Here is a 71042-nt window from a genome sequence, read left to right as displayed (position 1 = left end):
GATCTGTTGCCTTCCCTTCATACTCGGCCGACTCCTTATCTTTGTGAGCAGGAGCCGTGCTAGCGATTAAGGATCCCAAACTTCCATCAAGAAAACAACCCTAAACGCTAAATGTGCATGGTATGTTGAAGTAGCAAAAGTCTCACTTGTCCCATGATAGATTCCATTGCTGAGCGTCTTGGAAACTCCTTGTCGTTGTTGGCCATTGCTTCTTCGGCTCGTTTACTGTCGGGAACAACGTTAACTTTCGTATGACGTGGATCGGCCACCAAAACGCTTAGTTTCTCTGACTCGAACACAACCTAACACAACCACCCCGTTGTAATTCTACGCAATTTGAAACAGTGGCACGTATGAATAAAACTAAGCAAATGCTTATACTTGCAAAATTCAAAGTAAATACTCGTAAGTGCTCCTTCGCACTGGGCGACTTAGCAGCGCTGCTAAGCAGAAGGACAGGACACAGTGCAACGCTGCTAAACCATGCTAAACAGACCAGTATGAAGGGCAACAGTTACGAGTATTTACTTTGAATTTTGCAAGTATAAGCATTTGCTTACTTTTATTCATACGGGCCATTGATTAATCTAGGTACCTACTTGCTCAGACTTAATTTTGAAATTCCCGCTAGGCGTCACGTGAAATGGAAACTTTTTTTCCTGATCCTCCGGTGGCCTCTTCGGTAAACTATTAACGAAATGTTGCTGTAGTGTCAGGAGATTGATAGCATATATGATGACATATACAGGGTGATTCAAAATTGAGTGCAAAGATTTTAAGGTCGTATTTACCAGTAGTCCAGTCAAATTAGACGTAAAAATGCTAAATCGTTACAAAAGGTCCGGTAGAAGATTTTATTTTTAAAACTTGTTTAAATTGTAGAGAGAAAAATCCAAGTTTGTCAATGCGACTGACGCCGGGAGAAATTTCTGTGGTCAAAAATCTGCAAAAGTTTCTGATTTTTTCGTTTTTTTTAAATAACTCGCCAACGGTAATACTTAGGTAAAATTATCCATTATTAAAAACTGTAGTGTATAAAAGTACCTTCAATTTGATATTTTATTTGGCCCCCTAACATGTATAGTTTATACACTAATTTAAAGTTGCGTGTTTATAGTAATTTTAAAAAATAACAACATTTTTAGCGAATTTTTTAAGAATTAAAAGAAATGTGGGACCACTAATTTGTCTCGGATTTTGTATGTACATGCATCTAGTAATGTCATGTCAACATTTTGAAAATGGCGGAGAGAGAGGGAGTAAATACAAGTTCTATCCTTCATGGTATTCTAATGAAAGGTCTCATCGAAATGAATTGGTTTCTACAAATACAAACTATAACCTTCCTGCGCGACTCCGTTTCGACATCACTGGGTGACCGGCGGGGTGAGGATATTATCTTCAATGGTAAAAAAAATAACTGTTTTCTACCAGCTCCCGCCTTTCTTTCTAACCCCTTATCAAAAAGGGGGGAGGGTTGAGGGGGGGACTTGTTTTATCCTTCATGGTACTCTAATGAATAGACTCAATGAAAAGAATTACCTTTTACCAATCACAGTCTTCCTTCTCGACCCATTATCGCTTATAATTATTTATATCTCAAGAGCGGATTCTCTGGAAAGGGTACTCACAAAAGGCGATTGGGACGTCTGGAAGAAATATATCTTTTGGTGATGCCATAATTTATGAGCGAAAGAGTTTGTCGAAGGCAAAATGAATCCTCTGAACGAGACATACCTATCTATTGGTGAAGTCCAACCATATCTTGAAAACGAAGTGTCATGAGGGCACTCATAAAGCGGAAGTGGAACGTCAGGACGAGACATGTCCATTGGAGATATCGAAACTTTAATTGAATATCTATAGAACTATTCGGGTTTTTAAAAAAATGCGCTTTACCTGCGTGAGAGTTGTGCACAATTTTACTTGTTTACGTTGGTATTGTTTTTGTAAAAGTTGTTATAATGGATGTAATATAATATAGCAACAGTATTTGGTATCGACTTCATGTAATACGTTGCGTCGCCATTCCTATGAACCAACGTACCTCGCTAACATTTCTCGGTACACCCAACTTAAATTGACCATTAGTTTTAAAACAACCCGTAGAAGAGCGAGCAAAATTTTAATCATTCTCATGTAGCACCAAGTCAGTATTAATTTTGGGAGACTTTTTGAAATTCAAGTCAACGGGGTCATAGGTACACGGCTCAAAAGAAAAGCAGTCAAACGTAAAACATGTAGATTTCGAAAATGCAATAAAATAATATAGGGTGTTCTACTTAAAATAGGAAAGTTGCTATTCATATCCGGTAAAACCGGAAGCGCAACGATAGTGATATTATTTTCATTGGATAGATCAGGACAAACTATGTTGGTGTGCAAATTTTCAGATTTAAATTATCAATGAAAATGTTTAAGTCACTGTTTGCGTGAAACAGCTTGTATACTTGCTGTGAGTGAATGTGTATACGCTTGCGAGATCAACGGCATATTAGAAAAATATGGACAAGGATATTGAAGCATAGGTACGGTCATGCCCAGCTCTACTTGAAAATTCTCCACAGACAGTTTCTCTTCATCCTTCTTTTGTTTGAAGATAGAAGATCGCAAACATATTGAACAGTCACACCTTTAGCAAATGGGAAATCTCCTTCTGAGTTACATTTGGGGCGTCAGTTACGAACAAAGCTTCACCTATTTCAACCACAGAAAACAATTCCAAAAACATCAAAGCTACCAAAGTGTCCATGTTTCAATCAGAATAGCGCGTATCTTTGATTTTAGTAGTCTATATTCAAAGGCGCGTATTAACCCGCAACTACGTGGAGAATTGAAAGTGGCGTTTTGCTACAGTTTTAGAAATTTTAGGGCGCGTAAATTATCAAGTTCATTTAGACCACAATCAGCACATTCTCAAGCGACACCTAAATCAGCTCAAACCAACAGTGTTCAGAACAAGAAGAAGTTACACAAGATTCTCCCGAGGAAGTAACAGAAAAAGGTCACGTTCATTTTACCTCCGCCGAATCTTCCTCCACCCACATTGAATGAGGTATCGAGTGCTCCCCCGTGCAGATCGAATGAAATACCGTTTTCAGTGCCAGTGCTGAGACGATCAGAACGCATTAGCAACTCAGTCATCAAAATGAACTTTCAATTTTTTTTGGTTTCTTATTAAAAAGGGGAGACTGTAGTGTCAGGAGATTGTGATATGATGACAAAATAATATTAGAGACGCTACACCATAAGAACCAGCAGTAAAGCGTATTCGTACCTGATAATTACCTTTTGTTTTCTAGTTCTGTCGAAACGGTGTGAATGTCAACCGTGCAAAGTTTAGGTGTTCTAGTCGAGTCTGTATTCTGCACGCTGACACCTTTATCGGATACGTTTCTCTGATTATCGTATAACAGAAGGACACTCTGATAGTCCGGGTCGTTATGCAAACGATCCTTTCCTGGAGTACATTAAATAGGATGGCGTACAACAACCTAATTATTACCTACTTGTTTTAGTTACTCGTTTCGGTTTTCGTGCAAGGGGCGATTGTAAACCAGAAAAGTCTCCGGAGCCTTGCGGTGGTTTCTTATTGCGATGATGCTGCCATTAGACTAAATACAAGCTAGCATTTGTGAGAGAGGTTTACCTGACAACGTTTTGGTTGGTGACTGAGAGGACAGTCACCAGAACTAAAAATTTCTGTATTCCTATGCCCAGAGTTCCAATTCACCCGTAGGTTTGACGATGAAAATGAACCACTGCAGTTACAATATTATTTCAAACAATATTTGGTTATTAATCACTCACCACAAATTTAAAAGATCAAGGTTGTCTAAATCGCTGTCAGATCCTGTCAGAATATTCTTAAACCGAAAAAACGACTAAAAATGTGAAAGAAGAACGGTTTCCTACCTCTTCATTTGGAGTAAAGGCCCTTCGCATTATACGCACAACCAACTGTAATTTGTATAGGAAATTTACAAGACGCTGCAGGCAACAGGAATTCTTGAGTGGTTAGTGTGAACTAAAAAATTAATGAAACAACACATTTCTATTCCCATAGCAACGAGATAATGCAAAATTATCGAGCAAGCAAGGTATATACCGTTTCCCCTATCAATCTTTTCGGTGTTCGGGAACAAAGAAGAGGTTTGTTGGTTCCTGAGAAGCCAAAATTTCTAAAAGACATAGCAGATCTTTATTCGGATCAATTAGCTTTAAAGTATCGATACACATCTACTTATCCAGAGCCATCGATAGCGTGGCTTAGTAGAGAGCAGCATGGTAGTCCACTTCCTCTGTATAAAGCGAAGATTGTCTTGGAAGGGAAACTGCCTAGGGATTTTGATGGGATAAGGAGCCTTAAATTTTCTGAGGACGCAACACAGTTGATCGTAGGCTATGGATGTGGTAACATAGAGGTAGTAGTCAGTCAGTATTGCTCCCGCTATAAATCCCTTTAAGATATGGCCAATTAGTTCTCATAAAAACAAGCGTTACGTTAAATCGAATGGCGATAAGTTTGCTATTACTTCCATACAGCGCATTCCCAAGACGGAACGTTTTTTGGCTGCCAGCTTGCCTGGAATTGTATACAATTGCGGTCCCATGGATGACGATTATCGCATTTTTATTCGAGGTAATATTATTTAAACTTCAACTGATTCTTATTTTGGTGCTTCATACACACCATTCGTGGGATTTTTAACTGGGAAATTTTATCAAATGCTACAGAAGGTCTGTGACGGTAGGGTTTCCTGTTCAGTTTAGCAAAAAGACGATGCATTAGCATAAGGAAACGAATGTTGTAGACCTCAGAACAAAAAGTATGAGTAGCCAAAGAGGTATTGGTCAGGGAAGAACAAGAGCAGATGAGGTTCAACAAATGAAAATAAAATTGGAAATGATCAATTACAAGGCATGAGAAAAAAAAGTAGCGAAATGGAGAGTGCCCTCAAATATCATTGCAGGATGCAGTGAGGTAAAGGAAGATCGCTGGCAGATGTGGAGAGTGCTGAAAGGTGATACAGATGAGATTAGAACTGCACCTGGATCTTGTAGTTCATTGAACTTTACATTACAAAAATAGTCATTGACCTCTGATGACCTTGAAAATGGAATATTACACAGAAATTGTATATCATTGAACTGGAGTCATTGAGCTGTGGAGTTGTTGAACGTTGGTAGCCTTGAACGTGAAATATGATAACATAAAATAGGATCATTGACCTCCAATGACCTGGACAGCGAATGTCCCTGATTTCATCTGACCTACTTTCTAAGGTCACCTCAAAGTGACACGTGACCATGACCTACTTAACAAGGTAATATCCAGGTGGTAAGCGACCTGGTTCAGAATTCGGTATTAAGCGGAAGAGCAAAGCGATCCAAGCTTTATAGGGGAGTGGATGGTATCTGTCTGTCCGTCTTTCCGTGAACACGATAACTGTCAAACGCTTGGACCGATTTGGTTCAAATTTTGCACAGTTGACCTATATGCCACATGTAATAACCCTATTGAAAATGGGTCAAATCCAATGACTCCGTGGGGTCACGCCGAGGTGCTCTGCCACTTTTTTAGACGCCCTTTAGGGGTTGTGTTTAATTTTTTGAAACTGACAATCGCAGGTTTGTTGTGTTTTTTATTAGCTAGGAAGTACTGGATGCGGTGATGAGCTACCCTCTACGGTGGTTCGCATTGTAGCTAACCGTTACAAAATACACAGTGCTACTGTAGGCTAGAAAATCTATTTGGATGACTACAACATTTGGCAATGAGGACAAAAGTATGTCATTAATACTTTCTTTCTGTTTCATTACAGAACCGCACAACGAAATCAACTCGGTCGATGTATGCTACGATGGAACCCTTGCTGCCACTGGAGGAAAGGATGCTTGTATACGATTGTATGATATTGAGACATGTAAGGTAGGTACCAAATAAGAGCCAATGCCATTTCTCAGCGATAATGATTTTTTACTTGTCCTGAGCATCGAAATCTCCAATGTCCTAACATTTTATAATCATCTATGCTATGGTATTGTTCAAAAGCGAAAAACTGTTTGAGGGTGTTATCCTCTGTTTTAACACAGTTTTTCTCCGTTCCCGTGAGTATTTCGGGAAGTGGCAGACGGTGGCAGGAAACGGCGGACTTCGGGCGATCATTTTTCGAATTGCGTTTTCTATTTCTCTAACCGTTCATTTCGGGTAGGCACAACCATCTCGTACGCTTATTCCATCGAGAACTTTTAAAAATTAAAACCTTTTTAATTAATTACGTCCTTCCCAGACGTCTAAAAAATACAGGACGGTATCAAAATTCAAGTTTTTTAAGAGCGTTGCTTTTGAGATAAGACCCAGTTTAATTGGATGGGTTTCTGCAGCTCATTTAAATGTCATCCATTAATTATTCTTACTCAAATGGCCGAAATGCAATCTACAAAATCAGCAGTTTATTTCACTCACATTCATTGTTAATTGGAATTCACAGGTCAAATGGCGGGATCATCGATATCACTTGGTATCTACGAAATCTTCACGACCTTGCCGGTTTCAATCTGACTTTTAGTATAACATTAGAAAACTAAAATCGACTAATTGGTTATAGTTATTAACGTCATAAGGCCGATATGTAGCAAATAACGGACGTGGTTGAAGTTTGTAAACCGAGGCGTCAGCCGAGGTTTATATTCAACCAAGTCCGTTATTTGCGTATCGGCCGTGTGTCGTTCAAGATTTTTCGTCATCCCATTATGTGTAAATTATATATTTCGACTTCATAAAGATCCATCTTTTCGCAATACTTAAATATAATAATTATCTTGATCATGGTATGCTTATGGTCACATGTTAGCGGTTGTCATGGACGCAACTACTGAAAAATAAACAATTTGTTAAAAACGCGTGCTGAGAAGCTCTACGACGGTTTTCCAAAAATATGGACGTAATTGAAGGAAATATCAATATTCCTCCAGACGTATTAGCAGACTCCATGGCTGCAAGTGTCGATTTGCTACCAGAAAAGACCAGGGAGCGATATCAAAAAGAATACGAAGATTTCAAGGAATGGCTTAAGATTAAGAGGATCAATTTAGTAAATGAAGACGTGTTATTAGCGTACGTAAAGGGAAAATCGGAAATGTACTCGCCCAATTCATTATGGACAAAAGTTTCAATGTTGAAACTCACTTTTAAGGTATATGACAACATTGACGGTTGGTAATTTATTCATGTACTGTATTTATTGTGTATTGGGGATGTTTATTACATTACAGATTCGGAAAATTATTCGCCTTTTTGAAAAGAAAGTCTGAAGGTTACAGACCAAAAAAGTCTAACATTTTGTCTGAAGAGCAAGTCATGACATTTTTATTGGAAGCTGATGATGGTGTATGGCTCCTAGAAAAAGTCATCTTAATATGTGGAATATTTGGCGCTTGTAGGGGTGATGAGCTTTTTAAGTTGAACGTGGAGGACTTTGAAGACACCAACAAAAACGTAATAGTTACATTGCGGATCACAAAAAATAAGAAAAGCAGAGTGTTTTTAATTCCGAAAGAAGGACTTTCCTTCAATGCGTATCAGTTATACCAAAAATACGCGGAAAAACGTCCTCAAAATTTAGAAACTCGGCGATTTTTCATTGTCTACCGCAAAGAAAAGTGTGTTAGGCAGGTTGTGGGCATTCATACCATTGGGGGTGTTCCCAGGAAAATTGCTAAGTTCTTAAAATTAAAAAACCCAGAGTTATACACGGGCCATTCGTTTCGGAGGTCATCCGCTCCCATGCTTGCAGAAAATGGCGGCGATCTCCTAGCAGTGAAGGAACTTGGAGGCTGGGATTCATCTGCGGTAGCGGAGTCGTATATTGAAAATTCTGTTTCGAAGCGATTAAAAATCACCAAACAACTATTTCAAAGGTCCAATGGAAACTCTGAAATTACAACATCCATAGCCACAGCTTCTTCATCAAGTGTAACATCAACAGGTGATAGTGGTCCTCAAGTTTCCTACGATGGACTACAGATTTCTAGCAATAACTGTCACTTTAATTTTCATATTCATTATAATAAGTAGTTGTTTGTATTTCAATAAAAGCATTATTTCTTAACGGCCGCATATGCGTCCGTTATTTTTTAACGGACGCCGTCCGTTATGAATGATATTTCATTTGTCAAATGAGTTGAGTTAAATTGAAATAACAGTATGTGATGACGAAAAAGGATTAACGGTCCTAAAACTCAACCAGGTTAGTTGTCTCCCTTCCTCTTTGCTAAGAGAGCTCCCGGCGGCTTTAAAAGCAATTTAAATATTCTTTCCGAAACAGTTGCAAACGGTAAATTACATACGGCCTCTTGTTCTCATTAACGGGCGGCTGTAAAAATTAACTACCTAATATTTTCAACTTCTACACAGAAATAAATATTTTCGAAGCGACAATCTTTGTAACGAGGCGCTTCAATTTTAAATCGCATGTATACACTGGGTGCTCATCTACTGAGTGATAGCTAAAACTGGTATAATTTCTCGGCGGATAACGGGTGCTTCTTTACAAGGGCGTCAATACATTGGGCTCTGGAGAGAACCACACCAAATATTTTTTTCAATTAAACTTTTTTCGACAATAAACGAGTTTTTATAGATTTTTGAATATACTCTTTCTAATTTTGAAAAATTCCCCACCTAAGACGGTTGTCGACGAAATTTTATGTCTCGGGAGGACAGATTTCTAATTATTCCGACGCGAAAAACACTCGTAATAGAAGCACTGCACTCTAATATACACAGTGTCTAAGATAGGATGTCTATGGGGTTCTCCGAAACCATAGAAGATAAGACGATGGTAAGATTAGAAAAAATGCGCAATTAAACAGTTACTATCACGCTTTAAATAAAATCAGAAAACTAGAATTACTTCCGGAGATATGCTAGGAAAACCGGAGTTTGCCGATTTGGTTTTTATTTCTGATGTTATTTGAAGAGACACAAAAAAACACTTTCTCATTGCCACCTTTTTAAGCTCTACAGAACACCGCCAACGCCAACGTTTCGTTTCGGAGAAATCATCATCAACTTTATTTTTTTTATGACCCGTACAAAAAGTACACGCTGTATTGAGTAGTATTTTTTAATACGAATACAATGATATAAGGCAAACAAAAAAAACAAAAGTTGGAAACTGTTGATTTCAACAGGATGGGGCACCAGTGCACAACGCCCTGTGAGAATATGTAAAGACTAAAAGACCAACGGTTTCCAACCCTTATCTTGGACACAGTGTATACAGAATTGCTAGTGACCCATTCGTCACTAAAGAAATGAACTGCTTTTCGTCTACATTCGATTTGCAAATGCGCTGCCACTTCTTGGCGAAGCGAATATTCTTAGACGGCTTTAAGCACAAAATGCACATCACCCTTTTGTTTAAAAATTCAAGTGACCTATTGTCCTTGACATGGAGTGTGTACCCCCCATGAAATTCTGTCAGTTTTTGTGACCCGACACTATGGTTGCAGCTAAATGTTTCTAGGCATTTGATTTAAATTTCGTCGACAATAAAACTTTTCCCACTATCAGTTATAGTTCTGAGACCATTTTGACTTTTGATCTATAGACACATTAACCCCTAAGTCGATCCGTTCAAGAGTTATCCCATGAATGGATGGACGGATAGACAGGCAGATCCACAACATTGCGATTTTACTGACGGTCTTTATTATTGAATGCGATTTAGAAATAACGATATTCGTTTAGATCCGCCACTATTTACTCAAAATTCTGTTTCAGACAATTCGCATTTTCAAAAGATCGTCGTACGGATATGCAAACGAAGATAGCAACTTTCACGGTCTAAGAATACTATGCGTCAAATTTCACCCCGAAATGGATAACACCATGGTGTCGGGAGGATGGGACGGTTTAGTTAAGGTATGAGTTAGTAAACCCCTAAAGGAGATCTAAAAAAGCGGCAGATCACATCGGTGTGACCCTACGAGGTCGTTGGATTTGACTCATTTTCAATAGGCTTGTTACATGTGGTGTATATGTCAACTGTGCAAAGTTTGAACCGAATCGTTCCAAGCGTTATAGTGTTCACGGACAGACGGTCGCCATCGAAATAAAGCTTGCACCGTTTTGCTCTGCCGCTTAATAATTAACAGAAACATCTGTTCGCATTTTTGTGCTAGATTTGGGACACACGAACGCCTGGGGGTTGTGTCAGTAACCTTTGCGGACCCTACATCTGCGGTGAGGCTATAGACATCAATGTAAGGCATACTTGAGCATTAAGGGAGATTATTTTTAAAAATGTGAGCAGGCTTCGACGGTGTTAACTGGATCAATGCAAATCGGCAATGGCCTCCAGCTGTGGAATATAAATACGGGAAAGTTAATCGAATGTGTTTCTCCCTTAAACCGGTCCGTTGCTGTAAATGGGGAGTTTACTTACACGGCTAAGTTTTACGACGGCGATTTCTCGGGAAACACGGTAATTGCGGGAGGAAGAAATTCTAAATTTGAGATGATAGACATTATGGAAAGAAGGGTAATGTGTGGGTTTCCTGTGAAGAGAAGTTGTTTAGCCATTGACAGTAAAGACAAACTTTTGGCGTTTGGTGGTCTAGAACCGATGCTTAGGGTAGTAAATTATAATTAATCGCCGTTTATTGTTTCCCTTTACACAATTCAATGACGTTACACAGAGGCAAATACCAAATCCTATAATGTAAGGCAGCACATTTATGACAAGTTATCTCTCTATTTATACCTGTGTGCATAAAGAAAAAGCCAGTTATTGTTACCTGTTGCTTTGCTTCTGGCAAAGCACAGCTTTTTATAATGAACTCGATTACAGTCATTACTCAATCGAAGTGTAATCGTTAGAAACGTCTTTAAACTTAAGTCGGTACTATTGCTAATTTCGTTCTAATCAATATGGTGTTCTTCGATTGATAAAATCGTGGTGGACTTTCCCCAAATGATTTTTTTCTTGCGGCGATTTCTACTCAAGAATATAGATGTCGGAAGCACAATCGTAAGAAGGGTTTTAACTTGCAAAATGAGAAGTAGTTCCAATTTCTTTTGCATGTCATAGACAGTCATCTGGTGGTTAAGAATCTAAGTTTTCGACCTCCCACCCTGGTGCTTCCCCCGTACCACCCCCAAAACCCCTGAAATATGGTTGGTTTCTTAGTTTTTCAATCATGTCTTTTTAATGGTTCACTTTAGAAATAAATATTGTTCTCAGAAATTATAGACCATAAAATTCTACAGAACTTTGATATACACTACTTTTTTGTGAAATGTTTATTAAAAAAGATATATAGCTTGAGAGTTGGTTATATTTTGAAGAATTCTGAAATTTCTCTGTAGATGTTTTAACCAAATTTGATTTTATAATTAATTTTATAATAATTAAGAGTTTTATGAGAAAATATCTTGAACTTATCGTGGTATAAACTCCCTACCCTGCACCCTTACCAAAGGGGATGCATAATAATTCAACTTTCAACCCTTGCTAGTGGGGATGTTTGAATCACTGTGAGATTGTAGCGCTTTCTAATATACTTTTGAAATTAAAAATATGTCTCACTTCAGTTCAGTTTCACCCCCCCCCTCCACGCGCGGTAGAAATAGGTATTCGACACTTCGCCTTGTCTGGCCTTGGTTTCTCGTTCGACATTTCTGTTTCGTCATATTGTGTCGTTCAGACACCCCGATGTTCTTGTTGCTTTTTGTGTTTTATCTCTCATTTCGGACTTACTCCTTAATGCCCCCTGCATGACCGAAGGGTGGATTGAGTAGCACAACGGTCATGTTGCCGGTCCTAAGGTCGGAAAATAGATGAAGGTTCCCACACCAGGTTAGCTATATAAATGAGGTAAAAAAGGGCGCAGGCTGATAGAATCAACAAACAAGACGGATTCAGAAGTGACGACCTACGCAAGAAAAATAATGATTTGGAAGAAGAGTAAGTATAATGCGATAATTGCTATCTGGAACATAAGGTCATTCAACAACAAAAACCAACACACACTAAATTAACTAAAGCATTATAAAATCGACATATGTGCTCTACAAAAAACCAAGAAGAAGGGGAAAGCCAAAAAATATGGTGATATGGTACAGCGGAGTAGACAAACATGAGAGAGTAAAAGAGGGAGTATCCATAAAATAGTATATTGTTTACCAAGGACGAGAAGTGAGTTTTCGCTGAAAATGTGCCACTCAGTTCGAGTGCGGAAATTCCGACGTGTCGGCGGATTTCACTCGTTCGTGGCAAACACAAAATTTTTTTTACTAGTATGCTGAAAATTCTTGTATAAAAACGGCTAGTCAACACAGGCATAGAAATCAAATGAGGCAGAGAAGTGGAAAGGGGGCAGAGAAGTAAAATGTCTCTGCTTGTTTTCGGTTTCTCTGCCCCTAGCAACGAAACGATACTTCGCATGTTTGAATATGATCAGCGAAATGTCACATTTGACGTACGTTTAAAAAAAAGTAAATTAACAAGGTAAAAATAGTTATTTATATAACAAGAGCGCGAAGTTCAATTTCGCGCATTGAGACTGAAGGTATTTTGACGAGGCGAAGCCGAGTTAAAATATCAGTCAAATGCGCGAAATAACTTCGCGCTAGCGTTGTATACAATATTTTTTCTACAACTGAATCGATTGTTAATTAAATTTGCTGTTTAAGTTCAACTTTGTCACGTGCGCGAAATACTTTTTTTCACTGTTGACGATTTCGCGCACGTTGTCAATAGCAACCTTATTTATTAATTAACCGTTTAAAAATCTAGTACTTCGCGTTTCGAAATTCGTCGGAAAATGACAGGTTTTTTTTGACAGTTGTAGAAAAATGATATTTTTTTCAAGAATTCATAAAAACAAAAAAGAATGAATGTATTCATCAACAAAAATCAAGAAACTTTAAATTGGAATCTCTATATATAAAAACTATATATGCTGAAGGACCACATAAAATATTAAATGAAAGGTACACTTTTATACTATTATTATAATTCTGAATTCTTACCTAAGTATTGCCGTTGTCGAGTGATTAAAAAAAAATCCTAAAAAAAATTAGACATTTTCGTTCATTTTTGATCACAGAAATTTCTCCCGACGTGAGTATCATTGGCAAACTTGGTTTTTAGGGAACTTCGTAAAAAACACTAAAAGAGATAGCGATGATAAATCTTCGCCAATCGACTTCTACGAGTTCAAGGATCAGTGCTATTGAATGTGAGCCGGATTAAAAGTTTGGTTTCCGAATGCGAACTGAGTGGCACAAAATTCCCCTACTGACTACGTTTTGTAACCATTAAGTACAAATTGACTAAAATAAAAACGGTAAGGATACAACGGATATACATTTTGTCTGTTATAGAATGGAATTTATATAGAATGAGGGATATTGAATTCAGACGCAGGTAAAAACATTAATTCGTTCTCAAGTGCCCCATTCTTCGCCAGTGAACAGCATATGTACTTGAATATTTCTAACATTTTTTTGGGAATTGTTTGAATTACCCGAAATCTTGCAATCTTCCGGGAACCCAGTTTACCTTTTTTTTTATTCCGCCTACAATTGTTTTGCCATTCTTCAATATTTCCGAAGCTTTATTTTTCGTTTAATTTTATTTTCATTAGAATTTGCATTGCATTGTTTTCCAATGAAAAGCGCAGTTTTATACAGTTCGGAAATCATGATTACCTTAATCGCGATTTTTTGGTACCAATCAAATTTCCGAATTCTTTGAGTCATTGAATTTTTTTGGCCACATTTGCAACGATTCTATATTACCTAGCCTTCTTATAACTTTTCAAGAATCCTCGAAAATCGCCTTGAATTCTGCTCGTGAAAGTTTACGCTTTTTCTAGGTGCATTTTGCCAAACGAGAGTAGCTACTATGCAAACTTTGTCCGTCGGTCCGCTCCTCAATCTTCATTCTTCTTTTATTAGCGAGGAGTACTGCAAAAAATTACTTTTAATCGTTTCTCCTGACTGCTATACAAAAACAAAACTCCCATCCCTCCCACTTATGCACGTTTTCGGCTACCTCTGTCGGTCGGTCTGAAACTTTGGTAATTTATTTATTTGTTTAACGGAAATACCATTTTTACAAAAAATACAAAACGTAATATCATATAGCAAAATGTAATAACAAAACGAAGTGTGACTATAAATCAAAATTACTGAAAAATTTAACAATAGTAGGTATATTATTTTAAGCGGAGGAGAAGTGTGACTTTTCATGGCGCGCCTGAGTAATAGAAGGCAAGCCATGAAAAGTCACTTCTCCTCCAAATTAAATATGCTATTTTTTCTTCAAACGCTTTAAAATATGCATTATAAAGCTGCAATGTTTTTGTGTTTTTCATAATATTCAATTCTGGGTTTGATTTATGCATACAATATTAGAAATGTAGGCGATTAGTTTCGATTGTTATCTCCTACAAAAAAAAACGTTTTGATAGATATAAATTGTTCATCTTTGCTGTTAGTTGTGACCGGTTGGTTTTTGAAATGCAACCGAGCTTGTCGGCAGAAATTGATGCTGCGGCCAATAAGGCTGTCTCCTCTTTTGGACCGACAAATCTAGCGAGAAATATGCCGCGTACGATTACCTATTTTAAAAAGTGGCGCGATTCAAAGAATGTAAATAAATTTGACCAAAATGTGTGTAATTTTAATTTTGTGGTTTAAATATGTAATGTCTTAATTGACGTAACTGGAGCCTGCCTGCAGATGTAATGAAATGTTAAAAATGAAAATTACTGATATAGAGGACGTGGGGATTGGCGAATGTTGTTTGGATGAAAATTTCGGATAGTACCTATATAAGACTAGAAAAGTTCGATCGTTCACAATACAATAATTGGAGGAAATTACGTCAAAATCTATCGAAAATACGCAGTGTGAAGACCAAAAATATGCCAGAAACTAGATTCTTTTTAACATACCAAAATGCAAAAGTGCTGCAGGAGTGTAGTGGGAATAGGTACACACACTATTATCTATTATAAAGGTTTAACTTTCTTAAAATGAAGTAATTCAATAGAATAGGTACGTGCACATGCCATTCTTTAAGACGCACTTCGGCTACATTATTAATTGATGGAGGCGTTAGCAAAACAAATCTTATTAAATCATCAGGATCTCATTTGATTGCAGCAAACTACGTCTGTACAGACTTCTACAGTACTGCATGGTTTTAACTTTCAAAAGGCAACATTGACAAATTGCACGTTTAATAAAAGTTTGACAAATAAAAATTTTAATTAATTATTAATTATTTTAGCGTTTCCATAGCAACACTTTTCCCTCCGTGGAGGGAAAAGGAAAAGTAAAACTGCCGCCGGCGGAAAAGTTGTATTTTTCCGCAGCCACCTCAGTCAAATTATTGCCCAATATTTTGACGTTTGAAGAAAAAAAATATTTCAAATAGAAAAAAAATAAAGAAAATGGTTTTTTTAAGTCCGGTGTTGTAGGTCAGGTACAAATGCAAAGTGCTAATCAGGTTTTCTCAAAATTTGATAGTCCGTTCCTTTTCGGCTGAAGATTTCTTTAAAATCTGCTTGGAATATTATTGTAAGTTTCCTGTGGTCAGTACGATACAATATTATATTAATAATTCTATTTCCTAGAGCCCAGACACTCCACGATTTTGTGTGGGTCTATTCTCGTCTCAGAGAATACCTTATGCTCAAATGCTGAAACTTCTACCTCAATGGAGCATAGGGTTATAGGAAAAACAATACACTCAATGTGATAATACATATCTATAACAACAAGTAGAAGATTTCACGGACTTGTATCACACCAGTGGTAGTCCATCCACGTGCCGCAGCATCTCTTTTTCTGTTTAAAAAAGGGCTCAGACGTCGGAATCGACGCAACTTATAGGATCACGTTTCCTTTGTCTACGTCTACAGTACTATTAATAGGAAGAAACATAACATGACCCCTCTTCCGGTAACAGGGTGCTAATTATTTATGCACGAAATTTGTATTGTAATATAGCTTCGGTTAACCATATGCTTTCAAGATCCTAGTACATGTAAGTAGGTTACTGAGCATCGTCCTAATTACGGTTGCGTTCCTCGACACGGTACGTTCAGAATGTAAGCGTAGCTTATTCACAACCATTAATCGCCCCTTTGAGGTTTAAGACATGTTTAGTATTCACAGGATTGTGCAGCACTGTGGAACTAAGTGTAGGATGATCGAAGTGTGTCAAAGGACATGCAGGTAAACCAAAACTGCTCCATCGACAGCAAGCGATGATTGTTCCGGACGTGATTACAGAATAAGTAGACACTTGAGTGATCACATTTAGAGAGGAACCTACATTTCCAAAAGCTTTATGGCAAGCTACTTGTTTAGAATCAATTTAGTGGAAACTGAAGCGCTGTAGGCTTTGTTTTCCTTTCATTGTGTCAATTTTATTAACTGCTCTTATTGTTAGAGTTACTTCGGCACAAATACTAAGCAAGGGCGGTATTTTTTATTAAACAATATGGAACGGAAAATTGGGGAAAGCAGGAAGATAAAACGTTTTAATAACACTCGTTTAAAGTGTCAACATGAACCAATTTTTGTCATTGGCGGCGCTACAACGCGTAGGCGTCGGTTTGGGGTGGGGGTTGTTAGCAAATTTGGAGTACGATTTGCCCGGGTGATCTAGAGTAGAGTAGTATACGTAAGGGTGTTTCGGTCGGAAAAGAGTAGTTCCACCCCAACTTTGACCTGCATTCGAGTCTGGGCCAAGGTCAGGGATTGCCTGGTCGATATAGCTTCTGTGCGCACGAGGTGATGCAGACGAAAACCCGGCAGTTCAACAATTAACATTAAAATGACGGAGATTGGGTAGGCACCCAGAATTTGTGCAACAGTGTGTTGTACGAAATTACGAATTTAATCGAACTTGTGGCTTTAATTTGCATACAAATTGAAAATTATCTGTCTTTGATTATTATATTTTTATTTTAATATTGACCGAGGAAAATTTGAGATTGCTCAAACTTCCAAATTGATCTAAAAGTGAAGACAGCACGAAAGTGCTGTACGTTTATGTAAATGGAATTCACGAGAGAACTTTTAAGACCAATAAAATTTAACGGTTACACCAATTGGGACGTTAGTGGGATACCTACCCCTGTCTTGTTCTTATGTACTTGCGTCCATAATTTTTCATTCATGGCTTATTTCAGAGCTGTGAAGTTTTGCCAGTTTATAATACAGTAAACTAGTAATCCATTTATTTTGTATTGGTCAATTATGCGTAAAATTCCACTTTATTCTGGTTGGACAAGGGGAATCGAGAAATTTAATAGCCCATTGCTTCAGGGACCTGCAACTAAGTTAATATTCTGTCATGCAATATTCACATCATGTACTATTTATCCTCTAAGAATATTCTGTACATTTCACTGAAGTATTTAGAGTCGCTGCCTCGAAATGCTATCATTTCCTCGGTCACAAATTCTTGATAGCTTAAAGCACAAAATTTCGATAATCCACTTAACACAGTATACCTACCTACCAGCAAGAAGATAGAAATAAGAAACCGGTACTAGATTTACCTTGCTCGACTGCAGTCCATTGGATTTCTCTTTAGAATTTCTGATAAATTGAAAGGTACAATTTTGAAAAAAAAAACTGTGCGTACTATCTGCACCTTCGAGCTATTCAGTGTTTATCAAAACGCCCATAGACAAAACCTTCATCACTTACTCTGCGGTTCTCTCAGTTTTTACGTTGTTTTTGAAACGGGGAAACGTTAAATTAATATTTTTAAAATTTTGACGTGAATAATGTTTATTCCAACAGTCGCCAAAGTTGATTATTTTATTTTACCTAAAATCGTCCTGAATGAAATTTTTATATTAAAATACGATTGCGGGTAAAATTTAATACAAAACTCGTCAGTAACATGACGTTACCTGACTCGGAAAAATCAATTTATTTCATACTATCTAGTAATCGCCGCTTTCCCAGACTGATTTGAGTCTGGTAAATCGTATTTTACCAGACTGAAAATTTTTACCTGACTGGAAATTTTGCCTAGCAACCGCAACTGACATCCATATAAACGTATGCATTGATATTTGTCAAACTACTGTCAGATCAAACAAATCAAGTGATCGACTTTTGCTTTTATTTTAATGTGTACCTACAACATTCTAATCAAAATGGTATTTTAATAGAAATAGAGCAGTATGAAATAAAATGTTTTACATTATTTGTATGTCAAATCAGTTTACGTTACTCGTTTCGAAATTCCTGCCTCAGCTACGCTTCGGCAGTAAACATCTCACTCGATAACGTAAACCTTGATTTACCATACTCATATGTAAATAACTATTCCTCGCCAGTAATGTGACATTTTCATGACTGATGTAAATAACTATTAACTTACTATAGGTAAAATGAAAGGCTTGTTAATAAGAAAACGTTATTAAAGTCCTCGTGTAAGATCGAAGGTACTTCAGTGCATTTTAGGGTGGCAGATCAGTGTTCTATTAGCTAGTTTTGACTCCACCATGAATAAGATCTTGTCGGGGGCTGCCACTTTCCCTTTTACGGTACCCACTTCCGACGTTCCGTTTACTCGCTAGTAAGATCTAATTAGTAAGATCTTATCGGGTACAAGCACCTGTTTGTCGGTACCTACTTCACTAGTACCCAACTTTTCGGGCACTTCTCATAGCTTCTATTGGCTCACGAGAAAGAGAAAGGCGATTACCTCTAGAAGACGCACAAAAGGTGGCTAATTGCGACCCTAGGAAACAAACAAATTCGTCACGCAAGAGTTGCGCGCGTTTACAACATCTTTCTGACGACACCAATTTGAAAACAATCGGACCTAAACTGTAGAAGAAGATAAGAAAAAACTGAAAAATCACCACGTTAGTAGCGGGCGATCAAAAATGAGTTGTTGTCGAGTCGCCATTGAATTTTTATTTATTATTTTTTTTATGTCGCCTTTATTCTGGAGTGGGCGAGGTTTCAGCCAAGGCTACTCTACCAACCCAACCGATACATTTACAAATATCCATGCCCGAACCCGGATTTGAACCAGGGACCCTTAGCACCACAGTCCAGCTTTAACGGAACTGCGCCACACGAGCCGACATGTTCAAGTTAAGTACGATTTCTCATGTAAACAAAATTCCAAAGGTGACTCGACAGCAACTCATTTTTGATCGCATGGTATAACAAGCTCAGGGATGGCCCCCAGATGTCGCCGTCATGCAGTCCAGTTCCCAAATTTAATTACACGGCCCCGGGAGGTACATGGACACTCCTTGTCTTTCTACGGTCCTGCGGGCGTGCACCATCTTGCTGAAACCAACAGTTTCCAACTTTCTTTGTCTGCTGTACATCGTTGTATTTGTAATAGAAAATGCTACTAAATACAGTATGTACTTTTTTACGGACCATATAAAAAAAAAGTTGATTTCGCCGAAATGAAATGTTATTTTGAAAATCTCTTAACGCTGTCTTATACAGCTCAAAAAGTGGCAATGAGAAAGTGTTTATTATTTTTTTGTATCTGCTCAAATAACATCAGAAAAAAAGACGAAATCGCCAAATTTCGGTCTTTTTGACGTATCTTCAGAAGTAATTTGCCCCTTTGACATTAAAACACACACTTTAGTCTCTTAGTATATAATATAGATACCTACTATTGGACTACCGTTTTTGCGATTTGACCCCAAGTTGGTATTTTCTTTAATGTATAACTTAACATCTATTTTTGTGCATTATTTTTCCTGATTACATGTATGTAACACAACTTATATTTTTTTAAATTATATACATGAACCAAAAATAAAGACCATAGGCCATTCATTCATGGTGGTTTTGTTTTGTGTATTGTATTCATGGTAACTAAGACCACTCAATAAAAATCGCTGACGGTGGAATGCATTCCAAAATTTTGAAAATATAATATAATATACAGGGAGTTCCTAAATATGGTGTAAAAACGAAAGGCCCTAATTTTTTGACTTATTTTATGATTAAAAGTTCATATAAACATAGGGTCCGCAAACGCTTCGTTACCGATCTAGTTTCAACATTTTTAAGTTTTTTCTTTATATCTCCAGCAGTGTTTGAGATATTTATATGTCAATGGTAGTGAGTCTCTACTGAGTGTTGATTTTTCAGGAGGCATGTTCTATTTTCTACCCTTGAACTTTTTTTGGAGCGCCACTGGTAGATTGTGATTTATTTAGAAACTGTTTGATCTTTTGTAATTTTTTGAACCTATTAAATGCGTCTTTCTCTTTTAGAACTTGCAAAAGGGATTGAAGTGAAAGATGCTGTTCTAAACTACAAACCAAGCTACAAACGTATAAACTACTTATAATATCTACACAAATATTAATTGAATATAATATAATCTTTTCACAGTTGACAAAAAGACATATCTACATTTAACCATTCAACGTGTGTTTTAACTTAACTCTCTTGAAGTTTGTCCGATTTAGAAATTAGTGAAATAGAAGTAACTGTTCGCAGACTAATATTTAATGCGTCCACAACTCTGTGTGAAATGAAACTTGTTACGTATACGAATATTACTTATATTATCAAAGCAACAACTTTAGCTGCCTTACTGCAGCGACAAATAAAATTTGAAAGCTGCGTACTTTTTCTTGGTAAATCCGATGGCATTTTTGGGTTATACAACTTTTGGTGCAGAATTGTTCGTTAAAAACTTTTCCAGTAAAGGTTTTTGGGTTTATTTTTTGTGAAACACGTAATTCCAACTTTTATTGTGGTTCACAACCATTTTTTTAAAATTGTTAATACGTTGGCACTACCCGAAAGCAGGATTGATGACGTGCAAGCAACCTAAGGAAAATCCTGGTATCGGTGTCCATGTGTCATTGATTTGTTAATCAATTTCGGACACACGCTAGAATAGGTACTGAAATATGTAACAAGTGTGCCAAATCTGTAGAAAACTTGTCTGAAATTGATTCACAAATTAATGACGCAGGGACTCCTGACCACAATTGTACATTTATCACTGTATGTAAATTGTCAATTTTCAGAAGTTGGCAGGTGATGGTATCTGTAATGCTTTGATGTGGTCTATTTAAACGGATGCAAAGGGAAATAGAAAATTGGGAAAATTGTTTCCAATAAAATCGTTGAAACATAAAGTAATACGTTGTCAGCTAATATTCATATAGCATAAATTTCAGCTTAGCTATTTAAAGTAATTTATTTTTGGTTTATTCAAAAGAAGAAAAAAGGTTTCATATTACTTTGCCCTGGACAATAAAAAGTCAAGCGAAAGTCTAAATAAAGGCGCTTATTGAACGCTTTCGGATCAGTAGTTAGAGCTGCTATAAAATATTAACGTTTTTTGTTCTCGTAGGACTCGAGAAGGGTATAGCTGAAGTAATTGGAAATCTCATTAATTTATCCCGAGTAATGATATCGCGATATAAGCTTAACCCGGTTTAACATTTAAGGAGGTCTATTTTAATATTAAATTTCAGTTAACATTTTCAGTGACGTCGGGGGTTATGTAGGTCACGTTTCTGACGTTATTGAATTACGTCCATAATAGCACCACGTAAAGAGTTTTATTGATAGCCCATCATTGTCAAAAGCGACACCGATTTGGATGCATTAGAGTTAGGTAAATAAATAATTTGCAAACTAATTCGCAAGGGTAAATATAAACGCGTTCGCCATTCAACAAAACAAATGGTGATCATTTCCAAAATTTCAGTTGAATTGCATTAAACCCTTTAGACAGAATACAAAATTTTACATCGTCCATCACGAATTTAATTTTAAAGAAACGCAGAGTAACTTTTATTTTTGTATTTATTGAAGTAACACGTACAAAAATAATTAATAAGGATATAGTTTAATTTATATAAATAGCGCTCTTTATCATCTTTAAATTTATACGGCGTTGCGTAGTAATTTATTTTGTGGTAGATTTCGAGATCAGGCTACTTTATCGTAGTTGTATTTAGTTTATATTGTCAATACTTTTTCTAGACAATTTTGTTGTTGAATTAACATTAACAGGACATTAAGCAATTAGGTATGTTGAATGGCTCATGCATAGAACAATCTATAATAATTTCGCTTCGGGCTCAATGTCTCATAGAGGCGCCGGTATGTTACAATACATAGTAACATATAATCATTGCCTTAGTTAATATACGTACTACCAGATGTTCTTCTAGCGAGGCTCCTACCTCTCGAGTTGGGACATTCTGCCTTTTATTCAGATTCCCACGATCGTTATTAATAATAATAATAATAAGATATTTACGGAATTCACCTGTTACATTAAATACCACAAAAAAAACATGTTCTAAGCTAATTTAACATAAATTGATTTTCAACCCAATAAACCTTCGCTAAACAATACAAATAGAAAACTAGAAATCACACAATGGAATAAAAACAAAAAATATTTAGTAATCAATATTACGTTTGAGCTTAATTTTATAAGCCTGATAATCAGAATTAAACAGATTAAACCACGGCAATTTCCAAAAATAGTTTGCATCGGACCAAATTCTTGTTAAAGGATTATTCCTAGACACATTGCTCGAAAATTGTTTAATTCTGAAGGCTGGTAGGTATATTTCTGGTGACGCATGTAGTCCTAGGAACATAAAAATCCACCAAACTAAGAATTTCAGGACAATCAATAGCACCATTTAGAAGTTTGTGTAAAAAACATAAGTCGGCAATGCGTCTCCGGTTTTCCAAGGAATGTAGGCCCAAATCCGATCTAATTGATGCGTAGCTCCTTGGATATGTGGAATTCCAAGCTTATATTCCATTGTTCTAAGAAATTTCTTCAGCTTTCTTACGATTTTGGTCAGTGATCGGAGACCACAATACCGATCCGTAGTCGGCATGGCATAGAACAATTGAACAGAAAAGTAGTTTCAAACATTGTACGTTCAAATCTTTAGCAATAAACCCAAACAAGACCCCAACTGCGGATTAATTTATTGTAAGTAGCGTCAATGTGGGAATTGAAATTTAGTCGTCGATCGAAAATAACTCCTAAATCACTAATTTCAGATTTCTTTTGTAACAATTGATTGTCTAGGTAATAGTTAAATGTAATAGGGGATTTATTCTATAAAACGACATTGCCGCACACTTTCTTTACATTCAATTGTAGTCTATTAGTTGCACACCACGAAGATATACGATTGAGATCTGACTGTAAATTAATGCAATCTAATTCAGATTGTATGGAGTGAAAAATTTTTAAATCATCCGCATACATTAAACAGTCACAATGTGCGATTACATCCACGATATCATTGATGAATAACAAAAATAAAACGGGCCCACAGTGGGAACCCTGGGGGACTCCAGACGTAGGCGTTATTTGCATAGACTGGAAGTTACCTACTCGGACAACTTGTCTTCTATCACTTAGAAATGAAGAAATCCAGTTTAGTGATAATCCTGTTATCCCTGTAATTCGAAGTTTGTCAATTAAAATCGAGATACTAATTTTGTCAAACGCCTTAGAAAAATCAGTATAATAACATCTACTTGTTTCTTTTCATCCAGGACTTTAGACAGAAATTGTTCGTAAACTTCGTAAATTAATACCATTCGTGGGAAATCAAGTGCTGAGTTCTGTATAGGTATGTAGTCCGTATATTTGATTAACGATGCTCTTCAAGAAGGAGTCTTGACTTGGTCCTAACCTCATTATTCTGAAGCATGTACGTTTTGAAAACATTCCTTGGGCATACAAGCACTGCTTTGTTTGAAACAGTGCAGGAGCTACCTATCTGATTTGGAGAGAAGCTGTATATCGCTGCCGCCTGTTCGAATCCCTACGTATACCTCATTGAAAAGTACCCGTGCCTTCTGCTTTCGGCTGGCTGCATTTGTTGAGATTATTTGCACCATTCGATTGCTTTGGATGTTTCCGATAGTTCATAGTACCCACTTGCATTATTTATTCGTTTCTTGGAACTTTTGAGATTCGTGTTTTTTTAGGATCCTTCAAATTTCTTCCCAAATCTTCAAATTCATTAGTTAGTTAGTTGTGAACTTTTACAATTCTTGGTTAGTGAAGTTTGTTTCTGATCTTTTCCTTCAGATTCTTTGATTCTATGAAATCCATATTTTTTAAGATTCTTAACCCTCGGAACCTTCATTGGAATTTTTCTGGTTCTCCCGTTTCTTCAGGATGGTCAGACTTGGTATTCCCCTACTGCATGGGACTATTCAGATTATTTTCATTTTTTGGAATCGTCCGGATTCGTCAGTTTAGTCACGTGCTTCGTATTATGATGAAACATATCTGACCGTTTTTGAATTTTGTCATTTCCGCTTTTATGCATTTCATTAATATAATGAGGAAAACGCATGATACCCCACTATAAATTTTTAACCGAGAAGTGCATATTTCAAATTCCACAAGGACCAGGGTCCGCGAAGAGTGCGGATGCTTTGCTTTCAACAAGCGAGAAAGAGAAGGTGACGAAGTTTTGCTGAGGCGGCAGAACGTAGATAGCTTTTGGTGGTATGCGCTTGATTCGTAAATATAAGTAAATATATCCCTTGTTTTTTCCTTTGCAATTACTGTATTAGCATAGGATGTAGGGTAATTGCTCTGTATTACTTGCTTGCCGATTTATCAGGGTTTGTTTTTATAAATTTGAATTTGTAAGGCAATGTTTGAGTAATTTTTATTTGCTATTGATAGCGCGTACGAAATTTTCTTATGTGCGTATTGAGAATGTCGCTTGAATTACGTTCATAGAAATGGCGAGTTAAGAAAAGTCCTTTAGCTTAATTAATATTTTCCTGTTTTGACCCCAGTGTTAGATTTACATGTGTTAGGGGAAGGTTGAGCATAAGGACAGGGTGTTAATCTAATTTAGGGAATATTACAGTTTCTGATAGATAGAACTTTCCACAGGTGTGGGTGGTCTTCATTTGAGATTAATATTCAGGGTGTTTTCAATTTAGGGTATCTGGGAGATTTTGTGAAAATAGTTAGAGTGCTCAGTAACTTTTTACATGTATTTTATATTTTAATCATTCGCAGGAAGGTGAAGTGAAAATTCAAGTACAACTTTTAAATTCAATTATGATGTTTGTTGTCGGCTTGTATGATGGGTCGAGGGTTTTGTTTGTTTTATGTGAGGGCATAATATATTTGTTGGATTTGTTTGTAGTTGTATTTTCCCATCATCTTATTTTGCATATGTACCAAATGTAATTATTTTTCACGACTCTCGAACTTTAATGTTTTTGGAATACTATTATGTGATGGGTCTATAAACCCTACTTTGTATGCAAACATTATACCCCTGTATTATAGTGAAACAACGTATGTCCTATACTCCTAGCCAAAGGGGGACGCCTGAGCTCAAACCAGGAATGCTTACCCTGAACAATGAACATACCTCTATATTGTTGTTATGGTGACTTGTGTGACATATCACGTCCTAATGCAGGCGCCTGGACGCCTGGTCATAAACGAGGCTGATATGTTATGTGTATTCTTCGTATCTTGAGTCCTTGTTGGGAATGTCGGGCTCCGTTACATAACAGTCGTAACAAATACGTTATCATTTCCGTGAAAGATGGAGGCACAATATTTTAAATATCGGTGTAAAGTTACTATTATGAGGAAGACATTCCCGATGTTGTCGTACGGGTTGAAAGCTATTAAAATGTGAAATTGTAAAATGCTGAAAAGTAATCCATGAAAGCCCTAGAGCTATTCTCGTGACAAAAAATGGAGAAATTGGTGATTCAATATTTTGAAATCTAGCATGCCGTGTGCTGGCAGGATGTATTACATGGGGAAATCGTAGGCGCAAAAATAAACCTTCAAAACAGAACATTGGACAAGTTGATGCAGGTCTTCGCTGTGTAACACAACCGACAGCGCGCAACCTGACAGCACACGGGATGCTAGATTTCATTAGTTTCTTAAATATTAAATCACGAATTTGTTCTTTTTTTGTAAAGGGTGTTTTTTAAGCCCGATAGAATTTTAAACTTGAATAAATAATACAAAAAACAGCTTTTGATAAAAAATCTATGTTTATTGGAAAGATCATATGACATTAATATTATTATTTGAGGCATATGGCCACCGCGGCTGTCTCTGACGATTCTGTCAGTCCAATTTCGGGTCACTTTTTCGAGCATTGGTGCCATTATGTTATTAATCATACGGACAGTGTTGGCTTCCAAGGCGTGCAGGGTTGCTGGTTTAGTAGCAAAAACCAATGATTTTACGTAGCCCCATAGGAAATAATCAAGAGGCGTCAAATCGCAGAACCTGAGTGGCCACTTGACAGGTCCATTTCTTGAAATCAACTTGCAACTGCTCTAAAGCCCAGTACACCGCAATCGATGGTCTTGTGGCTTTAATTCCAGCACTAACTGTATCTTATATGGATGTAGCCCAAGATCTTTGTGCAAAATTTTCCATGTAGTGGACGGACAAAGCCCTACCTACTGAGACAGTTTTGGATTTTCTTGCACACTTTCATTTACAGCGGCAATATTCTCTTCAGTGCGTACATTTCTTCGACATATTGGTGTTACTGCATCCATTAGAGAAAGGGTGGTATGTAATCTTTCCACAGTCCGACGAATGGCTATAGTTCAGATGGACGATTATGTATACCGTAAAATTCACGAAGGCGTCTATACGTTTTGCGAATCGATGACTGATTTTCAAAGTAAATTTGAATAATTTGATAGCGTTGTTCAGGAGTGAGTCTATTCATGATGATTTGTCACACTATAGTAAATTTAAATGTCACTAATAATGAGCAAACTGACACCTGATTTCACAGCCATCGCGATGGAAAGTTCTATCGTGCTTAAAAAAACACCCGATATATCAACCACATGCAAATTTTATACAGAAACTGGATTGCTCTTTTCAAATAAAAAACGTAGGCATTGCATTTGAAATCTGAAGTGATACCGGAAGCTTCAATATGCGATCGGTTAGATCGTGATGTCGATGTCGCATGCATCAGATGCAAGCAATCCTCTAATACAAAAGCGGCAGTCGACACTGTATTTACATTATTATACTGCGCCCGAGATGTGGCCTAACGTAAAGCTCGGACGTGACCTTTATTAATGATAGGGTTGTTTATTCTCGTATTCGATAGCCATCCCAAGTTGTTGGTTCACATACAATTCCCACCATTGCGGTTCACGGGAGTGATCTACTACAGAATGTTTATATTGTTTATTAACGTTAGTTTGAGATCATGATAGTACGTTTAGTTACTTTCGAGGGATTTTGCTGTTCGTAAAAAGGTAACGCAGTATAAAAAACAGTGTATGGTGTATGCAACCCTGCGTGGTCCGACCCTTATCTTGAAATCTTGGATCTGTCGATTTAGTTTTGTGTCGAATGTAATGATGTATAAAGCTTAATGTGCCCCGCAAGAAAAACGAATCATGATTAGAAAAACTAGCATAACTAATTTACAATACAACTTTATTGTGTTTTTCATTTTGTATAACTAATTATTTATCATTACTAATACGGTCCACTGGCACCAGTGGGTCCATGTTTATCATTACCACCGCTCACCCCTCCTTGTGCAGAAATTCCATCATTGCCATTTTGGCTATGGCTTACAAACGATTGATAACCGCCACCTACTTCGGAACTATGTTCAGCACCAGATCCTAACGTGCTAATAAACACATTTTCATTTGCGAGATCTGGCACCTTTACTCCAACGCGTTGACCTTCAACGCCCAAGTTAACTTGAGCTTTAGCGTCGTGTTTATTGTTGTATTTTATAAAGAACACTTCCGGTTTGGTCTGCTTGACGCCTACTCCTGCCGGAATTGTAACAGAGCCGTCTTCGGGTTTCTTCACCAGCACGTAAACCAAGGTCTTATCTTCGGCCAGCGACGGCGGGGCGATCACCTCGGGAATAACTCCTCCGTGCGATGGTGCCTTAACGAAGATGATTTTGGTGTTCTTTCGGGAGCTTGGTTCCACGTAAATCCGGAAACGCGAGTACTCGGGCTGTTCGCCGGACGCGAAGAAGTATACGTGCTTTTCACCTTGGGACGCTTGGTATCCACCTCCGTACCCATAAACCCCGTTTTCCCAAGCCGTGGGTGCACTCTGATCTGAAACCGGCAGGTAGCTAGGTGATGGTGGTTCGGGTCGCGAATGGACTACAGCAACTAAGAGTGGGATAATCTGCAATAGAACAATGTCAGAAGATTAATTCAGTGTTAATTACTTACCGTTAGTACGTTCATTGTCGGTTTGATTCAACGGACACAACTTAGAATACAGCAATTCGATATTACTTAATATATTAGCATCCCCCCTGCAAATTTAGCAATCGAGTTAACTGGGCAAATGGTAATTTTGGGAAAGGTGTTCGTTGTTGCGTTTTATGGTTTAAATGTATACACTTATAACGACCTAATAAATTAAATTTAATGTTAAAAAAATTATCAGAATTGGTCTATATGTTTGTCATGCTTGCGAATTTGCCGAATAAATATTCAATAAAAGGTGATTGAACTTGTTGCTTAGCAGAGAATAGAGTAAAAGTTTAGTTTTAACAAATAATTACTATTTATGTAAGTTCTGTTCTTTACTTCGTCGTATAAATCACTCGAAAATATGGTTCTACGTTGGAATGTTAGTTATGGGATAACATTTCTGGCATTTTCGGCATGCATTATTAAACAGTTCCTGCAAGAAATCGTGCATTTTAGATGAATTTAGATAAACAAGAGTGGGAACCTTTACTACTGTATCTGCACAAATGAAAAATGGAAAAAATTTAAAAAAAGACTACGTTTTCATTACTAATGTACGCCAAAATGTTTGCCTTGGGGTTACGATTTGTACCTATACCTAACCAGTGGCGGCGCGAGCTGCGCTCGCCCCGTTGGCAGCTACTCGAATAGGCGCCTATTGAGATTCTGGGATGAGAACTTTGCCTGTTGCCTCCCCAAATATTTGTTGGCCCTTACCCCCAAAAAACTTGTCTCGTAATGTAAAATTACTATGCAAATAATTTTTTGTTTTTTAATCATTTTTTTAATTTTTATGCAATTGTACCTGTCCATTTAAGCGCCTTTTCTGGCGCCTTTTTTGCGCAAATGGTTGGCAAAAGCCAACTTGCCACCACCTCGCGCCGCCACTGTACCTAACTAAAGAAATTCAGAGTAGGTACCTACAGTTCTATGTTAAAGCTACCGTTCTGCAAGTGGTATTGTTAAGTACCTAAGTGACATCTAATTAAAAGAAACTTACACCACCCTTCTCGCTCAGCACAAAGTTCATTATCGATTTTATGTTTTTATTAGATTTCCATTTCAGCAGATTGTGTAGTGGTAAATGTAAAAATGTTTCCACGGAATGTTAACATTTTAATTAATATTAAACTATCGGGAAAATCAGAAGGCAAAATGGCGGACCATTCTTTTGCCTTTAGTGGGAAAACCAATAGACCTTGCGGTATTGTGTCCCAAATGGCCTGCTATATACAGGGTGTTTTTTTGGGAGCTTTAGTTAAAAGTTTCTGGGAAAGTAAAATAGGTAGGTTTTTGAAAATTTGTACTTAGGAGTTACTCTGAAGGCCGAATCGATGTAAAATATTTTCAAAATGGCCGCACTTCCGGAAACACCGGAAGTAGATAGTAACTTCGTTATTTTAAATGGCAACCCCTATTTTTTATTGCTTTTTTGGATTCTACGTGAAATTTCACTTCTTTTGATACCCATATGTCGATATCTACCATTTATGGTTTTTAAGTTATTTTGACTTTAAGAAAAAAAATGGCGGATGCAGATGGTACCTTGATAATTGATTACTTGCAAACGGTTGTAGTCATGGCAACCTATTTTTATCAGTGCATAGAGAATGAATAGGGCTTTCTTTTAGTGCACTTAAAAAAAAGTTAAGTTGCGTACGACCGCCCCTATGGATATCCAAATTTATGAAACTTCAAAGACTAAAAACTCAGTTTTTTTTAATGGAATGACCATGTTCTTACTATTCCATGAGATAGAGAATCGAAATGGGCATATTTTGACAATACATGTTCCTATAGCTATCTTTAACAGTTTCTGACTTATTCCCATTTTATTGAATTGACACTATTTTTTTAGGATTTTCTTTTTAGTAGTCGGCCATGATTCTATAACAATTGAATTTTAAACAAATCTAGTGACACTAATCCATCACCCACTGTTATAGGTTAACATAAGTTTTTCAAAAATCGAAAAATGACTCGCAGTGGTTTCACCTATTTTGGAATTTAATTGTTATTTATGGTGAAATGGGCCAAATCGCGGCGCGTGCTTTCCGTACATTCATTCGAAAACTAGAACGAAATTGTATGAATTTTTGAAATTTTGTACCCCTAATGCACTACAAACCGTTGAAGCACTAGTTATACAAAGCTCTACAAGAGAATATTTAAGAAAATGAATTGAATTGCAAATGCAAGATTAACAAAATAAATTCAATGCAAAATATAAAAAACTTTGTTGAAACATTTTTGGTATGGAATTGTTGCTAGAACAGATATCGCGTTACCTCTCTTAATTTCCAGACTTATACGTTGTTTAAGAAATTCAGTTGAACGACTCTGTTTAGATTTTTCAAAAATTTTCTGTCCTATATCCTTATTAAATGAGTTATTTATTAATGAATTATTTAGACTAGAACTAGAATCAGTGGTATTAAAGAATCCATTCCTTGATTTGTTTAAAATTCGATTGTTATAAAATCATGGCCAACTACTAAAAAGAAAATGCGAACAAAAATGGCATCAATTCCTAAATCAATTCAATGAAATGGGAATAAATCAGAAACTGTTAAAGATAGCTATAGGAACATGTAATATCAAAATATGCCAATTTCGATTCTCTATCTCATGCAATATTAAGTACATGGTCTTTCCATTTAAAAAAACTGAGTTTATAGACTTTGAAGTTTCTTAAATTTGGATCTCCATAGGTGCGGTTGTACGCAACTTAACTTTGTTTTAAGTACAGTAAAAGAAAGCCCTATTCATTCTCTATGCACTGATAAAAATGGGTTGCCATGACTATAACCTTTTTCAAGTAATCAATTATCAAGGTACCATCTGCATCCGCCATTTTTTTTCTTAAAGTCAAAATAACTTAAAAGATAGGGACATGTGGGTATCAAAAGAACTGAAATTTCACGTACAATCCAAAAATGCAATAAAAAATAGGGGTTGCCATTTAAAATAACGAAGTTACTATTTACTTCCGGTGTTTCCGGAAGTGCGGCTATTTTGAACATATTTTACATCCATTCGGCCTTCAGAGTAACTCCTAAGTACAAATTTTCAAAATCCTACCTATTTTACTTTCCCAGAAACTTTTAACTAAAGCTCCCAAAAAAACACCCTGTATGTAGAAATTGTTTCGGTATCTGTGAAGGATTCATCAAGTTTCTCAATTCCCTACCCTTAATGTACCAAAAATCTTTAGTGGGCGAAGTGGTACCTATGTATTTCTGTATGGGCACGGGCGTTGTTTTTTTGCAAAATGGATTTCTTTAAAGAAACGGAAAAATATTCAAAATGAATACCAAACCATGATTGCTTACGGATATCGTAATATTCAGTAAACGCACATTATTACTAATGCTCTCAATAGACTCACCCACACACAGTTAAATTAACAAGAACATTCCAGAGATTTACATATTTAGTTCGAAGTTAGTTATTATTAGTTAGTATATCATCATATACAGGGTGTTTGGTAAACATGCGGCAAAAATGAAAGAGGTTATTCCTTGGACTATTCTAATGATATTTTATCCTTTGATGATTTTTGAAAAAACGCATTCGAATGATGAGCCATGATAGAGGATTTCACAAACAACCGTTTAAGTAATAAGGGCAGAAATTACACATGTATCTTCGCAACGAAGCGTTTTTTCAAAAATCATCAAAGGATAAAATAACATTAGAATAGTCCAAGGAATAACCTCTTTCATTTTTGCCGCATGTTTACCAAACACCCTGTATATCATATACGAAATATAATTCTGCAAGACTAAGAATTGAGTTCTTCGAAAATAAATGGATAATTCCATAGGAATAGTATTTTATATAAATCATTTTTCGATAGTTTCGGGAATAATAGGAACACCCCGTATGTAAATTACTAAGTGACATTTCGCAATTCGTCTGGTTTATGCAGGTACAGTTAAACCCCAATAAATCACCTCCTGAAACTGATATTTTTTCTAAGCAAAAATGCTTGCTTTAAAAGTATCGTATATACCAACCTGCTATTTGTATTACTGTTCTGTTCCGAATTCCATGTCTTAGTTGACCCGAGAAAAAACGAAATTTAGTCATTATTCAATTAATAATTGCGATAGTCGATAATTCTTATATATGTGCTCCCGTAAATACCTCCGTAAATACCGTCCACCGTTTATTACTAATAATTCATTTATTGTGTACCTACAGTCCAGCAACGTTGCTCCTGGTAGTACTCGTATTTGAATGAGTAACCATTCGAAAATTTGGTTCATGAGTTACTATTTGAAAAAACGCTTGTATGACGTCACGGCGCTAAAAACTCATATTTTAAAAAAGTATTTGACAGTTTTACATTCTTTGTGGCTAATGTACTCTGCGAAAATTTTTAAGAAATTAAAACAACTGTTTTCCCAATAAGAAATATGTCAGTTTGTTATAACTTTGACATTTTTCTCCCTGGCACTCTCCATCTGGCGGTAGAAATTTTGTAAAAAATTTTACATATGTATACAGAGAAGGCGTTATTTGAGCATTAAACATATTAGTGGCCTATTATAAATTTACCCTGAGATTATTAAATTTTCGCTTGCACTTGTTCCATAATTTAGTTTTAAGGGAATGTATGCAAATATCACTACTCTTAACATTCTGTGTAATACCTCTACTTGTTACATAGTAGGTACAGAATGAAAGCGTTTCGAGAAGAGTAATAGAGACGCGTATACACTAAAGCGGATAATATTAACCGCTCCGAGCCAAGTGTCAATTAATGTAATCGGCAAGGATGGGAAGGGTAGGTATGATTTGGGAAGTTTTAGAACAGCAGCACATTATTAAAGTTTGATGATTTAGGACAATAATTAGCTTTTGATACAGAGAAAGTTACAGAAGTGAAACTCATTAATGTACAGTTTATATCTGATAAAGTTTATGCAGTAATAAGTTTCGAGTTTAGCGTAGTTATTACTCTAAGTACCTACATCTGATCCGCTTACTTGGAAAATGCAATTGGTTATCCCTTATCGAATAAATGATATTGATATTTTCGTTGAACAATATAGGTGAATCTATGGTAACCAAATGTCTTTAATATCCTTACATTATCGGATAATTTCTATAAATACTGTTATAATATTCTGGTGTTGTGTTATCCTCGGGAGAAATTTAGCTATTCGGTTCGTCAAGTTTTTATGGGGTCTCGGCAGCATGATGACTATGATCATCACCTAATGGGCGAAACATCATCTCCATAAAGTCATCGTCGTGCTGTGGTCGAACATTTTCGTAGCATATCCAAAACAGAAAACAAAGTTGAAAATCTCCACGGCGTAACTCAGTTGTTACGGGGTAGAATAACGTGGTGGTTTAAAGAACACTGTTCACTATATAAACTCAGTAAAAGCAACATATATACAGAATAAAATATATACAGGATCAGATTTCGCGTGTCAAGGAGTCAACTAAGGAGTAGCGGTACGGAAAGAAATGCCCCGTATATCTCAATCTGTTTAATCCTAGGGCTGGCCAAAGACGCTCGGTCGTTGGATGATCCCAGTGGTTTTGGTGGACGCTTATATAGGTCACCCGCCGCTAATTCCTAATCTAGTAGGCTCTGCCTACTGAGTAGGGATAACATCAGCAAGAATTCTATAGACGGTCCGTGCAGAGCGCAGTCAGATGGAAGACCAATTTCTTATTTATTAAGGTTTAAGATCGAGTCGACTTTTTTGGATAACTCTGTATACAAGAAAAGGTTTTTCCTGATCATTGAGAAACAAATCGTATTTCGATGTAACGGTAGAGCAAGAGTATATAGCCTTTCCTTTTCTTTATAATAATCACTTCGTTTCCCATTATCTTTACCGTTTTTGGAAATTGCATTGCGAATAATCACGACTATCTTCACGAGAGCATCGGAAAGATTTCCAATAAATCCGTTGAATGTAGTGGACCTGCCGTTTGCAACAACTGTAGTTAGTATATTTGTCTATTCAAAAAATCTGATTGTAATGGAAATAAGAATTAATGTTAGCTATTAGGTACATCTAATCATATATATGCCATTTAATTTGGGAATTTTTCTACTAGTTTGGTAGCGGGTACAAATTTGAATATGTTAAGTACTGGACTTGGACCTAACCGTACGGTGTCGTAGTCGAGCAACTCATCTTCACCAAGCTAACTAGATACTGCTTACAAAATCATAATAGCTTACTCAATACATGACATTTACGACGTTGATTACACAGGGTGTCTATACTTCGGTAAATTTTCATTTTTCCAACATTTCAAATGATATTGAAACCAGCTCAGAATTCTGTAATGGTGAGGGTCAAAATTATGGCTCTTGCAGCTACGTAAACATTTATTAATTAACTAACATGGACTAGAAGAGAAGATTCAGATAGTAAAATAAAATGAAGTGAATTCATTTGCTTCTGATGTATTTAATATGGCCCACTAGCTCCCGGTTGTCCGTGGTTACCACCGTAACCTCCAGCATCGGCGCCCCTCAATGTATTAACGAATGCACCTTCGCTTCCCACATCTGGAACACTGGACCCTACCTGTTGTCCATGCGCGCCGGCTGTTACTTGTGACGCCGCGTCGTGCTTGCTGTTGTACTTGATGAAGAACACTTCCGGTTTCGTTTGTTTAATACCGACACCGCTTGGAATGGTAATAGATCCATCTTGCGGTTTTTTGACCAGTACGTAGACCAAAGTTTTGTCTTCTGTAAGCGAAGGTGGCGCGATAACTTCGGGTACTACTTGATGACTTGGTGCTTTGACGAAGATTATTTTGGTATTTTTATGGGAAGTGGGCACGATGTTTATTTTCAGCCTGGAATATAGATCTTCGCCACCCGCATAAAAGTAGACATGCCTTTGATCTTCAGATATTGGGGCACCATAAACTCCAGATGGAAAACTGGAAGAGTAGTCGGCATGACTTTGTCCGATCGGAAGGTAAGCACCTGAAGGGATTGCAAGGGATACATCTGGCCGGCACTTAGCCACAGCTACTAACGACAGCGTAACCTGAAATATCGATTCAAAGGTGGCCATCCGCGCATCATGGAATACATACCACAATTAAACCCTTCATAGTTTTTTTATGCTGCTACAAGTACAACTACCACCGTGCTTAATTTGTGGTTACTTATACGACGGACCCCCTCTTGATTAGTTGTGATTTAGTTCAAAGATAATTGGTACATTCACCAAAACATCCAGATAACTTATGCAAAATTATGCGTACCTTACGAGCGCTTCCTTGATTTAATGCATCTTATTATGTAGTTACCACGCAAACGTGCACTTTGTAAGTTTAATATGGCAATTTCACTGAAGCCATCGTTCATAAATTAAGTAAAAGCGTTGTATTTCACAAAATATTAATAACAGTGAAATTTAAAATGTTTTCTCGCCAAAATAACTACAGCATAAACATAATTTGTATATTGCTGGTTAATTTAATTTCAGGGCGCTCATTTCTGATTGAGAATAATACCGCTAACATTTAAAATTTCATATTGTACATGCATTTTGTAGAGCATTCTTTAAGGATTGAAGGGTAATATAAAACTTACACATGCATAGAACGTTAACGCATGAACTTCTATGTTTTGACATATAAAATTATCAAAAAATTTGCCAGTTCGTTTTTTACGGATGGGTATCTAACTTATTTTTAAAAATTTCGAAAAAAGGCCTGCAATTTACATTTTATTTATAATAGATTTTTAGCTTTTTCTGTATTGCACTATTCCGTTTCTTCGAATTTAATATATTTAAATTATTTTAAAAAGGTAAAATATTTTAATAGTTCACATTTATAGTCATATAAGCAAAGAGTATGGGTACTCTTTGATATACTTAAGTGTCCTTGCCGATTTACCAAGAAGAAGTATAATTCTTTATAAATCCGAAAGCTTTTTTTGAATGTTATGTTATAAAGAGGAGGTTTCCTTTACCTAGACGTTAAATTAACCATTTGATGCGTCAGATTCAAAATAAAGGTGCCAGAGGTAAATATATTCGGAAGATAGGCCTCAGTTTTATTAAAATTTGACATATTTGACTGCCCCTCCCAACCTTAAGCCACGGGATCTCACTGGCAGACATGACTTTTTCTACTTCACTATGTATCAGGATACTTTACAAAAAAAACGGCCATGTAGCGATAAGTCACTTTTTTCCGTAGCCAGCTCTTAGACAATAAGCAGATTTCAAAGCAATAAGAATTTTTTTGCCAACCGGTTACAATATCACTTGGAGGAGGTTTTTCTCTTTCAAACTTTAGCTGTCTAGATTTAAATGTAGGAAAGCAGGCAGAATTTTTAATTCTATACCCCTTGCCCTCCAATGGTCCAATTGTTTTCTTAGACCGTGGAAAATGTAACTATACAAATAAAATCCATTTTATATTCATAAGTATCACACGAGTAATAAAAAAACCCAAATAAAAAATTACAACAATTATATAAACAAAGCCTCAGCAGGAGGTCGTAGAATTAACATCTCTTTGCAAATCGCGAATACTGTTCGTAACCGAGTCGCATACTTTACCGAACTGAGTTTTAAATTCTATTAGGAAATCGCTGATGTTCTCCAAATTCACATTTCTTTGAGTATACAGCTTACTCTTAACGTCGGAGCAACACAACTGAATTTCCTCGCACGAGGCGTGAGGTTTGTCCACGCATTGTTGCGCACCTACAATAGCATTACCCAAGGCCGTATAAACGCCAATAAAGCTCTGCTTAACGCTGCTATCAACGCTTATTATTTTCCTCAAATGGCCATTCGATATATCATCAAGACGATTTAGTAAGTCCTTCATACACTGAGGGTTAGAGGAACGTCGCCCTTCAATTTGCCGACGAACATCTTTGAGAAGAGTCGCTATACCTTCCAAACATTGTTGAGGCATGTAGGGCACATTTCCCAATAATTCGCCATGTGTCGGATGAATAATTTTCATACAATCGTCGCTGCTTTCTTTAGTCGGTTTCTGACACTGCGTACCGAAGGTACACTGTAAAATACATTTTTATAATTAACAAGGAAAATTGGTCAGTACTTACGTGAACACTTAAAACGCCAATTAAAATTGCAAGAAATCGCATTATGATGAAGTTCAAATGGACTGGCTGAACAACAATACTAAAGATAAAAGCATTTTGCCTTTTATAACTATTTACCACTTCGTTATCACTCGGGGGTCTGAACTCTAACTTTTACTTGGGATTTTCTACTGTAATTTCTTTCATACTCTTTGAAAGTGACATACATACTCAGATAATGAAAGTTGTCAGAGAGTTATAAATAATTAAAACGATAAGTTCAATGCCTATAACTATTTCGTAATTTACTAATATCTTGTGAATTACAGCTTATCTTTCGGTTTTTGTATGTATCAGTACGGTGATTCCCTTCTCCGAAAAGAAAAGTAGATTACTTCTCTTTTTTTTAATGTTAATCTGCCTGGGTGATCATTGTTCTTTCACCTCTTCCAAAACACCAATCATGTGATCTCAAATTTAGCATACAGGTTCCTTAAGATCTACATGATCACTCCTGATTGCCATGATCAAAGGTAAAGTAGGTACTTTATTATACCGTTGCGAGGAACTTCTAGAAAGTTCTTAAGTTAGTATGGTGGAGATTTCCTTAACATCAGCAATGTAGTGGTATTATTAGGGTTTACTTATGCGTTAAACTATTCACATAAATTTGTAGTACATGTCTTGATCCAGCGTTATCATAACAATCACTAAAAACACAGGAAATGAATTTAGTACAAAAACAAATCAAGTACATCTACGGTTTAATTTAGACAAAACAACTCGTAAAATGATAAATTGCATGTGAACAAAAAACATCAGAATGACATGACTGCTCCGCCATCGGCTACCACCAGTTTAAAAGATCAGGTGAGAATGCAAATTATCACACAAACAGATCCACATTCTAACCACAAGAACAGCTAATGAGATACTCCCTCACTCACTTGTCGTATTCGTAAAACACAAAAGCCACAGCCGCACTAGATTAGGAGGGAATATATACAGATCCACGGTATAAACGGTTAATAGAATCGCACAGGGCAATATACATTAGAACGAAAGAATAAACAACCTGTAATTACACTTTCCAAAACAAAAAACAAGGAAAATAGACGTTGAGAAACCGGCTTGCTTGCAAGTTATTCGAGGGATTGAAAGTAGTCGACGCCGACGCCGACGTTCTGCCAAGATTCATCCTCAAAAATCACTGTTCCCGGTTGCTTAGTTTGTATTTCCTACAAACAGTCAATCAATAATATTAACACATTGTTCTTTTTGGGCCTCTATTTCTGAATTATAATAATTCATTTCCAGTCCAGAGTCCAGTCATTCTAGGAAATACAGAAAAAGTAATTCGTGTAGTTCCAATTTTTCGGGAATGTGTGGTTGAAGGTCTCCTGATGATTGAGTGATAAAGTCTTGGAGTGTTTTCTGTGCCTCCAGAGAGAGGGGAGGGGGTTGAATGTATAGTTTGGCGGTTTTTCGCCTATATCTCGAAAACGATGCTTCGCGCGTAGGGAAAAAATTTCTTTTAAAAATCAAAAGCTCATAATATTTGCTACAACTTTGTTCCTATATTTTTTATTCGAAAAAAACGCATCGTTTTTGAGCTATGAGCTTGGCAAACGCCGGCTTGACAAGCGCCGGCTTGGTGCGACGCCGGTTCGTGGATTGCCGGTTTGTAATCGCCGGTTTGGAATGTTCCGCAGAATAATGTACCGAATGTTAAGAATAACAAAGATTTAAACTGCATAATTCTTGAACTTTGAGAAACATGGGGTATTCACTATTATCTATAAGTAATTATCAGCATATATAAATAGATTCTTGATATATTTATGTTTTATACTCTCGTTTTCACACGCAAAACAGTCACAAAATGCAACTACTCGCACTTATAATTGGCATCTTCAGCCTTCACGTAATTTTTTAATTGCTACATTGTGATTTTTTACAGTGTGCTTTCGGCGCGCAGTACAACAAACCGGAAAAAGAGATCATGGCTCAATGTATGCAGATTATTCATCCGCAATACGTCGAATTACTTGCAAATATAGCGGACCTCCCTCAACAGTGCATGCAACAAATAACTACCCTTCTAAAAGACGTTCCGAGTGAAATTACTAATGAACAATCTACTACCACTACTAAAAAGCAGTGCCTCAACAACTTACTTACTCGTGTTGATGACATATCCAAATACTACATGACCAGAGTAATTACTGTTGACGCTAATGTTAAACAACGTTTTATTGACACCTACATAGCGTTGGGAAGTGCTGTGGTAAAAGCATCGCAGTGCTATGATGTTTCGTGTGAGGTAATACAGTGCTGTTGTACCAACGTTAAGAATGAACTGTATGCTCAAAAAAGTATCAGTTCTGGAAGCGTAACCAACTTCTTAGTGGAGTTTACCACTCAGTTTAGTAAAGAATGTGATTCGATTTTAAGTAGCATTCGTAATCTACAAGCAGATTTAAATAGTTGCAAGACGGGGGTTACCGAACGGAAAAAATCTCGAATCGGAGCTGGTATGCTGGATCATGAGTCATGACCTAATAAGAATACTCTTATTAGGCCACGTGCTGGATAAGACTCTTAAATCTCAAGCTAGTACACATGTCATAACAAGTAATTTACTGGTTAGTTGTAGAATTTTGTTTGTAGTGATTCGAGCTATTATGTATGAAAGATTTAAATAACTATAAATTATTAACAGGTGACATAATTTGTCATTAACTTTATCTTTAATCTGCAATTGTGCACTGAATTGCCGTTACAAATGGTAATCTTCCATATTCTTTCGTTGTTCTTCATTGCCAATTCTACTTCATGTGAAAATTCAGCCTAAAGGCCTAAATAGCCATCGCTTGTGTCTTGGACTCGGAAAGTTTGTCCAATAAAGATACTATACCAGCCATGATGAATTTTTGAATATAAAATCAAAGCAGAGCGTAATTGTTTGAATAGCATAGAAGAAGAATCAAAAGATCGTTTCCCTTGCAACATTTTGCACTTGATATACTTACGATAATCTGTTAGTCATCCAAATTTTGACACCTTTTACTTTTCCTATTATTAATTCCAAGATTTACTGGGCCAGGGTATCTACCAGGAAAATACCTAGGAGAGAGGGAGTTCTCTGCGGTGGCCACATCAAACCGTCTTCTTACATTTGACGAATTTCATGAATAGGGAATATGCATGTGGTTTAAATTTACCTGATTCTTTCTCCCGCAAATATTTATTGTCCTGGCATTATACTTACACCATTACTTTCTTATTTAGTTTGTTTTAAATTACAAAAAATATTAATTCAAAAGTGCAAAATAAGCAAACGAAATCCAATTTGCGAAACGCATCACTATTGGACGACTGAAAGTGACGTCAAATGCCACACGATCGCATTTATTGTGTCAATATTCATAAGTACTTTACGGTTTGGGCAGATTGGGGTGGGTGTTGTCATTTCACTCAACGAAATCAAGTGTATCATATATAAAAAGATCCGCTGAATCCGAAAATCATAGTCCCTCTAGCCGAAAACTCCCGGAATAATTGTTATGTATAAACAAAAAACGAACAAAAAATAGCAAAATGTCGTTTCATTTCGCATTTGACTTCAATTATATCGTTAACTAAATTGCTATAAGGGAAAAAATGTAGAAAAATGAATTTGTTTAGAATTGAATATTCTATACGATACAGTTGGTATTAAACGTTCATTTTCAAATGTTTTTTATGGAAAAATATAAAAACGCAATCCCGAAGTTTATCAATTGGTTATTACTAAGTAAAATTCATCCGATTTTTTTGAAAATCCGTATTTGGTCACTTCTTTTGATAACAAAACAATATGACAAACCCGATCCGTAGCTTTTCTAGTTATTGCATAATTAAATATACAAATTTACAAAACAATGCTTGCGCTTTCAAACTGGGTGTCTCCCAGAGCGCTCTAATTTTTTTTACATATAGTGGAATCCTAAGACAACCATTTCCAAAAATTGTCCCTATGATTCTTGCAAATTGATGGACTGTGGAATTTTTTTACTTAACTAACAATGGCCCGAAATATAACAAGGAAGGTAACTCTATAATAGGCCCTTGGCGCTCTGGTTAATAAAAATCGTACATTTTGGCCAAATAAAAGCATTAAAAAGTTCACGATTTAAAGAATAGTTCGATGCGATCCGATTAGCAAAATCATTTTTGGTTGTGTCAAAAACAAGTCCGAAGTCAAAAGCGGATTTCTCGTGAACTCGGATTTGGACGTATTTTTTTTTAATGTAGGTCTTTCCGAGAGCTTTCCATTCGCCTATAGATTAACATTTTTTGTGGTATTTTGGAAATTTAAAATCCATTTATTAACTAAGAAAATTCTTCAGATTTTGAAAAAAAATTGATCTACCTCCTTAATTTTATTGAATTCCTAAGCAAAGTTAAATGGTTTAGCTTATAAGTGAAAGGTTTCATTGTGATGAGTGATCATAACACCATAGTCAATTCTTAAAGTTTATAGTTCAGTCCAATTAAACCTTGAACGCTGCATCAAATCTGTATTTTCGTTCATTTTATGTAACTACTTTTCGACCTCGCCACTTTTTGTCGATTTTGACCCTGTAGGAGGGGCATTTTGCATTTGCAAGTAGATTAAAACTGTGAGGAAAGGAGGTGGTTTATAACCAAATACTAGACCTTCAAAAATTTGAAGTATTGAAAAAATGAAATTTTTCAAAAAATTGTATAACTGAATAAATTGACACGCAAATTCATAACCTACTTTAAACATGGATATTATAATCATTGATAAAAAGCCAATGCTTCTGGGTCAAACCCGACAGAAACTGAAAAATTGGGACCAGAGATTTGATAAGTATAACAATAACTAAATTGTGCATTGGTACGGTGATGTTGTTTGGAGTCTAGCCTATTTGATTTCCGGTTAAATCCAGAACGTAATACCGTCGCCTCCTGGTATAACTGCAAGTCAAGAGGCCACTTGGCGCATTGAATTACCTACGAACAATCCTTGACTCCTCTCCGAGATAGTTAGATAGGAGAGTTTCTGTGATTACTAATCCGCAAGGTTTTTTGGACCACCCTATTGCGCACCTGATTTGATTTTATTATTTTATTGCTGGCATGCTTGTGCTTAAAGGTCGGGGGGTGATTATTTCAAGTCTGATACTAGGGGGTCCGTTAACTTGGCCCCCCCCCCACTGTTAGATTTGATAGTCGTATTATTTTAAAATGAATGCGCTCGTTATGCGCTCATATGCGCCACCGATAATAATTCTTGCGCCATTATCGTTTTTTAGAAATCCGAAAAAACATTTGGTAAACAGTACGTATTTTGTCACTTGTAACTAGGTCACCTGATACATTTGGTTATGCGCTCAATTGCGCCACTTGAATTAAAGCTAGCGCCATTACGGTTAAGCCGTGACAAATTTTCAAAAAGTGGGGGGGCCAACTTAACGTTTTTAAAAGTTACTTTTTTTTAACATCTTTTCATACGAAATTGTACTCTCAGGTATGCGCTGAAATGCGCCGTAAAAAGATATCTTTGCGCCATTCTTGTTTTTTGGTTATCCTTAAATATATTTGGGAGGGGCCAAGTGAACGGAACCCCCCATAACGCATTTTGCTACCGGTATTTGTGCCACTCGATACATCTGGTTATGCGCTCAATTGCGCCACTTGAATTAAAGCTAGCGCCATTACGGTTAAGCCATAAAAAATTTTTAAAAAGTGGGGGGAGCTAACAACGTTTTCAAAAGTTAAGTTTTTTAACGTGTTTTTCTACTACATCGTACCTTTCATCATGCGCTAAAATACGCCGTAAGCAAAAATCTTTACAGAAACACTATACAGGGTGTTTTTTGGGAGCTTTAGTTAAACGTTTCTGGGAAAGTAAAATAGGTAGGTTTTTAAAAATTTGTACTTAGGAGTTACTCCGAAGGCCGAATAGATGTAAAATATTTTAAAAATGGACGCACTTCCGGAAATACAGGAAGTGGCTAGTAACTTTGTTATTTTAAATAGCAACCCCTATTTTTTATTACATTTTTTGGATTCTACGTGAAATTTCAGTTCTTTTGATATCCACATGTCGATATCTACTATTTATGATTTTTAAGTTATTTTGACTTTAAGAAAAGAAATGGCGGATGCAGATGGTACTTTGATAATTGATTACTTGAAAACGGTTGTAGTCATAGCAACCCATTTTTATAAGTGCATAGAAAATGAATAGGGCTTTCATTTAGTGTACTTAATAATAAGTTAAGTTGCGGACAACCGTACCTATGGAGATCCAAAGTTATGAAACTTCAAAGACTAATAAAAACTCAGGTTTTTGTAATTGAATGACCATTTTCTTACTATTACTATTACTACTATTAACAGACGATCAAATCAAATAACACTAACATCCATCGTCTTAATAGTATCTTTGACTTCTCCGCATTCCCATTAGCATTACTTTTACTTTTATTCGAGGTGCGTACATACAATTTCATTTAAATATCTTAACAAATACAAAAATTAGATAGCGCATGCGCAATATTATTTTTTCATCTTCAAAATTGTTTGACGTTTAATAAATATTTACTGACACAGAAAACCGGGCATTTATATGTGCTTTGTAACAAGAATTTATTATAAAAGATACCATTCTGTGAAGGTTCGAGCAGTTTTTGGGCTGTAACTGTTTGCCCCGTTAGTCTACGTAACTAAAAAACAATAGCGACCTTTCTTATATCCTTAAGGACCTTAAGAACATGTGTACCAATTTTCGAAGCGACCGGACGTTTCTAAACAAAGTTATCGTGCACAGGCAGACGAGCAGACATACAGCAGTACAAAATTATAAACTATCTCGAGGATCGTTAATACATGAACTACATTGCGGTATAATGCATCAACCCCAAACCAAGTAAGTTAATACCTATGAGTTATTGGCGATTATTGCAAACCGAGTTAAAATTGCACAATTAGAACATAACTTCACCGCATACCCATATATATACTATATACTATATTCATTATATAAATAAATAAATAAATAAATAAATAAATAAATAAATAAATAAAAGAAGGTAGTAGATGGCGCTGTGTTTGAAGATCGACACACACAGGAAAAATATAAAACGGCACAAAATTGGGAAAATATAATTATAAATCAAACGATACCACGCTTGGATCTTTGAAATTGACAGCTATTGACAGTTCGACAGTTTCGTAATTGAAACTTCTAACAGACAGAATTCGTCACTCGTTTTATTTTTCAGGGTAATAGTGACTCGTGTTTTAACCAATGACAGTAAAAGTTAAACTGTCCTTATGCTTTCTACGGCTACCTTCTTGAAATGCGGAAAGATTTATGTTTACGGCTCATTTTAGCGGATGATGAAAGGTACGATGTAGTAGAATAAACATGTTAAAAAACGTAACTTTTGACAACGCTAAGTTAGACCCTCCACTTTTTTTTTATGGCTTAACCGTAATGGCGCTAGATTTAATTCAAGTGGTGCAATTGAGCGCATAACCAAATGTATCAGGTGACCTAGTTGCAAGCGGCAAATTACGTACGGGGGGGGGGGCTACGTTCACTTGCCCCCCCCCCAAATGTTTTTTCGGATTTCTAAAAAACGATAATGGCGCAAGAGTTATTATCGGTGGCGCATATGAGCGCATAACGAGCGCATTCATTTTAAAATAATACGACTATCAAATCTAACAGTGGGGGGGGGGGGCAAGTTAACGGACCCGATACTAGGTACCTACGCGTTTCTATGGAGCGCATCAGTCTACCAGATAATCGTTAATGGGAGCCGAAGGTGAAGTTAAATTGAATGTATAAATTTCTATCAACCTTACCTCCCTCCCACTATCGTCGTTAATCATTTCTATCTTGTATTTTACAATGTTGTGGACTTTAGAATATATAATTTAACAACAACTTATAACTTGATTGCCGTTATATGAACTTTATTGCACTGAACAAGCTTTTTATTCAAAATATTGGATCGGTTCAGTTGATATGATACATTTGGGTGCGAGTGGCATCAGGAACTGAAATCCACTCTTTTTCTTATTTGGTTCTTTTTGTGAATAAACATCCTGGTCCTTAATCTTAAGTAGTGCAAAATCCTAACAGTAAACATGGAAGGTATGTTGAGGAATACTGTTAGGTTGATCACAGTCCCTGGGAATTATTTTGTTCCAGTCACGCTATACCTCCATTGTGAGTCACGTAACCCGTTCGTTAGAAGTTTTTAAACTTGCAGCTGAAATAGAAACTTTGGTTCACTGTCATAATCGACCATTGCGAAATAAGATAATTTCAAGATGGTGCCGCTTCCGTAAATACCGGAAGTTGGCGCCATCTTGGTTTTTTCAATAGAAACATACCACTTCTATTTTTTCTTCTAAATGGACCATTTTATTATGAATTAACGCAATTAAGATTTGCGCACCTATCTGTCATAGTTTTTGACATATGTGAATTTTTCTCTAAAAATGTAGAGATGCAAGGGTCCATTCCAAAATTCATACTTATCCCTTAAACCGTTCAAGATGTGCTCTTCTTCATAATCGAATCCCTACAGTCTTAGGGATTGAGTGACTGCTGAAAGTGGAAGATAATGGTACGTTTTCTAGTAAAGAATTAACCCAATTCGTGGGTTCATTCTGTTACTTCTAAGGTGATCTGTACATAACAGAAAAATTTGTAATAGTTGCCTATCACACAGATTTAGTTAAAAATGAAATAAATTTTCACGATAGTATGGCCATATAGTTTGCTTACGTTCCGAGGGATTTATAAGAAATCCTGTACAAGGGAAGATGCATCTTGGACTTATGTGAATTTGTCTTTGTTTAATTGGCAATATACTTGTACAAAATTAACTGATCACCCAGTGTTAATTTTATGAACAAGCAAGTATAAAAAGCGTGGAATTTGGAGTAATTTCAGGAATAAGAGGGGAGACAGTAAGCATCCTGTTGGGAAAGGTTATCTTTTCATATTTGAGATATAGTCGGAGGTAATGAATAATGAAATTTTATATTCGCAGAAAGTTACGAATTTTTCATATTTACAAAAGTGCCTAAAAGTGTGAGGTTTTAACCCTTTCTATTGAAATTAGTACTCTTTCACTTATAAGCAACTCTTAAAGAATATTAAGCGTACTGTTAGGTTTTTCACATAATAGCAATCCTGTGCATATTAAAACGCAACTTTACTAAACAATGCACCGTTGCATAACTGGTCGCAACATTTTACATAATAACTTTACATTTCAGAACTACCCTTATGATTCGAAACTATCGTTCGGAACACAAAACAACTAATTCAAATTTTTCACATCGAAAATCTAAATTCCCTTTTAATTGAAATTTTGCGATCTCTCATCGATTCCTAAGAGACTTCATCTCAAAAGGCTTAATGACACCCTCACACTCGCAATGACCAATTTTCTTACAATGGCGATGTCTAATTGTTTATTGGTTAATGTCTATTTTACTACCAATCCTAAACACCTGTTAAAAATCCCACTCAGTTCAAAACATGCAAGAGCAAATTCTAGTGATGAGTGATGAGTTAAGAGGTGTAATACTATTTAGCCATTAGAAAAGTCTGAATTTTGATCCATCCTCCAAAATCCGCGCAAAGGGCGTACTTTCCAATAAATAACCCGTTTGATTTAGCAGCATTAAGGCTGATTTTTGGCATGAAACGAAGAGAACATATTTCTTATAAATTAAAGGAGATTGGTTGGTTATCAATTTGTTTGTTTCACAAAGTATTAATTACAAAAACATCTGCTTATTTGTACAACAAAATTACGTTTCGTACAGATATCCACAATTTAAATTTACGTTATAGAGGGCTGCTTACAACACCTTTGCATAGAACGTTCGCTTTTGAGCGATCTTTCACTTATCAAATCTCAAAGCCCTATAACGCAATTCCTTCAGAACTCAAAAGTCTACGTTTAAACGTAAACTGAAGACGCTGAATAGAATCAATCCTTTTGGTTTTGGTTATAAAATACTCTGATGGTCGTACATTGTCTGGAGCATTAAATGCAATGCCACGCCTGCACGCAATTGTCAAAATTCTTCTTATGTTTGGTTGCCTGCAATATTATTTAATTTAAATGAATATATTTACTTTTGGGGTTTAGATGAAAGAGCAGGAGGGAGGTTTTGCACCTTTCAACTGAATCTCGCCCCAGTTGTATGTAATCCATATATTGTTTATTTCTTTGTAATTAAAGGCATTTATTATTATTTATTATTATTATAAATCAGTTTACCGAATGCGAACAACCAAACTCTCGTACATGCAACCATCCTACTGGTAAATACCGTACGTTTGTTACCTAGTATGAGACTGCAAACAAATAGTTTCAAAAAAATAACTTGATTTTTAAAATAGACCCAAAACTTGTAAACCATGCAATATGCGTTTAAAATGACATTTTTTGAATAGTGATAAAATTACCAGACTTTTTCTCAAACAATGACCTTTTTTCAGGATTTTACTATGTGTTTCCAATTTCCATGGCGTTTAGTCCATAATTGGGTAACATCATTGACATTCGCGATTTACTGTCACGCAAGAATTGATGCTGTTGTTCATAGGTAGGACCATTGTATATACCTCCAGTGTATACAATTACAGTACATACAGTAGGTATATACAATGGTCCTACCTATGAACAATCGCATCCATTCTTGAGTCACAGTAAATCGCGAATGTCAATGATATTACCCAATTATGGGTTATTAAGGAACACTATGCAAAAAAATTTTGTGTACAACACTATTTGAAAGTGTCTTTTTAGCGTAACACAACGAAGTTGAGGTAAAGCTTATGTGCTCGTGTTTCCGTCCGTCCGTTCCATCGAGATCTCGGCCCCTGGGCCACCTAGAGACTTCGGGTTTTCGCTAATTGATAGCCGTTATGGTCTATATTTGCCCAATTCGATCAGTTTCATTTAACTCCATATTTTGCGCAGACTGCGCAATGCCAACTTTCTTATTTATGGAGATATTGCTTTGAAATTTTAACCACAGACGCTTCTAGTAAAGGCAAACATTTCGCACATAGTAAAAATAATGTGTGGGCATGCGCAGTGACTGCGCAATGCTAACTTTCTTATTTATGGAGATATTTCCTTGAAATTTTAACCACAGGCGCTTCTAGTAAAGGCAAACATTTCGCACATAGTAAAAATTATGTGGGCATACGCAGTGACTGCACAGGCTGCTCATAGCCAACTTTCTTATGTATGGTAATATTTCTTTGAAACTTTTATATCTTATAACTCCTCTCTTTCTCTGGACGTGGATGTGCTTCAATATGCAGATTCGACATTTTGTGTGCTTTTGGTGACGATGCGTCGTTTCAATACTTTGTGTTACGCAGCAATACCCACGAGTGGGTTTTGGAACATTTTTTTCCCTGATTTGCTTTTGCCACATTTGATTTTCGTTATTGACCCATCAACTTTGGCTACATTTAGTTTGCGACTTATTAGAACAAGTTCTTCTAATACGGCCCTGAAAATGATTTTAACAAATGGTTGCACAGTTGCATCATTATTTTAGAAGACAGATATATGTGAACACGTAGTTAAAACAAGATTATAATTATTTGTCATAAAAATACACTGACAAATTTATTTAAAACAATTACTCGATCTCTCAGTGCTAACTGATCTATTTAAAAATATTTAGTGTTGCTATTTTTCTCAACACTCCTCCTCAACACTGGCTTTTTAGTCCTCCAGTCCATTCAATCGTCTAAGCTGTTGAACTCGAACGCGTGCCACAGGCTTGGTGAGTAAATCTGCCGCCATGATTTCCGATGGACAGTACATGAACTGGATTACTCCGCTTTGATACAAATCCTTGACAAAATTGTACTTTGTATCAATATGTTTTGTCCTGTTACTAAATTTTTCAGTATGCAGCATTTTCAGACAAGACTGATTATCCTCGTTAAGCTGTATATTTTGAACGTCCTCGTCGAGATCATGTAGAAGTCGTTGAATCCATATTGCCTCTTGTGATGCCTCCGACAAGGCCACAAATTCAGCCTCCGCAGTTGACAATGAAACACAGGTCTGCTTGCGGCATGCCCATGATATAGTACCGCCACAGAATTTGAATAAAAATCCACTGTTAGACTTTCTATCATTTCGGCATTCCGCCCAATCCGCATCAGCATATCCAACCAAACCAGAATCATCGCCACGATTGCTTAGACGAAGCTTCAAGTTGATCGACCCCTTCAGATATCGTACAATTCGTCGCAGTTCATTCCAATCACGCTGCGTAGGATTCGGCAGTTTACGACTGAGAATGGATACAGGAGCAGCTATATCTGGCCTGCTATTAACAGCCACGAAAAGCAATTTTCCCACCAGCTTTTGGTACTCCGTATTATCAGGAAGTGGCTAGTCTTCAGTATTTGGCTTGAAATATCCCACGTCAATGGGAATCGGAGATGACTTAGCATCCTCCAAACCAGCTGACTTCACGATATCCGTTATATATTTTCGTTGCGAAATGTGAAAATCCCCATCATTATCACGTTCCACTTCGATACCGACGTAATTCCGAACCTCTCCCAAGCTCACAATCTCGAAGTTTCTCTCTAATATCCTTCCAGCCAACGTGATGAGTTTTTCTTCCTCACTAGCAATGATTAAATCATCTACGTAAACTAGGATGTAGCATCGTTTTCCATTAACCTGCTTGCTATATAAACATGGATCAGCTTCACTTCTCTTGAAGCCATCACCTACCAGTACTTGATGAAGCTTATTGTTCCACGAACGAGCGCTTTGCTTTAATCCATACAGGCTCCGTTTCAAACGACAGACCTTGTCTTCAGATCCTTTGACGACGAACCCCGGCGGCTGTCGCATGAATATTTCCTCCTCAAGGTCGCCGTTTAGAAACGCTGTTTTTATATCATACTGCCTTACGACCATTCTTCGCTTTGCCGCCACTGACATCAGCGCCCGAAATGTTGTTTGACGAACTACTGGTGCGAACACTTCGTCGTACTCCTTTCCATATTGTTGATTATAGCCTAGAGCTACTAGTCGTGCCTTGAACCTTATTACCTCGTTATTCGTATTTCGCTTGAGTTTGAAAATCCACTTACACCCCAAAATACGTTTTCCACATGGGGCATCGACCAACTCCCAAGCGTCACAATCACGGATTGATTCAAGTTCCTCTAGCATGGCCTTCCTCCACTTGTCGCAATCTGGTCCAGACAGCGCCTCTTTCACCGTTCTCGTCTCCTCCTGAACTCTAGTTTCTGCCGCACAAGCGTATCTATCAGGCAGTTGTCCTTTCGTTGTCCTGGCAGACCTTCTACAGGTATTTTCTTCAACAATAGGTATTGCATCTTGGCAGACATCTTCTTCATCCTCATCCGCTATGGGAACTTCATGTTGCTCACACTCAGATGGAGTCGTTGTCAAAAATGGAACAATTATTTCGCTTGATGAAGTGACACTTTCTGAAGATTGCACAGAGCCGAAGCTGTTCAAAAATTTTACGTCACGGCTTATTGTAATTCTTCCTGTCGACACATCCATCAAACGAAATGCCTTTGACACCTCGCTATATCCCATAAATTTCAACTTTTTCGCTTTTTCGTTTAGCTTACTACGCTTTTCTTCCGGTATGTAGCAGTAAACATCAACGCCGAAGGGATGCACGTGGCTTAGATTTGGTTTTACTCCATGCCAGCGTTCATATGGCGTAACAGGAATTGTACGAGAAGGGAGACGATTTTGAAGATAGTTTGCAGTTGTTATGGCTTCACCCCAGAACCGGTGATCAAGTCCGGCCTCGATTAACATACACCGAGCCATCTCTACTAGATACCTGTTTTTACGTTCCGCAATGCCATTTTGTTGTGGCGAATACGGCGCGGTGAATTGACCGACAATGCCATTTTCTTTCAAAAATCGTTTAAAATTTTTCCCAGTGTACTCACCTCCATTATCTGAGCGAAGTATCTTCGGCTTCTTACCGAATTTGGTGTTGACCATCTCGACGTACTCTTGTAGCTTTTCCAACGTTTCCGACTTTCGTTTCAAGATGTAAACGACTGTATACTTGCTGAAGTCATCTATAAATGTTAGAAAGTAGCGCCTTCCGCCAAGCGTTGCAGTTCGCATCGGACCACATACGTCCGTATGAACAAGCTCCATCACACCTGTCGACTTGCTCCCAGAAATCTTTGGGAACGGAACTCGATGCATCTTCCCACGAATACACACCTCACAATCCTCTGGACAGTTACACTCGCATAATTTTATTCCGTTCGCCAATCTCGGAAGCATTTTTACAGCGTCACGGTCTCTATGTCCAAGCTTACGATGGCAGATATGAACGCACTCGGTGGGCTGAGTCACCAACGACACGTTTTCATTATAGAGTTTTAACACAAACAAATTGTTCATCAATTCAGCCACCGCACCTACAGTCCCGTTTTTACTAATGGTAGCACCTTTCGCGTCAAAGTTTACAATGAATCCCTTGCTTACTAGTCTCTTCACTGACAATAAGTTCACCTTCATTTCTGTTACCAGCAGCACATCATCAACCATAATAACGCGACGTCTATCCGAGCTATCAACTGCGATTAACTTTCCGGATCCTTTTCCAGTAGATCTTACTTTCATTCCGTTAGCAACACTAACATCTTCTTTGACACTGCTGTCAAAGGACTCGAAAAAATCACGATTGTTTGAAATATGGCACGTCGCACCGGAATCAAGAATCCAAACACCCGGAAATGCCAGATTGCCTGCTGTGAATGCCCAATTGGATGATTCATTATCAGTTTTTACCACACAGTGCGCCTTATTAACGAATTTTTCATCTTGCTTTCCGTTTTTCTGCCTATTTTCCTTCCATTTCTTCCATTTTTCGCAGCTTGTTTTCTTGTGACCCACCTTTTTACAAAAATAGCACTTATCATTTTCTTTTCTGGTTGTAGTATGCAAAGCTGTCTCGTTGCTGTTTTCGCCACTCGCACGATTCACTCTTTTCTGCCACTCGTCAATCAATTTTCCTTTTACGAGATCCAGGGTCAAATCTTCATCCGGCCTCGCCTCCAGAGCAGTGACTAGAGTTTCATATTCCTCAGGGAGACTGCTAAATAAAATTGCCACTAACCACTGGTCATCCAGAACTGCATTTTCCTGCATTGCATTCAACCTTTCTACTAGGTCCGTTAGCGTAGCGATGTGTGTCTCCATATCACCCTTCTGTTCAAGACGAAGACGGCAAATTTTTCGCATCAGACACACTTTTGTACTTAGAGTGTTTTTGACGTGAACCCTTTTTAGATTTTGCCAAGCCTCCATTGCCGTTTCAGCTTTCTTAATATGTATCAGCTGGTTATCTTCAACTGCTAATCCAATATGTGCCATTGCCAGCTCATTTTTCGATTTCCACTGTACCGTAACTGGTTCCTGTTTCTCATTGCTGATAGCCTCCCAACATTTTTCTTTTATTAACAATAACTTCATTTTGAAGCTCCAATTGTCATAGTTGGAAGCATTCAACTTGACGAACGACACCAGTTTTTCATTCATAACAAACAATTCGAAAAAATTATCTGCACAAACGACAACTTTTGAATGCTTGAAATTTATTCGCAGATGCGGTATACTGGGCGCATAACCTTTTAGAAGACAGATATATGTGAACACGTAGTTAAAACAAGATTATAATTATTTGTCATAAAAATACACTGACAAATTTATTTAAAACAATTACTCGATCTCTCAGTGCTAACTGATCTATTTAAAAATATTTAGTGTTGCTATTTTTCTCAACACATTATTCACAATTCTTCTCTGATTTCATCAGTTATCACCGCTATCTCTTCTATTTTTCTATAACTGAATTTTAAATTTGGTTTGTATTCTTCTTGAACACTTGATACCGTTCAATAATATTGTTCCTTCCCTTCCCGCTTATGTGCAACATAATTGAATAACCTTAGGAGGATTATTAGAATTTATTACACTATAACTTTCCCACTCTTTTGGGTACAAATTAACCATGCATTTGAATTTTTTGTTTCTCTCCTTGCGTTCACCTGAACTTTTTTAATTCTTTGAGTCGTTGTTGTTAATGTGGTTACGCAATATGGTACAACCTACAAGGAAAGTTTCAAGATAATAAATGATGACCTATGCGATAGATTGTGAATCCCAAAATAATGTACCGAATCTTGAGAATAAAAAAGATTTAAACTGGAAAATCCGTATAATTCTTGAACTTTGGGAAAAATGGGGTATTCACTATTATCTCTAAGTAACACGTGGTATCAGCATATATAAATAGATTCTTGATATATTTATCTGTTTTATACTCTCGTTTTAACAGGCGAATCAGTCACAAAATGCAACTACTCACACTTATAATTGGCATCTTCAGCCTTCACGTAATTTTTATTAATTCACTTTTACAATAATTGCTAAATTGTGATTTTTTACAGTGTGCTTTCGGCGCGCAGTGCAACAAACCGGAAAAAGAGATCATGGCCCAATGTATGCAGATTATTCATCCGGAACACGCCGAATTACTTGGAAATATAGCCAACCTCCCTCAACAGTACTTGCAACAAATAACTACCCTTCTCAAAGACGTTCGGAGTGAAATTACTAATGAACAATCTACTACCACTACTAAAAAGCAGTGCGTCAACAACTTACTTACTCGTGTTGATGACATATCCAAATCCTACATGACCAGAGTAATTACTGTTGACGGTAATGTTAAACAACGTTTTATTGACACTTACACAGCGTTGGGAAGTGCCTTGGTAAAAGCATCGCAGTGCGAGGAGAACCATGATGTTTCGTGTGAGGTAATACAGTCCTGTTGTACCAACGTTAAGAATGAGCTGTATGCTCAAAAAAGTATCAGTTCTGGAAGCGTAAGCAACTTCTTAGTGGAGTTTACCACTCAGTTTAGTAAAGAATGTGATTCGATTTTAAGTAGCATTCGTAATCTACAAGCAGATTTAAATAGTTGCAAGGCGGGGGTTACCGAACGGAAAAAATCTCGAATCGAAGCTGTTATGCTGGATAAGACTCTCAAATCTCAAGCTAGTACATCTGTCATGACAAGTAATTTACTGGTTAGTTGTAGTATTTTGTTTGCAGTGATTCGAGCTATGTATTAAATATTTAAATAAATATAAATTATTAACATGTGACCATAATTTTTCATTAACTTTATCTTTAGTCTGCAATTGTGCACTGAATTGCCGTTACAAATGGTAATCTTCCATATTTTTTCGATGTTCTTCATTGCCAATTTTATACTTCATGTGAAAATTCAGCCTAAAAAAAAAAAAAATTTTTCACTTGATATACCTACTTACGATAATCTGGGAAATAATCATCGAAATCTTGACACCTTTTACTTTTCCTATTATTAATTCCAAGATTTATTGGGCCTGGGTGGGCACATCAAACGTCTTCTTGTATTTGATGAATTTCGTGAATTCTAAGATGGATAAATAAGCAATTGTTAAAGGTCTTGAAGGCGAAAAAGGCCACTGGGGAATAGTAAGACGGGTGAAATTGCTAATACTGTTTAAATATTTAACCTTTTGACTCGTAATTTTTTTAATAAGAAAGGGAAAGGGAGGAGATTGATCTACCTCCCTAATTTAATTAAATTCCTAAGCAAGGTTGAATGGTTGGACACTAGTAAAATTTTTAGGTTTATGTCAAAGTATCAAGTACCTACCCAGTATCAAGTTTATAAGTAAAATTAAATTGAGGCTCGAGTTGGGGTTTCATTGTGATGAGTGATCATAACACCATAGTCAATTCTTAAAGATAATAGTTCAGTGCAATTAAACATTGAACGCTGCATCAAATCTGTATTTTCGTTTGTTTTTGGCATTTTCTATAAAGACAGTGCTATATGTAAGTTTTCGACCTCCCCATTTTTTGTCCATTTTGACCCTGGAGGAGGGGCTGGTACTTCCTCAAAGAATGTGGTATCCATTTTTAAAGTAGGTTAAAACTTTGAGGAAGGGAGGTGGCAAATACTAGACCTTCAAAAACTTGGAAGTATTGAAAAAGATGAAATTTCACTAAAAATTGTCTACTTAACTGAAAAGATTGACACGCAAATGCATAACCTACTTTAAACATGGATATTACAATCATTGATAAAAAACCAGTGCTTCTGTGTCAAACCCGATAGAAACTGAAAAATTGGGACCAGAGATTTGATAAGTATAAGAATAACTAAATTGTACATTGGTACAATGATGTTTGTTTGGAGTGTAGCCTATTTGACTTCCGGTTAAATCCAAAACGTAATACCGTCGCCTCCTGGTATAAGTGCAAGTCAAGAGGCCACTTGGCGCATTGAATTACCTACGAACAATCCTTGACTCCTCTCCGAGTAGTTAGATAGGAGAGTTTCTGTGATTACTAATCCGCAAGGTTTTTTAGACCACCCTATTGGGCACCTGATTTGCTTTTATTATTTTATTGCTGGCATGCTTGTGCTTAAAGGTCGGGGGGTGATTATTTCAAGTCTGATACTAGGTACCTACGCGTTTCTATGGAGCGCATCAGTCTACCAGATAATGGTTAGCGGAAAACCATGCCCTTAACAGATTTCTAAACAAGTTTGTCACTCTCGTGCGTAGCTTGTGTTAAATGGTTGTGTTCATTCAAAGGGTTAAGAAAAGTTGAATGTGGGGTAAATGGTAGAATAAAGCTGCTTTAAAAATCAAGCTTGTCAGGTAATAGTTTACTTAATTTATTTTTATTTTATATGCAAGACAAAGTAGTAAAAATAACTAATAATCCATTGGACACTACGTTTAGACTACCACTGGACTTGTGAATTAGACTAAGAAGTCCGTGCGGCCTCAGGGGTGCTTTTCGGTTAGTAACCCCCGCCTTGCAATCATTTACATCTTCCTGTAGCTTATAAATGGTATTTAAAATCGATTCACATTCACTGCTGTATTGTGTTTTAAACTCGACGAGAAAATTGCTTACTTTCTCAACAGTACTGACACCCCTCTCCGCGTACAACGCATTTGTAACACTGGCGCAACACGTACGAATTTCCTCGCATGAAACGTGAGGTCTGTCCACACATCCTTGAACATCTTTAATAGCATTCATGAGTGCTATATAAACACCCATAAAACGATGTTTAACGTTGGCATCAACCATTATTATGTTGGTCATATATGATTTGGATAACTCATTAACGCTGTTCAATAAAGTTTTCATGCACCCACTACTGAAGGAACTACTATTGTTAATTTGATTCTGGACATCTTTGAGACTTTTTTCGATTTGGATTTGGTACTCTTCGGCCATGTAGGTAATATTTCCCAATAATTGGCCATGTTGTGGATGAATAATCTGGATACATTCGTCGCTTCTCTCTTGCCCCGATTTTTGACACTGCTCGCCGAAAGTGCACTGTAATCAATCACATTTTAGCAGGAAGCAAAAACAAAATCATTAAAAATTACGTGAATGCTGAGGATTGTAATGGTAATTGCAAATAGTTGCATCTTGAAAATCGGAGGCAGTACTAACAGAGAGAAAGCCTTGACATCTTTTTGTCTAGATTGTACCACCACTCCCGGTTGCGTTATCGATAGGTATGTGAATACCCGCGTTTTCGCGATTGGGTGTATATATTTCCTAGTTTTGTTTAGGATTTTCCGTCGTAAATCCTTTTTAGAACATTTTTTAAGAATTAAAAAAATGTGCTATTGTTTGCGTTTTGTCCATCCGTCCGGACCCACTTCTACCGTTTTGAACTACTTCTAGGGGAATGGTCCTAGAGTCCTGGAATTTTGTTCAGTACGTAGCCTATACCTTGAAGGTGTGCCAGACGTACATCAAATTTTGCTGTCTAAACGCCCCCCCCCCCACGAATTATTTCCTGAGATGTTGTTTTTGAAAGTAAAACGCGCATACCTTATTTGCTACAAGGAAAAATCCCAATATTGACTCAAATTAATGATTTGGAAGACACCTAAATATACCTTTTATAAAGTACGCACAATTGGACCAGATGTTTCTTACTTAATGCGTCTTTTCTAAATAGAATATCACTCAAATGCAAACAAAACTAAAAGGAAAACAACACTATGGCACAAATTCAAATAAAATCAAGAGGAGTACCTGGATGCCCAACGTGCTTGGCAACCACGCGGACTCTATCCGGTTACCTTACCTAAAAAGTGCGTGGTCCCGGTGTCAAAGGGACACATATGACTAGTTAGACAGTGCAAATACAAACATACTTCAGGCGGGAGAATTGGAGATTCAGAATCCCACATCGCCGCGGATCAGCTCCACACATTGTAAGGGTGGCAATTTGCCGTGGAACCTAGGAAAATGGTAGAAAAAGGAAACTAGCAACGAGATGGAGACTCTGCCCCGTTCTTGCTTGTTAAACGAGAGGACGGAGGTGATTTTGGTAGGACTAATCCCTTCCAATGCGTTTTTTTCCGAAACAAAGTTGTAGCAAATTTTATGATTTTGATGATGATTTCGATAAGAGATTTTTTCCTACGACGGACCGTTTTTGAGATATATGCGAAAAACGCCAACCCCGTACTTACAACCCCCTCCCTTCGCGTCGGCGCCACCGAAATCGCTTGGGACTTTATTACACAATCATCAGGGGACATTCCTCCACACTTTACCGAAATAATTTCCTACACGAATTTTTATTTGCCGTTTTTTGGCACAAAATGACTGGATATTATCATTGAACGTGTATATACAATGATATTATAGATAAATCAGTTTACCGAATGCGAACAACCAAACTCTCGTACATGCATCCATCGGCTGTAAAGGTAAACAAATAGAGTTTCAAAAAATAACTTAATTTCTAAAATAGATCCAAAACATGAAAATCAATCAATATGCGTTTAAGATGACATTTTTTGATAAAATTACCAGACTTTTTGTCAAACAATTGTATGGAAAGTGCTACCTTTTTCAGGATCTTTACTATGCGTTTCCAATTTCCATGGGGTTTAGTCCATAATTGGGTAATATCATTGACATTCGCGATTTACTGTCACGCAAGAATTGATGCTGTTGTTCATACGTAGGACCATTGTATATACAGTATATACAATTACAGTACATACAGTAAGTATACAGTGTGTCCCAGATCGCGTGGGATTGCATGGGTAACTTTGTTATTATTAAAGATAGAGAATTGGTTAAATGGGCAATGTTTTGCAGTTTTAGATGCTTATTTAAAATTTCCTTATGGAAATTCAAAATGTCGCATAGGTTCGACGTAAATTCAAAAAAACTAAAATTGGTCATTTCCTTGAATGTCTTATATCATCGAAAGTATAAGAGATATAAAAAAAGTTTTATATAAAAGTGACTGTCTTTGATACGCTTAATTTAGAATTGATGTAAAAAAAATTCAAGATGGCCACTTTTGAGGAACATTTACCAACTTCCTAAAGTTAAATGGGCGCCATATTGGATTTTTAGATTACTTGATAGATTTTTTAATTCTCTTTTCAACGAGCCATCATAACATAAGATTGAAAATAAGATACCAGTTATATCAACGGTTTTTATATTTTAATCAAGTAGGCTGTGATGAATTAAAAAAAACAAAACAAAATCTATTCGAGCCAACAAAACAATGAAAATAATTACAGCAGATGTTTAAAAAATCAGGGATGCACTCATGAGAGGGGGGTTTGGGCATTACAACTCCCTCCAAAATTTTATATAAGTAGACCTAGAAAAATTTTGATTTTTATATCATCACTTATTGACTATCTTATTATCCATACTTAGATACCTACAAATGGTGGTATAACTACAAACTATTCCCTCAAAAAAATGTCATGTCATTATCCAGTTAAACACATTTCAAGACACTTCGCTTTATTTTACACATGTAGGTATTACCATTGATGCATTATCCCAGGTCACATTTTGTAGGTCAGTAGGTGGTTTATCCGCAAGAATATCGAAACTAACAGTTTGACCAGTCCGAGTATATGGACAGATGAATCTTATTTTTCTAACTGCGGAGTGTTCAAATCGACATAATGAACACTATACTTGTCACAGGAAAACGTACATGTTGTAGTTTCACGCCGAAATCAAATAATATTTTTTTTAATTAATGTATTTTATGGCATAATGGGAAGTCACGTAATTGGCCGGTAATCTTCGTTGGATCTGAAACTGCTCACCATTATTTACAAATTCTCCAATAAACTTCCTTAAAGGATTTTTCTCGACAACGTATGTTTCGAACAAAGGGTTGGTTTATTCTACCTACCAACAAGCTGTCTGCACTGGTCACAATTCACGAATTATGTACAGTACATTAAATTATAAAAGTAAGTACTTAATTAAAAAATAAAAGTAAAGTGGAAGTAGCTACCACTACAATAATAATAATAATTATCAATGGCAACACGTTGCCTAAACTAAACTGTCTTGAAGTGTCTGTTTCACTAATAATGGCCAGTATTTTAAACATTTGGTGTGATTATTTTCATTGTTTTGTTGCCTCGAATAGATTTTGTTTTGTTTTTTTTTATTCGTCACAGACTACTTGATTAAAATACAAAAACCGTTAATATAACTGGTATCTTATTTTCAATCTTATGTTATAATAGCTCGTTGAAAAGAGAATTTAAAAACCTATCAAGTAATCTAAAAATCCAATATGGCGCCCATTTAACTTTAGGAAGTTGGTAAATGTTCCTCAAAAGTGGCCATCTTGAATTTTTTTTTGACATCAATTCTAAATTAAGCGTATCAAAGACAGTCACTTTTATATAAAACTTTTTTTTATATCTCTTATACTTTCGATGATATAAGACATTCAAGGAAATGACCAATTTTAGTTTTTTTGAATTTACGTCGAACCTATGCGACATTTTGAATTTCCATAAGGAAATTTTAAATAAGCATCTAAAACTGCAAAACATTGCCCATTTAACCAATTCTCTATCTTTAATAATAACAAAGTTACCCATGCAATCCCACGCGATGTGGACACACTGTATGCAATTGTTCTACCTATGAACAATCGCATCAATTCTTGAGTGACAGCACAGGTGACAGTAAATCGCGAATGTCAATATTACCCAATTATGGGTTATTAAGGATCATTATGCAAAAAATTTCGTGTACATCACTATTTGAAAGTGTCTTTTTTCCCTTATTTGCTTTTGCCACAGTTGATTTTCGTTATGGACCCATCAACTTTGGCTACATTTAGCTTGCGACATATTAGACCAACTTCTTCTAATACGGTCCAGAAGATGATTTTAACAAATGGTTGCACGGTTGCATCATTATTCACAATTCTTGTATTATTTCATCACTTATCACAAACGCTATCTCTTCTATTTCTCTAAAACTGAATTTTAAATTTGGTTTGCATTCTTCTTGAACACTTGATACCGTTCAATAATTGTTTCTTCCCTTCTCGTTTATGTCATTATGTGCAACATAATTAAATAACCGTAGGAGGATTATTAGAATTTATTACACTATAACTTTCCCACTCTTTTGGGTACAAATTAACAGTATTATCCATGCATTTGAATTTTTTGTTTCTCTCCTTGCGTTCACCTTGAACTTTTTTTAATTTATTGTTTTGAACCCTTGTATGCAATGGTTCTACCTATGAACAATCGCATCAATTCTTGAGTGACAGCACAGGTGACAGTAAATCGCGAATGTCAATATTACCCAATTATGGGTTATTAAGGATCATTATGCAAAAAATGTGGTTGCGCAATATGGTACAACCTACAAGGAAAGTAATATAATAACGGCATTCAAGATAATAAATGATGACCTATACGATAGTGAATCCCAAAATAACGCACCGAATCTTGAGAATAAAAAAGATTTACATTGGAAAATCCGCATAATTCTTGAACTTTGCGAAAAATGGGGTATTCACTATTATCTGAAGTAACACGTGGTATCAGCATATATAAATAGATTCTTGATATATTTATGTTTTATACTCTCGTTTTAACAAGCGAACCAGTCACAAAATGCAACTACTCGCACTTATAATTGGCATCTTCAGCCTTCACGTAATTTTTTATTAATTCACTTATTGTGATTTTTACAGTGTGCTTTCGGCGCGCAGTGCAACAAACCGGAAAAAGAGATCATGGCCCAATGTATGCAGATTATTCATCCGGAACACGGCGAATTACTTGGAAATACAGTCAACCTCCCTCAACAATACTTGCAACAAATATATACCCTTCTCAAAGACGTTCGGAGGGAAATTACTAATGAACAATTTACTACCACTACTAAAAAGCATTGCCTCGACAACTTACGTACTCGTGTTGATGACATATCCAAATCCTACATGACCAGAGTAATTACTGTTGACAGTAATGTTAAACAACGTTTTATTGACACTAACACAGCGTTGGGAAGTGCCTTGGTAAAAGCATCGCAGTGCGAGGAGAACCATGATGTTTCGTGTGAGGTAATACAGTCCTGTTGTACCAACGTTAAGAATGAACTGTATGCTCAAAAAAGTATCAGTTCTGGAAGCGTAACCAACTTCTTAGTGGAGTTTACCACTCAGTTTAGTAAAGAATGTGATTCGATTTTAAGTAGCATTCGTAATCTACAAGCAGATTTAAATAGTTGCAAGACGGGGGTTACCGAACGGAAAAAATCTCGAATCGAAGCTGTTATGCTGGATAAGACTCTCAAATCTCAAGCTAGTACATCTGTCATGACAAGTAATTTACTGGTTAGTTGTAGTATTTTGTTTGTAGTGTTTCGAGCTATGTATTAAATATTTAAATAAATATAAATTATTAACATGTGACCATAAGTTTTCATTAACTTTATCTTTAGTCTGCAATTGTGCACTGAATTGCCGTTACAAATGGTAATCTTCCATTTTTTTCGATGTTCTTCATTGCCAATTCTATACTTCATGTGAAAATTCAGCCTAAAGGCCTAAATAGTTATCGCTTGTGTCTGGGACTTGGAAAGTTTGTTCAATAAAGATACTATACCAGCCATGATGAATGATGAATATAAAATCAAAGCAGAGCGTATTGTTTGGATAGAATAGAAGAAGAATCAAAAGATCGTTTCCCTTGCAAAATTTTTCACTTGATATACCTACTTACGATAATCTGGGAAATAATCATCGAAATCTTGACACCTTTTACTTTTCCTATTATTAATTCCGAGATTTATTGGGCCTGGATGGGCACATCAAACGTCTTCTTAGATTTGATGAATTTCGTGAATTCTAAGATGGATAAATAAGCAATTGTTAAAGGTCTTGAAGGCGAAATAGGCCACTGGGGAGTAGTAAGACGAGTGAAATTGCTAATACTGTTTAAATATTTAACCTTTTGACTCGTAATTTTTTTAATAAGAAAGGGAAGGGGAGGAGATTGATCTACCTCCCTAATTTAATTAAATTCCTAAGCAAGGTTAAATGGTTGGACACTAGTAAAATTTTTAGGTTTATGTCAAAGTATCCAGTACCTATGCAGTATCAAGTTATAAGTGAAATATAGTTGAGGCTCGAGTTGGGGTTTCATTGTGATGAGTGATCATAACACCATAGTCAATTCTTAAAGTTAATAGTTCAGTGCAATAAAACATTGAACGCTGCATCAAATCTGTATTTTCGTTTGTTTTTGGCATTTTCTATGAAGACAGTGCTATATGCAAGATTTCGACGTCCCCATTTTTTGTCCATTTTGACTCTGGAGGAGGGGCTGGTACTTCCCCAAAGATTGTGATATCCATAGGTTAAAACTTTGAGGAAGAGAGGTGGCAAATACTTGACCTTCAAAAATATGGAAGTATTGAAAAAGATGAAATTTTACTAAAAATTGTCTACTTAACTGAAAAAATTGACACGCAAATGCATAACCTACTTTAAACATGGATATCACAATCATTGATAAAAAACCAGTGCTTCTGTGTCAAACCCGATAGAAACTGAAAAATTGGGGCCAGAGATTTGATAAGTAGGTATAACAATAACTAAATTGTACATTGGTACAATGATGTTTGTTTGGAGTGTAGCCTATTTGACTTCCGGTTAAATTCAAAACATAATACCGTCGCCTCCTGGTATAAGTGCAAGTCAAGAGGCCACTTGGCGCATTGGATTACGAACAATCCTTGACTCCACTCCGAGATAGTTATAGATAGGAGAGTTTCTGTGATTACTAATCCGCAAGGTTTTTTGGACCACCCTATTGCGCACCTGATTTGCTTTTATTATTTTATTGCTGGCATGCTTGTGCTTTTTGTGACTTTTGTGACTTTTACCCGTTGCAGCAGTAAGAGAGGTAGGCGAATGGTTACTTTAGTAATGTGAAAATTCGTATACTTAACAAATTTCATTCTCAGAAAGTTGCGGACGCATTTAATATTAACCTGCAAACAGTAACTTCTATTTCACAAATTTCTAAATAGGGCAAACCTCTACAAAGTCTTAAAAAACAAGGCAATGTAAGAAACCCGTTAGGGATGTTGATGGTTTCACACAAGCAACGATTCGGAACTCCATCTACGACATGCTCCAACACGTAAATTAAAACACACGTTGAATGGTTGAGTGTAGAAGGCGTCCATGTCAACTGCGCAAAGATTATATTATATTAAATTAATATTTGTGTGGATATAATATTCCAGTCATATTAGATATTATGTACACCTAATTCCCTAGTAGGTACTAGTACCCATTGACAACATAAAAAATTAACACTCCTGCATGCTACGCTACGGGGGTCATATTGGAAAATGGCGGCCGATTTTCACGAGCTTTAGAATTTTTTGAGACTGATTGTAGAAAGATTCGGCTCAGAAAATTCGCCCCGAAAGTTTCTCCACCCGAATATTCATTCATCTCGAAAAATTCTCCTTCAGATCATTCGCCCCTAGAAGATTCATTATTGGCTTCTGGTATTCGCTCATGTAGAATTCGTTTTCATCGAAAAACTCTCCCAGGGACCCGCTTCATGGAAAATGTACGTTACGGAAAACCATGCCCTTAACAGATTTTGTCACTCCCGTGCGTAGCCTGTGTTAAATGGTTGTGTTCATTCAAAGGGTTAAGAAAAGTTGAATGTGGGGTAAATGGTAGAATAAAGCTGCTTTAAAAATCAAGCTTGTCAGGTAACAGTTTACTTAATTTATTTTAATTTTATATGCATGACTAAAGACAAAGTAGTAAAAATAACTAATAATCCATTGGCGACCACGTTTAGACTACCACTGGACTTGTGAATTAGACTAAGAAGTCCGTGCGACCTTAGGGGTGCTTTTCGGTTAGTAACCCCCGCCTTGCAATCATTTACATCTTCCTGTAGCTTATAAATGGTATTTAAAATCGTTTCACATTCACTGCTGTATTGTGTTTTAAACTCGACAAGAAAATTGCTTATTTTCTCAACACTGACACCCCTCTCCGCGTACAACGCATTTTCAACACTGGAGCAACACGTACGAATTTCCTCGCATGAAACGTGAGGTCTGTCCACACATCCTTGAACATCTTTAATAGCATTCATGAGTGCTATATAAACACCCATAAAACGATGTTTAACGTTGGCATCAACCATTATTATTTTGGTCATATAGGATTTGGATAACTCATTAACGCTGTTCAATAAAGTTTTCATGCACCCACTACTGACGGAACTACTATTGTTAATTAGATTCTGGACATCTTTGAGACTTTTTTCGATTTGGTTTTGGTACTCTTCAGCCATGTAGGTAATATTTCCCAATAATTTGCCATGTTGTGGATGAATAATCTGGATACATTCGTCGGTGCTCTCTTGCGACGATTTTTGACACTGCTCGCCGAAAGCGCACTGTAACAAAAAATTTTAGCAGGCAGCAAAAACAAAATCATTAAAAATTACGTGAATGCTGAGGATTGCAATGGTAATTGCGAATAGTTGCATCTTGAAAATTGGAGGCGGTACTAAGAGAGAGAAAGCCTTGACATCTTTTTATCTAGATTGTACCACCACTCCCGGTTGTGTTATCGATAGGTATGTGAATACCCGCGTTTTCGCGATTGGGTGCATAAAATACAAGTTTTGTTTTGGATTTTCCGTCGTTAATCTTTTTTATAGTAACGGCTGCTTACTATCACGTGTGGCGTCCTTACACATTTCAACATAATTTGCAATAACATATGTAAAAAACCACCGTAACGGACTAATTTGAATTTCACACATTGATCTCATCTAACCCAAATACACTTATAACTTTATTGTCGTTATATGAACTTTACTACACCGAAACTGCTTTTTATTCGAAATATTGCATCAGGTCAGTTGATATGATATATTTGGGTGAGAGTGGTTATCAGTATCAGTATAACCACTCTCTTTCTCTCAAGAAGTGCAAAAGCCTAACCATAAACATTGAAGATATGTTTAAGAATACTGTTAGGTTGACCACAGTCCCTTGGAACCATGGCCTACATGGCGAGTCACGTAACTCGTTCGTTAAAAGTTTTTAAACTTGCAGTTGAAATAGAAACTTGAAATTTGGTTCACCGTCATAATCGTCTATTGCGAAATAAGATAATTTCCAGATGGTGTCGCTTCCGTAAATACCGGAAGTTGACGCCATCTTGTTTCTTTAAATAGAAACATACCACTTCTATTTGTTTCCAAATGGACCATTTTATTCGGAATTAACGCAATTAAAATTTGCGCACCTATCTGTCATAGTTTGTAATTATTGCGATTTATATGAAAAAATTAGCGCTAAGATTTGTTATTTTAAAGGTGGGTTGGTCCGATAGTTAAGGGCTAAGTGAATTATAAAAGTTAATGAGAGAGACGAAATTCAGTGGCAATTTTCTACCGCAAAAACTGGCAGCGCCGGAATAAATTTACTAAGAAAACGTACTTCAGCTTCATTGTCGACATTGTAAGGACTCCCATTGGTAAATGGACAATCGAATAATCCCGCGTTTCATTTTACACACTCCAGCCATGGTGCCTTTACGGGTCAGTTTTACATTTGAAATTCTACAACGAAGATTTTCCGCCAAATGTGATTCTTCTGAAATTTACATTTTAGCACCAGGGTCCAAAACGACTACGTGAAGTCAACCAGATAACCGACCTGCAGAAATTAGAAACGAGCCGTTGAAAGCTCCACCCGCCTGAGACCAACGACTTGTGGCGATTGAAACAGTAATAAAGGTACATACGTATTATTTTTTTTTACGTTCCGCATGCGAACTATAAGCGTTTCATCTTTAACGCATTTATATTTGTGCGTCAACATAAACTTCTCTATAAACTGTTAAATTATTTAATTTGTATTATATATATATATAGGGTTATTTAGCTATAGGGCTATTTTAGTAGTACGTTCCTTCTCCTTTTAACTTGTTTATAATAAATTGCGTAACGCCAAGGTTTAAATAAATAAATAATTATTATAACCTCCATTATCTGATCATGTACGAGTATGTCACTTTCAAAGAGTATAAAAACCAGGTGTCAAATTCTTGACAGAATAGCTTCCTAGCTGAAACCAAAAATTGCCAACATATGTACGCACTTACAGACGGGAAAATATTATTTTTTAAAAGTTGCTTAAAATGATCTAAAACGTCAACATTTGATGAAATTTCGCCTAGCTCATGCTATGAAGAGAAAACCGTCAATTCGTGGAATTGTATGCAACCAATATTACACGATTTCAGGATACGTCAAACATTTCTTGAACTGTTATCGAACATACCATTCCAATTTATTCGTTGTGAAAAATCGCAATTTGACACTAATAAAAAATACTCACTAATGGGCAACTTAAATTTGACATTAAGCGACCATTTTTATAGCATAGATTATTTCAAACAAATTCGCGTAGAGTTGATTACCTGTTTTCATCTATTCCCCATGATGACATAAATAAGAAAGTTGGATGTTGCACATGAGCAACACTATTTTTTGCGCATGCATTTTGTTAGCTTTTATTAAAAGGACCTACCATCTAAATTTCGTTAAAATTGTTCCATAAATAAGAAAGTTGCATTTCTGCGCATGCGCAACACGATTTTTGCGCATGCATTTTGTTTGCTTTTATTAGAGGGACCTACCATCCAATTTTCGTTAAAATTGCTCCATAAATAAGAAAGTTGGATGTTGCACATGCGCAACTCGATTGTTTGCGCATGCATTTTGTTTTCTTTTATTAGGAGGACCTACCATCCAAATTTCGTTTTAATTGTTCCATAAATAAGAAAATTGCATTTCTGCGCATGCGCAAAACGATTTTTGCGCATGAATTTTGTTTGCTTTTATTAAAGGGACTTACCATAGAAATTTCGTTTAAATTGCTTCAGAAACAAGATCGTTGCATTTTGCACATATGCAACACAATTTTTTGACAGGAAAATAAGGTCTTCCAAATAATAGAATAAAAATTTTAGGTTGCTATTTGAAAAAAAAAGTTCGATGCCGTTACGGCGCTCCAAAATTTTTTTTCAAAAATCCGGCCGGTTATTTTTCTGTTCGGTATGCCTAAAACATATATACAAAATTTCAACAAAATCCGTCGAGCCGTTTTCTCAGAAAATTGCCAACAAACGTACGTACGTACGTACGTACGTTCATACGTACGTACGTACGTACATACAGACGGAAAAAAGTTTTATTCTTTAAAAGTTGCTTAAAATGGTCTAAAACGTCGACATTTGATGAAATTTTGAAATGTACAAAAAACGGCTATCGCAATAGCTACCTAGCACATGCTAGGAAGCTAAAAATTGAAATATGATAAGTAGGCGATAAACAGTCGTTATAAAAAAACGTCAAATGCTTTTACCTTTAGTCTTGCGTTAGTCCACTGAACCACATCGTAATGCGATTTTTTGCAGTTTTTATTGGCATTCTAATTGTTCACGTAATTATTCATCAGTTTGCTTTGCTAATTACAAACATGTATTTTTTTACAGTGTACCTTCGGTAGGCAGTGCCAGCAACGGATTTCAGAAACCCTCGACAATTGCATGAAAATTATATATCCGGCACATAGCGAATTATTCAGAAATACGCCCTACATGCCACAACTGTGTTTCAAAGGTAAACGAACTCCTCCGCAAGTAGTACGTGAGCAACTTAATGAACGACGTAACTCTAACCAACAGAGTGTTAAGTACTTACTGGATCGTCTTGATGATATATCGAGAGATCATACGAGGAAAATAACAAGCGTTGATAGCAGCGTTCAAGAGCGGTTTATTGGCGTTCTTACGCCCTTTAAAAATGTTGTACTAAGAGTGCAAAAATGCGTGGAGAAACCTAACTCCTCGTGCGAGGAAATTCAGATGTGTTGCTCCGACGTGAAACGTAAAGAGGATGCTCAAAGTAGTGTCAGTTTGCCGAACCTCAAGAGTTTGTTCATCGAACGTAACACTGAGTTTGATAAAATATGCAAGTCGACTATGAACAGTATTCGCGATCTACAAAGAGATCTAAATTCTACGTTTGGTTTTATATAATTGCTGTAATTTTGGATTGTTTTTATGTTAGATACTGTGAAAATTGTACCCTGGATCTTATCTTGATACAACCATACTCTAAATCAAAGATATTGAATAATATTGACAAGCTTTTTAATTTGTTTATAGAATACAACTACTTCAATTATTTTATAACATTCACTCCTTGATACTTTATACAAAGTTTGTACAGAACACTTTTCAACACCTTCGCTCAAACTTTGCACAACAATGTTCATCACTTTCAGTTCATTAACACATCCCTAAACCGTTTAAATTTAATTGGCAATAATGGCTTAGTAAGTATGTCGCGGCTATTTGATATTCGGTGGGACAATGTATCAAATCAAATACACCTTCACTTAATTTTTCACAAATGAAATAATACCGCACATCAATGTGTTTGCTGCGCTGATTAAACTTCCCATTTTTTATTAGTGCGATTGTGCTCGTGTTATCAATTTGAAATTTAATTTTTAAATTTTCGCCTATCAACTCTTCAATCAAGGCTTTCAAAAATAAAACTTCCTTCAGAGCTTCAGCTGCACTTATGAATTCAGCTTCCATAGATGAGAGTGCTACGATGGGTTGCCGTCTTGAACACCAGCTTATTGGTGTTCCATTAAGGAAACATACATATCCAGTAGTACTACGTCTACTTTCTAGATCATTAGCATAATCGCTATCCGTGTACACTACCATCTCATTCAAATTTCCATTCTTTTTGAAGAACAAACCTAAATGTTTGGTTCCTTTCAAATATTTTATTGTACGTTTTACATTTTTTACATCCGAGTCTGATGGATTTTCCAGGTATCGAGATTCCTTTCCAACAGCAAAACTGATGTCCGGACGTGTTTTTGAACTGAGGTAGAGCAGGCTTCCTACTGCTTCACGATATGGGAAAATACCTTTTAAATTTCGATCAGTCTCATCTTTTGTCATGATTGGTATTTCCAAATCCTTAGCATTAGTCAAACCAAATTTTTCTGCTACTTGTTCGCAGAACAAAGACTGTGATAAACGAATTCCATTCGTTTCTTGTGAAATTTCCATTCCTATGAATGTTCCTGCTGAATGATCTACTGTAATTTCGAACATCTTTTTGATATTGTTCAAAATTTCATCTACCTCTTGCAAATTCTTCCCCACAATTATTCCGTCGTCCACGTATACAGCAAGATAGACAGTATTTGATTCATTTTTAAAAATACAACTATCGCATTTTAGTGGTTTCAGTCCAATTTTGTTGAGCCTCTTCGTCAAAGTTTGATTCCACAATAACGGTGATTGTCTTAACCCATATAAACTTCTCTGTAACTTACATATCATTCCTTCCTTCTTTGGATAACCTTCCGGAATTTGCATGAATGTTTCGTCTTTCAGTTCCCCATGAAGAAACGCTGTTTTTACATCAAAGATTCTTATTTTAAATTCTTTAGCAGCAGCAGACGATAGTAAGAAGTACTCGCAAACTTGTCATATTTACCACAGGACTATATGTTTCTTGAAAATCTATTCCTCTTTCTTGTTGAAAACCTCTTACAACTAGTCTAGCTTTCCTGGTTCCATTTTCTTTTCCTTTGAATATCCATTTGCTATTCAAAATTTTTGTGCCTTTCGCTTCTTCGGTTTTTACAAGAATCCAGGTTTTGTTTTTCGCAATAGACATTTTTTCCTCATTTATCGCTTTCTCCCAAAGCTCTTTATCTACACTTTTCATTACGTCAGTGTATGTTAACATAACGTAATCATTAAAATATGCTGGTCGTCCCAGACGAGTTCGATCTCTTAGTCCTAGAAGGCCCTTTCTGTTCAGATCTGCATTATTTCCTTCTTCAGAATCCGTGTCGTCCATGATATCAGAATTAAAATGATTTTCGTCACTGTCATTCTGATATTCTGGCAACAGCATATCATTATACGACTCGTCAGCATCATTATTACGTTCTTGTTCCAGCAAATCCAAATTAATAATTTGTGGTTCTCTAACAATCTGAGAAACATCTTCAGATGATTTTG

At 36.5% G+C, this 71042-nt stretch overlaps 9 protein-coding genes across 14 annotated transcripts in view; 4 read left to right on the top strand and 5 right to left on the bottom strand.

Moving 5' to 3' along the window:
• Positions 1 to 4055, bottom strand: part of LOC116175822 — a 9207-nt gene extending 5152 nt beyond the window's left edge. For 2 of the 5 annotated variants that reach the window (XM_031494132.1, XM_031494133.1), the window contains exons 1-8: positions 3916 to 4055; positions 3811 to 3866; positions 3650 to 3761; positions 3510 to 3603; positions 3289 to 3460; positions 600 to 687; positions 147 to 302; positions 1 to 100 (exon numbers count right to left, since the gene is read on the bottom strand). The exon at positions 1 to 100 is cut by the window's left edge and continues 133 nt beyond it. In XM_031494132.1, coding sequence (XP_031349992.1) covers positions 1 to 100; positions 147 to 302; positions 600 to 687; positions 3289 to 3460; positions 3510 to 3603; positions 3650 to 3761; positions 3811 to 3866; positions 3916 to 3945 — 808 coding nt within the window. In that variant the 5' untranslated portion in view covers positions 3946 to 4055. Of the gene's footprint in view, positions 101 to 146; positions 303 to 599; positions 688 to 3277; positions 3461 to 3505; positions 3604 to 3649; positions 3762 to 3810; positions 3867 to 3915 lie in introns of those variants that run through there. The other 3 variants (XM_031494135.1, XM_031494134.1, XM_031494136.1) reach the window with 3 other exon arrangements.
• LOC116175502 (uncharacterized WD repeat-containing protein alr3466-like) lies at positions 3888 to 10661 on the top strand. Its single transcript, XM_031493652.1, has 7 exons — positions 3888 to 4016; positions 4067 to 4424; positions 4468 to 4642; positions 5826 to 5932; positions 9791 to 9931; positions 10192 to 10272; positions 10323 to 10661. Exons 2-7 carry the CDS (start codon positions 4077 to 4079, stop codon positions 10659 to 10661), a joined length of 1191 nt encoding a protein of 396 aa, XP_031349512.1. The 5' UTR covers positions 3888 to 4016; positions 4067 to 4076.
• Positions 10662 to 27566: 16905 nt separating this feature from the next.
• LOC116175482 lies at positions 27567 to 28585 on the bottom strand. Its single transcript, XM_031493618.1, has 2 exons — positions 28295 to 28585; positions 27567 to 28247 (listed from the first exon to the last, which is right to left on the bottom strand). The coding sequence occupies exons 1-2, from the start codon at positions 28307 to 28309 to the stop codon at positions 27567 to 27569; spliced, it is 696 nt and encodes a 231-aa protein (XP_031349478.1). The 5' UTR covers positions 28310 to 28585.
• Positions 28586 to 34636: 6051 nt separating this feature from the next.
• On the bottom strand, positions 34637 to 37597 carry LOC116177259. Of its 2 annotated transcripts, XM_031496178.1 has the most exons (3): positions 37410 to 37597; positions 35411 to 37360; positions 34637 to 35361 (listed from the first exon to the last, which is right to left on the bottom strand). In XM_031496178.1, exons 2-3 carry the CDS (start codon positions 35426 to 35428, stop codon positions 34768 to 34770), a joined length of 612 nt encoding a protein of 203 aa, XP_031352038.1. In that variant the 5' UTR covers positions 35429 to 37360; positions 37410 to 37597; the 3' UTR covers positions 34637 to 34767. The 2 variants fall into 2 exon arrangements, with proteins under 2 accessions (XP_031352038.1, XP_031352037.1); XM_031496177.1 differs by having other exon boundaries at positions 34637 to 37360.
• A 16199-nt stretch (positions 37598 to 53796) lies between these two features.
• LOC116176481 lies at positions 53797 to 54672 on the top strand. The gene is made up of 2 exons (XM_031495073.1): positions 53797 to 53895; positions 53950 to 54672. Exons 1-2 carry the CDS (start codon positions 53854 to 53856, stop codon positions 54637 to 54639), a joined length of 732 nt encoding a protein of 243 aa, XP_031350933.1. The 5' UTR covers positions 53797 to 53853; the 3' UTR covers positions 54640 to 54672.
• A 1582-nt stretch (positions 54673 to 56254) lies between these two features.
• LOC116175481 lies at positions 56255 to 57060 on the bottom strand. Its single transcript, XM_031493616.1, has 2 exons — positions 56977 to 57060; positions 56255 to 56923 (listed from the first exon to the last, which is right to left on the bottom strand). The coding sequence occupies exons 1-2, from the start codon at positions 57016 to 57018 to the stop codon at positions 56255 to 56257; spliced, it is 711 nt and encodes a 236-aa protein (XP_031349476.1). The 5' UTR covers positions 57019 to 57060.
• Positions 57061 to 61468: 4408 nt separating this feature from the next.
• LOC116176480 lies at positions 61469 to 62333 on the top strand. Its single transcript, XM_031495072.1, has 2 exons — positions 61469 to 61572; positions 61611 to 62333. Exons 1-2 carry the CDS (start codon positions 61531 to 61533, stop codon positions 62298 to 62300), a joined length of 732 nt encoding a protein of 243 aa, XP_031350932.1. The 5' UTR covers positions 61469 to 61530; the 3' UTR covers positions 62301 to 62333.
• A 2311-nt stretch (positions 62334 to 64644) lies between these two features.
• LOC116177482 lies at positions 64645 to 65518 on the bottom strand. The gene is made up of 2 exons (XM_031496469.1): positions 65410 to 65518; positions 64645 to 65358 (listed from the first exon to the last, which is right to left on the bottom strand). The coding sequence occupies exons 1-2, from the start codon at positions 65449 to 65451 to the stop codon at positions 64675 to 64677; spliced, it is 726 nt and encodes a 241-aa protein (XP_031352329.1). The 5' UTR covers positions 65452 to 65518; the 3' UTR covers positions 64645 to 64674.
• A 2781-nt stretch (positions 65519 to 68299) lies between these two features.
• LOC116177425 lies at positions 68300 to 69217 on the top strand. The gene is made up of 2 exons (XM_031496399.1): positions 68300 to 68422; positions 68475 to 69217. Exons 1-2 carry the CDS (start codon positions 68381 to 68383, stop codon positions 69018 to 69020), a joined length of 588 nt encoding a protein of 195 aa, XP_031352259.1. The 5' UTR covers positions 68300 to 68380; the 3' UTR covers positions 69021 to 69217.
• The last annotated feature ends 1825 nt before the right edge of the window (positions 69218 to 71042 follow it).

This window comes from Photinus pyralis, unplaced genomic scaffold (genome assembly GCF_008802855.1).
Source record: "Photinus pyralis isolate 1611_PpyrPB1 unplaced genomic scaffold, Ppyr1.3 Ppyr1.4_LG7, whole genome shotgun sequence".
Lineage (NCBI taxonomy): Eukaryota > Metazoa > Arthropoda > Insecta > Coleoptera > Lampyridae > Photinus > Photinus pyralis.
This window is presented reverse-complemented; position numbering and strand designations above follow the sequence as displayed.

Bases quoted from the DNA above. Each gene is read 5' to 3' on its own strand.
- LOC116175502 (XM_031493652.1), top strand. From the start codon at position 4,077: ATGCAAAATTATCGAGCAAGCAAGGTATATACCGTTTCCCCTATCAAT. The intron at 4,425-4,467 runs GTAGTAGTCAGT...AATCCCTTTAAG, and splicing joins ATGGATGTGGTAACATAGAG to ATATGGCCAATTAGTTCTCA. The intron at 10,273-10,322 runs GTAAGGCATACT...AAATGTGAGCAG, and splicing joins GTGAGGCTATAGACATCAAT to GCTTCGACGGTGTTAACTGG.
- LOC116177259 (XM_031496177.1), bottom strand. From the start codon at position 35,388: ATGGCCACCTTTGAATCGATATTTCAGGTTACGCTGTCGTTAGTAGCT.
- LOC116176481 (XM_031495073.1), top strand. From the start codon at position 53,854: ATGCAACTACTCACACTTATAATTGGCATCTTCAGCCTTCAC. The intron at 53,896-53,949 runs GTAATTTTTATT...GATTTTTTACAG, and splicing joins TTGGCATCTTCAGCCTTCAC to TGTGCTTTCGGCGCGCAGTG.
- LOC116175481 (XM_031493616.1), bottom strand. From the start codon at position 57,018: ATGCAACTATTTGCAATTACCATTACAATCCTCAGCATTCAC. The intron at 56,924-56,976 runs GTAATTTTTAAT...GATTGATTACAG, and splicing joins TTACAATCCTCAGCATTCAC to TGCACTTTCGGCGAGCAGTG.
- LOC116176480 (XM_031495072.1), top strand. From the start codon at position 61,531: ATGCAACTACTCGCACTTATAATTGGCATCTTCAGCCTTCAC. The intron at 61,573-61,610 runs GTAATTTTTTAT...TGATTTTTACAG, and splicing joins TTGGCATCTTCAGCCTTCAC to TGTGCTTTCGGCGCGCAGTG.
- LOC116177482 (XM_031496469.1), bottom strand. From the start codon at position 65,451: ATGCAACTATTCGCAATTACCATTGCAATCCTCAGCATTCAC. The intron at 65,359-65,409 runs GTAATTTTTAAT...TTTTTGTTACAG, and splicing joins TTGCAATCCTCAGCATTCAC to TGCGCTTTCGGCGAGCAGTG.
- LOC116177425 (XM_031496399.1), top strand. From the start codon at position 68,381: ATGCGATTTTTTGCAGTTTTTATTGGCATTCTAATTGTTCAC. The intron at 68,423-68,474 runs GTAATTATTCAT...ATTTTTTTACAG, and splicing joins TTGGCATTCTAATTGTTCAC to TGTACCTTCGGTAGGCAGTG.